The sequence below is a fragment of the Panthera pardus genome, unplaced genomic scaffold (assembly GCF_024362965.1).
Source record: "Panthera pardus isolate Hobbes unplaced genomic scaffold, ASM2436296v1 HiC_scaffold_8, whole genome shotgun sequence".
NCBI classification, from domain to species: domain Eukaryota; kingdom Metazoa; phylum Chordata; class Mammalia; order Carnivora; family Felidae; genus Panthera; species Panthera pardus.
In genome coordinates, this window is record NW_026527013.1 from 61,734,212 (window position 1) to 61,803,763 (window position 69,552).

Below are 69,552 nucleotides of genomic sequence, written 5' to 3' on the forward strand. Positions count from 1 at the left end.
AGGGCCCTCTGCTGGCCCTTCTGCCTGTTCTCTGCGCCTCCCCTACACCGAGACTCAGGCTCTGTCTTGCCTGGACGCTGGGTCTGAGGCCAGGCTGAGTGCACCTGCCCCCCGCTCCCCAGGACATGGCCTGCTGTCTGTGGGACCTGTGGGCACAAGTCCCTTTCTCCAGGACCACTCACACCTTCTGAGCTGTGCTGTCCTGCATTGGACCTCTCCCTCCTTCTCCCCTCCCTTCCCCTTCCCTTCCTCCTCCCCTGCTTCCTCCCCTCCCCCCCTCCCCACCCCTTCCCTCCCATTCCCCACCCCATCTGCCCTTCCCCACCCCTTTGCCTTCCCTCCCCATGCCCTCCCCCTCCTGTCCCTCCCTTCCCCATCCTCTCCCCTACTCTCCTCCTCTCTCCTCCCCCTTCCCTCCCTTCTCCTCTCTCCTTTTCCCTCCCCTCTCCTTCCCTCCTCTAGTCCTCCCCTCACCCCCAGCTCCTCCCCTATTCCCCCTCCCTTTCCCTCTCTCCCCTCCTCTCCCCCCCAGCCCCACCCTCTTCTCTCCCCCTCCTCACTTCTCCCCCAGACAAGCCTCCCCAACAACTGCTGCTTCCCCACTGGGGTCCTCTGCCCAGCCCTGCTGACTTGGCTTCACCCCTCCCAGCACAGGCAAAGGAGCCTCCCCTCTGGAAGCAGCTTAAAGGCTCTCAGGCATCTGGCACTTCCTTGACACACTGTGACTGGTCCTGGCTACTCCTTGGGTGTCTGTTCCTCCAGAATGAACCCCCTGTGTCAGGGCTCATGTCCATCCCCCTGATCAGTGTGTCCCCAGTCTGGGCTCCCATGGGGAGGGGACTACATCAGGCCTCCCTCCCAGACGGTTGCCCACGCAGTGGCCAGTGACCTTACACCTTAGGTGACCCTCTCCCCTGGGGGGTGGAGTCCAAGCAGGGGTGTGGCATGAGGGTCCCTCCAGAGAGGGACGTTTGAGCCCCTGTGCTCATGTGGGTCCCCAGCTCTGCCAGGTGCGGGCCTACAGCAGCTCATGCTTCCTCCCTGCAGTGGGTGGTGGCGCCTCCCGGCCCACCTGCTGCCCAGAGCACCCGGAGGGGGTACGCAGGGGGGTCGGGCTCTGCCCTCATCCCGGAGGACCTTTCCCTGCTCTCCTGGGCTCTCCTGGGTCCTCGGGACTGCACGAGGCCACTGGTACCAAAGGTGCCACCAAATCTGGAGAGTTTCTGTGATGCGATTCAGGTTGTGGAGGAGACAACCTCCAATATTTCCCATCAGACAAACAACACATGCATTGCAGGAAGCTCGGACAATCCAGAAAAACACAGAGAAGGAAACAAAACTCACAAGATCCACATCCTGGAGGTGTCTTGTTACCAGTCTGGTTCCACGTCATCCAGGTGTTCCCTGTGCAGACATCTCTGTCGTCTATCATCTATCTATCAATCATCTATCTATGTGTCTATCTATGTATCTATCTCCTGTCCCCCCCATATACATAGATACTCCCCCCCCCCCCCCATCTCGGTCACTAGGGTCATGCCGCAGGTGCGCGTACAGGCACATTATACCCGGAGCATTCCCTGTACCCTCAAGACTTCTGGAAAGCGGAAAGCATTGTGTGGCCAGTGGCTGTGGAGTGTGACACTTCACCTGCGGGCTGCCATCATTTAAACCATTTCCTTGCCTTGGAAGGGAGGCTTTTAAGCACTGTGGCTGGGCCACACTTCTGCCTGAGCTCGGGGTCTCCTGTGGGGGGCATGGAGGTCAGGAACTGTGGCCAGGAGGGGTGCACAGCCCACAGGGATGGGGGGGCAGGGGCCAGAGGTGTTGGCAGGAGAAGCACGGGGGCAGGTTCACCTCTGAGGTCACAGCCCCGAGGGCAGGTGGAGAAGCCAGGGGTTCCAGGAAGGATGTCGCCTTGAGCTCTGCGGCCCCAGGACAGGGATGTGGGGTTCTTCTTGGCCTGGGGATGTTTGCTGGCCCCGCGGGCCGAGCCTCAGCCCGTCGTCTTCTGAGACAGACATGACTTCCTGCTTCCCAGCAGCTCCTGAAAGCCAAGACAGGTGGGGAAACGGGCCCATCTGTGACCACCTGGGGCATCATGGACTTAGTGGGCAAAGCACAGAGGCCTCCACTGGTCCTATGGGGTTGGCGGGCTGGGGTTTCCTCCAGTTCTCCAGGTCGAGGTCGGGTCAGGGCGGCCACACCATTCTCTCCACTTGCCCCTCTCAGTGGGGACCATCCCGGTCCCTGAATGGGGGTTCTGTTCCCATCACTGGTATCACAATCCCAGGGTCAGGGTCATGTCCCTGTCACCAGGTGATATGACCCCGGGGTGAGGGTCCTGTCCTCAGCCCTCTGCATCGGGGCTCTCACGGCGCGAGGACCTTTCCACACCCGTCTCACTGAGCCTCGCCCTTATGCACAGCGGCTGCACCTCCTGCCTGTCGCTCCTCTCTGGAAAGTTCTCTCCTACACAGAGTCTCTCAAGGCTGTGTCAGCACCTCTGGTGCTGGTGGGGACTGTGGGCCTATGGATCTGGGGGGCTTAAGGAGAAGTGGGGTGTCCGTGTGACATAAGTATGTGTGTATCTGTACTTGTGCATATGGACGTGTATCTGGCCACAGACACATGCACACGTGTCCCTCTACATGTACGTGGACATGCACACTTACACATGCACTGCTCACACCTGTACATGTGCACCTGCCGTTATTGTGGCCCCATGTGACAAGGGTGTATGTGTGTATCCATACGTGTGCATATGGACGTGTATGTGGACATTGACATGTGCACACGCACGCTCACACCTGCACTGCTCACACCTGTACGTGTGCACCTGAGGATATGTGTGGCCCCTTTGCCTCGAGGCTTCCCATGTTCCGTGCACTTTCCAGAATGATCAGTGAGTTACTTCTGTCTGCAGTAGCCCCCAGGAAGAGTCTGGACGCTGCCTCTGGGCTCAGGACTGCCAGAGGACTGCAGTCTCTGGGGGTCCCTGGGGTACACAGCTGGCACCGGGCTCTCCTTCCTGCAGGAGGTGCTGAATGGGTTTGACACAGCATACAGGCAGGTCTGGGATCTACACCACAGTGCTCTGAGCTACGTGGCCCCACCCGGGGTTGAGGGACTGCCACGGGAAAGTGACTTCGGGTGTGTCAGCTCAGGGCTGCCTTGGGGTCCCCTGACCCCCGTCCCCCACCCCCCCACCCCCACCTGCAGACCACTGCTGGGACAGCCGGGTTCGGGCATCCAGCGTTCACCTGCAACCCTAGGCCTGCAGGGTGTCTGCAAACGGAGACTTATTTTTTAAAAGTTTATTTATCCTTGAAAGAGAGAGAGTGGGGGGGGGGGGGAGAGACAGAGCGTGAGCAGGGGAGGGGCAGAGAGGGAGACACAGAATCTGAAACAGGATCCAGGCTCTGAGCTGTCAGCACAGAGCCTGACACTCTGGGGCTTGAACTCACGAACTGCGAGATCATGACCTGAGCTGAAGTTGGATGTTTATCCGACTGATATACACAGGATGTTTAGTGTTAAAAGTACGTGCTGGTCTCTGTATCAGCCATTTCCAAGTGCGGGACCACCCTTGGGAATTAACCACACAGGTCACGGCTGTTCCCTGTGACCCTCCTTGGGACATCTGGGTCAGGACTTCTATAATTCCAGAAGCTCTCACGCAAAGCCAGGTTTAGGGACCCCCTAGAATGAGGGAATTCTAAACACAAATTCCCAGTGCGCTGTCTCTAGTGCCTACGAGAAATGTGACCTAGGGGCATGTGGGAAGGGCGGACAGCTTCTCAGCAACACAAACGACTCCACGGTCATCTGAGCTCCACGAGCCTCAGGACCGCGTGGTGAGCAGGTCGCGTCAGGGCAGTGCCTTTCCCTGTGTCCCTCTGAGGGGCAGGCAGAGAGCTGGAGTGGACAGGGGTTGGGCTGGGCCCTCTCTCTGTGCAGGTCTGGGCCCTGGAGAAGGGATGGCCGGGGCCCCTTCCTGATTGGAGCGAAGAGAAAAGCTGGCTCGCGAGGCGGGAGGCGGACAGTGGACAGTGGGCTTGGGGCACGGGGCCGCCTGGGGAGCCTGCCGCAGGGACCTGGCTACCTCCCCTGCAGCCTGCGTTGAAGAGGACAACACCAGTACGTCTCTCTCGACACATGACAGAATGGCTGCTCGGACAATCAGCAAGGACGTGGACAAATTCAGCACCAGCTGAGTCCAACAGGACCCCTTTGGCAGTGACAGAACTGTCCATCCGCCAACGGCAAAGCGCACCTGCTGCCCAAGTGCCCGCGGACAAAGGAGGGCCGTGTCGTGGCCGTGTCTTCTGGGAGCACAGGGCATTTAAAGTGGAAATTAGTAGCAGGAAATTTTTCAAGTCCTGGTAAGTAAGTAACACCTTCCAAATAGCCTGGGGCAGAAGGAAGGGCCACAGGAGGCAGAAGAACCACGGAGGATGTGGCATGTTGCAGCTTGGAGGTGTGGTGACGGCCATGAGAAGCAGGGTGGGTCCCAGGTCAGTGGTCTCGCCCCCCCTGCCCCCAGAGGGGCTGGGGGCAGAGCAACGCTAGCCCAAGCCAGCCACAGGAAGGAAATGGAAAATACAGAAAAATATATGGAGCAAACCCCCCACAAACTCTGGTTCTTGGAAAGATCAATCATATTGGCAAGCGTTGGCAAGAGGGACAGAGAAAAAGAAGGACAGGTGAGCACGTGTGTTCAGAAACCAGGGATGGGGTGCTGTAGGGGCGGTGAGGGAATCCTGCAGGTGGCTCTCTGTCGCTCATCGTGGACCACTGTGCGGACTGCGAGGCACCCGGAGGAGACAGTCCAGGGGTCCAGCTTGTAAACCGCGGCTCCCGCAAAAGCAGTTTCCAGCCCAGGGGGCTTTGCTCCAAACATTTAAGGGAGGATCAAGGCGGGGGCGTCTGGGCCACTCAGCCACTTCCACACCTGACCCACGATTTTGGCTCAGGTCACGATCTCATGGTTCTTGTGATCGAGCCCCTGTTCGGGCTCTCTCCCTCCCTCTGCCCCTCTCCCCCTCGCTCACAGACGCTCTCTCCCTCTCTCTAAAATAATATAAAACAATAAAGTAGAATTAAGATCAGTATCCCACAGTCAGTTCTAGAAAATGGAACAGGATGGCCCAAGTCCTTCCTGTGGCCAGCAGCACACTGACTCCACCCGGATCTGACAGAGAGGAGAGAGCACACACACACCCCTGCACACACACCCCTACACACATCCCTACACACACACACCCCGACACAAACACAGACACAGATACACACAGATACACCCCCCAAGACACACACATACATGGATACACAAACGCAGACATACAGACGCATAGGCACACACACACACACAGAAGTCCTCAACGAGCAACAAGCAAGTGGAACCCAGCACTACTGATGAGTTTATGAAGTGGGATTCGTGAGCCAACGGCTAAGCAAGAATTCTTGAGATGTTTTTGATACAAAAAGGTGACTTTATTACAGCACGGACGCAGGACCCACGGGCAGAGAGAGCTGCGCTGGGGTTGTGAGGGGAGGCAGATTACATACTTTTAAGTTAGTGGAGGGAGGGGGGTAGACTTAAAGTCCGTCTCTGAGGAATCGGAAGCAAGGCTTCCAGGACCTTGAGGGGCTGGTGCCTCGAAGATAAGGTTACTTCTGGTCTTTAATGAGACAAAAACATTAAGGCACCGGGGGCGCCGTGCCTTCCTCCAGGAAGGTGACCCTCCGCACGCATCAGGTGTCTGGGAAGGTGACCCTCTGCATGTGTCACGTGTCCGGCAGTGGGCGGTGAGCTGTGAGGCTTCATTGAAGCTGCATTTCTCTTGCATTCTTTTCCTCATCATTTTCCCCCTGAACAATTCTGACCCTTTGATCTTAAAGTTGTTGAGGGAGGAAGGTCTTCTCTTCTGTGGCTTCTTCTTGCTAAGTAGGGGTGTAGAGATGTCCCTACCTCTGGGCCAGCGTTGGTCAGTTCGGGACGGAGGAGTTCCAAAGGCAGAGGCAGTGGAATCCAAGGTGGACCACGGGTATGCATCTCCTCGAGTGGGAGGGATCGCTTGTCAAAGTTCAGCTATTGTAGTGATGGAGCCTCAGCCCAAGCCGAGGGACATGGGAAGACACAAGGTAAGATGATCGGTCCGGCCGTAAGAACGAGAAGCCCAACGAAGAGACCTTCGTAGTTGACCACGGTCCTCCCCCGCCCCAGGAGCTCAGCCAGTCGTTAAGAGAAAGAGAAAGATCTTGTGCAGCCTCAATTGGAGGATTTGTCCCTTTCAATAGTCCTGAGACATTTTCGTGATAATCTGGGATGTGCACACAGCGTTCTGTTTTAATAATGGTGCACGGACCACCTTGTGCTGCTGTGAAACACCTGAAGCCATTCTATCTGGTAGAACTGTTTTGTGCATTTGTATGCCCTCAGCCCTGAGTAAGGGGGAGCTGGCTTCTGAGTCACTGAGTGCCTTTACAGTGTACTTATTACGGCTTCCACACACCAAATCATGCTTTTGAAGCATGCAGGTGGAGTGAAGATGGGCGCTAAATGATCATACCAATGAAAGGCAGATTGTTTCCATCTTTGCTTTAAATTGGGAAGACTAGCTGGGGAGTGATGGTTGGTTTTTTTTTTTTTAAATGTTCATTTATTTTTGAGAGAGGCAGAGCACGAGTGGGGGAGGGGCAGAGAGAGAGGGAGACACAGAATCCGAAGCAGGCTCCAGGCTCCGAGCTGTCGGCACAGAGCCCAACACGGGGCTCGAACTCATGGACCGTGAGAGATCATGATCTGAGCCAAACTCTGACGCTTAACCGACTGAGTTCCCCACCGGCGCCTGAAGAAGGTGTCTCTTACATCAAGTACTGTAAGCCAGTTGACATCATCGGGGACCTGGGTGACAATGGCAAACGGATTTGGCACTGTGGGACGGATAGGCACCACCACCTTATTTACGGCTCTTAAGTCTTGCACCATTCAGTATTCTCCATTTGGCTTTTTTATAGGCAAAACTGGAGTGTTATAAGGAGATAGACAAGGCTTTAAAATGACCACGTTGGAGAAACTTGTCAGTAAGTGTTTGTAACCCAGCTTTTGCCTTGGGATTTAAGGGATGTTGTCTTTGATGAGGCGTAGTGACTGGGTCCTAATTTAAGGTCGCTTTAACTGGCTGGGCTTTAGGAGCCTGTCCTGGGACTTCACAATCCCAGACCTGAGGATATACTTCCTTCCCGATGTTAGAAGGGGTAACGTTTTCTTTTTAAAGTTAATATTTATTTTGAGAGAGAGAGCAGGGGAAGGGCAGAACGAGAATCCCAAGCAGTCTCTGAACTTTCAGCACAGAGTCCGACGCAGGACTCAAACTCACCAACCGCAAGATCATGACCTGAGCTGAAACCAAGAGCTGGCCGCTCAACCAACAAGTCGCGCGGGCGTCCTCTCGAGGTCAAAGAACACAAGGCGACTTGTTTAACCAGAGCGAAGCCGCTTCCGGGCTTAGGCACGAGGTCTCATCCATGTAATCGAGTGGGATGAGACGGAAGGACCAGAAAAACATGCGTGACGAATTGATGGTTATATTTATGAGATAAAAGCATTGTCTGGTGGCACATTTTGGTCCCCGCTCTATGCCAACATTTTTATGGCCAGAAAGACAGTAGGGCCAGAGTGCTGGATAAGCTTACTTCCCGAGTCCGGGGTAGTCAGGGCTCAGTCAACCTGATGTCAAAGGGAGCGGGACCAGCCTCAGGGCCCCATCATGCCAGATCTTCTGGTTTCTGCTTTTGGGCGGGGAGGTGACTTCCTGCCCCCTCGCCCCCTCTGGAGTGAGGACGTCTCTCTTCCAATGTCCCCCTTGTTTTACGGATGGGACATGGTCCTGGAGGAGATCTTTTGTGTGGAACTCCTTTGCTCCAAGGTCTGGTCTGGCCTCTGCTGCAGCGTGGGGACTTACCTGATTCTTTGTCTGATTCTCGCTTTTTCTTTGGCCCCTGGCTAGTCTGCTGTTGTGGAGACTCCACTGTGGCATCAGCCAGTATTTCAGCCTGATTCTTAGCCTGCAATTTAGCTGTCCCGTCCTGTTCTAGCTCTAAGACTGCACCTCTATTATCAAAGACTCCGGTTGAACCTCTAGGAGGCGCCGGGTAGGGGTAGGGGGCCTACAGCCATCTCAGTCCATTTTCAGTGGATGCCAGGTGCTAATGGACTTACAAAATGCCCGCTCAGTGTAGTTTCCCCTCAGGTGAGGCGGGGTCCCGATCTGTGTGTTTACAGATGGCATCTATTAAATGGCCCTGAAATACAGTTGGATTCTTACCAGCCCCTTGAGTAACTTCCCTGAATTTTATCGAAATTTGCAGGTTTAGGGAAACCTTTTCCCATTCCTTCTATTCAACAAGCGACCCTATGACCTCATCTCTCCCTTCCCTGTCTCCCCTCTTGGTGACTCCAGTGTGGCTCGGTGTTCGGGACAGCAGCGCCCTGTCGGATGATGTCCCCGGCCTCCTGTGGCTGGTTCGTCAGCAGACTCCTGGCCGCTGCCCGGAGACGGTTCTTCTCCTCAGTGTGCAACAACGTGATGTGCACATCTTGCCAGTTCAGATCAAACACAGTAAGCACTTGTTGAAAGCCCTCAGTAGATTAGGAAGGGTTTTCGGAACATCGTCCTGACTGCCGTGTGATCTGAGCCCGGTCTGCCGCGAACAGGACGGGGACCCTACTTGTGCCTGTTTCTCCATCAGCCACCTCCTTAAGGGCGCCATCCAAACCTGGGGGCCCGGAGTCTGGCTCCTGGTTAGTCCAGGGGGGCCGGGAGCAGAGGGGTCTTGGGGGCTGTAAGGAGGAGGGAGAGTGACAGAGCCGGGAGTCCTCGGTCTGGACTGGCTGGAGATTCCTCCAGTGGCCCGGGCCTGTCAGGAGGAATGAGTCTATCTAGAGCCATCATCCGATATGTCCAGAGCGGGTTTGTTAAGCTGGTTGGTGCTTAGACACTCTGTACAAGAGGCCCTCGGGTCCGGATCCTGATTTAGAGCCACGAAGGTCTGGACACAGGGCACCTCAGTCCATTTGCCCTGTTTCTAACTGAAGAGGTCTAAATGACAGATTGTATTAAAGTTTAACGTCCCATTAATGGGCCATTTTTACTCATTTCCTAAGGAGTGCTGAGGCCAGGCAGTGTTACAAAAGAAGATTGTTTTCTTCTTTCTTAGATCTTGCAATCCGAATTGATTCCAGTGGGTTCAAAGGCATCCCGAAGGAGAGTCCTTGGGGACTGAAGAAGATCCCATGTTCCTGGAAGAGTAGAGAAGGCCAAGAATTTTTACCCAGAATCCTCCCCGACTCCCGGGTGGCATCTCACGTGGGATACGTCAGAGGTTCCTGGTGTCAGATGTGGTAGGGTCTCCTCCCTAAGGAATGTGGTGAGAAAAGGCCTCAAGATAAGGGAAGGCAACCTGGCTGTGTGCCTACGTGACATTCCTCACGACTCTGTCTGTACCTGACATCCCGCCTGCCCCTGTAACATGAGACCCACTCACACCGTATGTCTACACCTTCCCCACGTGTGGCAAAGAAGTAGGAAATGCACAAAACGCTACACCTCACTGCGCTCGTGCCTCAGCTCTTCGGGTACGAACCCGGTGGAGCCACGCCAGCATGAATAACGTTGCTTCCTGGAAAGAAATGTTTCAGTGTCACAACTCTCTGTGCGAACCTTGGTCCTGTTACAAAAATGACCCAAGGCGTCCCTCAAATGAAGTTGCTACGATCTCTGACCAGCCACTAAAGCCCCAGAGAAGAGATGCTAGCATCCCCCATCTTCCCAATAGCATTCTAGACTCCAGATGGGCACCGGCATAGGGACCGAAAAACTGTGCCTTGTCTTGCCTTTTTTAACTCATGGAAAACACTAGAAAAGCTTTACAAGAGGAACTTATCCAATTTTGTAACTGTAGTAGTCAGTAAGGGACACCAATGAGAAACCGAAGACAGAAATCCATCATGATCTAAGTGACATTCCAGCACATGGAGACTCTACAGCCGGCTTCCTAGGAAACCATCTCTGGTTGGATTTTACTTCAATCCGGCACTGGTTTCGGCCGGCTCCCAGTGGAGGTCCTGCAGCCAGAAGTGTCTAGACCAGATGTGGGGGCCGGGGTGGGGGATCATGTGAGACCAATGAGGATGAAACCTCACACAGGAGTCTTAAGATTGGCAGCTGTCCTGGTGACTTCGGTGGCTGTCCCGTGCCCAAGACAGACAACTCTGTAGAAGGACAGGAATAAAGAGAGGGCATCGAGTTCCTGGGTCTTATTACCATTCCGGCGAGGGCACTAACTTCCAGCCAAAAGTCAGGCTTTCTCCTCCCCATGGAGTAGCCACAGGCTCAAGGACTGCATCTGGAGGGATCGACAGGAAAGTGTGCCAATAAGACCACACTCCCTGAAAATACCCTGGAAAGAAAGTAAAGGGAGAGAGAGGAATTACTCACCGAGTTTGCACCGACACTGAGTGCAAATGAAAATACTCGACGCTCTGCATTCAGGTGCCAAAATGATGAGATTATGAGGTGGGGTTCGTGAGCCAATGGCTAAGCAAGAATTCTTGAGACATTTTTGATGCAAAAAGGTGACTTTATTACAGCACGGACGCAGGACCCACGGGCAGAGAGAGCTGCGCTGGGGTTGTGAGGGGAGGCAGATTACATACTTTTAAGTTAGTGAAGGGAGGGGGGTAGACTTAAAGTCCGTCTCTGAGGAATCGGAAGCAAGGCTTCCAGGACCTTGAGGGGCTGGTGCCTCGAAGATAAGGTTACTTCTGGTCTTTAATGAGACAAAAACATTAAGGCACCGGGGGCGCCGTGCCTTCCTCCAGGAAGGTGACCCTCCGCACGCATCAGGTGTCTGGGAAGGTGACCCTCTGCATGTGTCACGTGTCCGGCAGTGGGCGGTGAGCTGTGAGGCTTCATTGAAGCTGCATTTCTCTTGCCTGTGTTTCCTTCCTCACTGTGTGCAGAGAATTACACACCAGGAGCGAGTGGGGTGTGTTCCAGGGACCCTGGGCTGGTTCAGGGTGTGAAAACCAATCTGTGTAATCTACTGTATTAACAGAGTAAAGAAGAAAAATTGGGATGGAAACTCTTGGAAAGTTAAGAATAGAAGAGAACTTCCTGGACTTGATAACATTTATCACACAATTCCTGTCAGAATCCCAGAAGGATATTTGGAAGTCATAGACAAGGTCCGTCTAAAATTTTCTATTGGAAGGCAAAATGACCCGAATAGCAACAACAGTTTTGGGAAAGAATACAGAGGGAGGAAGCTGTCTACCTGCTCGAGGATGCCTGCAGCTGTAGCAGTTGGGATGGTGTGGATGGACCAAGGGACAGACATATGGACGGTAGACAGAACACAGCATGCACGGGTAGCCCTGCACAGACACGGCCAACCGACCCTTTGACAAAAGTGTGAAACCAGTTCCGTGGAAGGAAGGGGGATCTTTTCAGCTGATGGTGCTGGAATGAGACTGCCCCCTAAAACTATTGGGACTAATCAGCGACTTCAGTAAAAGTGCAGGATACACAGTCAACATAGAGAAGTCAGTTGTGTTTCTATATGCTAACCACAAAATGTCTGACAAATAAACAGAACAATCCCATTTACAATAGCATCCAAAGCAATAAATCACTCAGGAATACATTTACCCAAGGAGGTGAAAAAGTTTTATACTGAAAACTGTAACACTTTATGGGCACCTGGGCGGCTCAGTCGGTTGAGTGTCTGACTTCGGCCCAGGTCATGATCTCATGGCTTGTGGGTTCGAGTCCTGTTTTGGGCTCTGTGCTGACAGCTCTGAGCCTGAGCCTGCTTTGGATTCTCTGTCTCCCTCTCTCTCTGCCCCTCCCCCACTCGCACTCTGTCTCTGTCTCTCTCTAAAAAATAAATAGACATTAAAAAAAGAAAAAGGATTTCTTAGAAGTAGCCTGTGTGGGGGCGCCTGGACGGCTTAGTTGGTTTAGCGTCCGACTTTGGCTCAGGTCATGATCTCATAGTTTGTGAGTTTGAGCCCCGCGTTGTGGTCTGTGCTAACAGCTTGAAGCCCAGAGCCTGCTTCAGATTCTGTGTCTCCCTCTCTCTCTGTCCCTCTCCTGCTCACTCTCTGTCTCTCAAAAATAAATAAATTAAAAAAAAATTTTTTTAAAGTAAAAAAAAAAATCACTGAACATGGGTTAGACACTTAAACATGGGACCTGAGACTGTAAAATTCCTAGCAGAAAACATAGGAGAAAAATTCCTTGGCGAGCGCCCTGGCAATGTTTTGGTTGTGACACAAAAGCACCAGCAACCGAAGCAGAAATTCGCTGCACTGAACAGAAAGCTTCTGCACGGCGAGGGAGACCATCCACGTGGCAAGAAGGCAGCCCACAGGACAGCAGTTCCCCTTCTGGGAGCAGGAGGGCATGGGGGAGCCGGTGCTGCAGACGGGCCCCCAGCCACGATCTGCTGTGCCCTGTGCTCCTACGCCACAGGCTTTCCTGGAAGGCCCAGGACGCCTAAAAGCTTGCGAGTCCTTCAAGACTGTCAGGACTCTCCTCTCCCCTGAGACTCAGGGTTAACCTCAGGATTTTCACTGGGGTTGCGCTGACTCTGGAAATCAATTTGGGAACAATTAACACCCACGATAATTGAATTTTTCAATCCATAAACACATATTTTTAGGTCTTTAAAGTTTTTCATTAAAGTTTTGTTTATTTATTTTTTTCAAATTACATTTTCAACTTGTTACTTTTGATCCAGAGAGATCCCCTGGGCCTTTCATCAGGCTGCCCCCTATGACCTATTTTGGGTGGAATTTTCTATATATAAGATAATATCATCTGTAAACAGGAAATTTCACTTTTTGCTTTCTGATTTGGATGTCTTTTATTTTTTTTTCTTGCCTAATTGCTTTGGCTAGAACTTCCAGTACTGTGTTGGATACAAGTGGTGAGAGTGGTTGTCTGTCTCTTGTTCCTGATCTTAGAGGAAAAGTCTTCAACCTTTCACTGGTGAGTATGAGGTTAGCTGTGGGCTTGTCATATGTGGCCTTTATTATGTTGAAGTATGTTCATTCTATACCCACTTTTGTTGAGTGTTTTTGTAATGAAAGGGTACTGTACTTTGCCAAATACTTAAAGAAGTTTTTTTTTTTTTAACATTTATTTATTTTTGAGACAGAGAGAGACAGAGCATGAATGGGGGAAGGTCAGAGAGAGAGGGAGACACAGAATCTGAAACAGGCTCCAGGCTCTGAGCTGTCAGCACAGAGCCCGATGTGGAGCTCGAACTCACGGACCGCGAGATCATGACCTGAGCCGAAGTCGGACGCCCAACCGACTGAGCCACCCAGGCACCCCTACTTTTTCTGCATCTATTGAGATGGTCATATAATTTTTAATGTTTTTATTTATTTTTGAGAGAGAGACACAGCGTGAGCAGGAGAGGGGCAGAGAGAGAGGGAGACACAGAATCCGAAGCAGGCTCCAGGCTCCGAGCTCTCAGCACAGAGCCCGACGTGGGGCTGGAACCCACGAACCACGAGATCGTGACCTGAGCCGAAGTCGGACGCTTAACCGACTGAGCCCCCCAGGGTGCCCCGAAACTTCTCTTTTAGAATGGCTTTTGTTGCATCCCATAAGTTCTGGTGTGTTGTGTTTTCATTTTTATTTGCTTTAAAACGTTTTTTTCTTGCCCTTTTGATTTCTTCTCTAGCCCATTGGTTGCTCATGGGTGTTTTGTGTAATTTCTTCTTATTTGTGAGTGAGACAGTTTTCCTCCCGTTACTGATTTCTAGTTTCGTACCGCCGTGGTCAGAAAAGACAGGTGGTACAGTTCAAATCGTAAACTTGCTAAGACTTGTGTTGTTATCTGACGTGTGATCCATTCTGCAGGAAGCTCCATGTGCTCTCGAAAAGAATGCTGTTGTGCTGCTGTTGGATGGATGTCCTGTACGTGTCTGTCGGGTCCATGTGATCTAAAGTATAATTCAAGTCTAGGGTCGTGACGATTGTGGGAATGACAACAGAGGACGCAGGATATCATGTGGACTTCGTGGAGGGGGCTGCAGCAGGGTCTGAGCAATTTTGAAAGAAGTTCTGTGGGTAAAACGTTGTCAAATGGCACCACACGCCAAAGAGAAAACTTTGGTGAAAGGAAGAGACCATCAGTGCAGCGAACTTCCCTGTTGTCTTATTCTGAGCAGTGGCCATGGCCACCCCGGCCTTCAGCTGCCACCACCCTGATAGGTCGGAAGCTGCCAGCCTCGGGCAGACCCCCCGCCAGCAAAAAGATGATGACTCACCGGAAGCTCAGAGGATGGTTAGCACATTTTAGCCATAAAGTGCTTTTAACAGTTGTTTTCTTTTAATTTTAGAGAGAGAGACTGTGAGGGCAGGGGAGAGGGGCAGAAAGAGATAGAGAGAGACTCTTAAGCAGTCTCCATGCTCAGGGTGGAGCCTGGCATGGGGCCCAGGGGCCCACGACCCTGGGATCATGACCTGAGCCAAAATCAAGAGTCGGGCGCTCAACTTACTGAGCCACCCGGGCACCCTGCAATAAAGTATTTTATTTAAAACAATTAAAAAAATGTTTTATTTATTTTTGAGAGAGAGAGAGAGAGAGAGAATAAGCAGTGAGGGTCAGAGAGAGAGACACACACAGGATCTGAAGCAGACTCCAGGCTCCGAGCTGTCATCACAGAGCCCGACGCGGGGCTCCAACCCACGAACCACAAGATTGTGACCTGAGTCAAAGTTAGACGCTTAACCGACTGAGCTCCTCAGGTGCCCCTAAGCACAACTTTTCTACCCACTGAGAAACCAAAAGATTCATTTGACTTGCTTTACTGTGATCTCCACTTTTTTGCGGCAGTCTGGACATAACGCCTGTGTTTTGAGTTTATCGGGTGTGTTTTGAGTTGGGAAAATTGTGGGTTTTGTGTGGTGTCGTGTCTCCTTGATTCTTCATGTTCTTTGAAGTTTTGTTCCCGCTGAGGCTTTCTCAGACCCATGGACACCCCCTCCACAATCCTTGCTGCCTCCTGATGCAGAATTCTTAGGCGTACACGCTTTCTCTGTCCTGCCACTTCAAGCCATGTGCTGATCGCCTCCCATTTGTTTTCCCAAGGGGTCCCCGGCCCGCAGATTCGGGCTGGCTTCTGGGTACGTTACTGGCTGTCTGCAAAAGCTCTCTCTGCGGCAGTGGGAGCTTGGGGATGTGCGCTGGTGGTGGCCATGGTGTGTGTGTGTGTGTGCGTGCACGTGTGTGTGTGCACGTGCATGTGGATGTGTGCACACACGCGTGTGTGATGCAGAATGCTGGGGTGCCCTGGGCCGAGGCAGACGTGGGTGGGATGCCTCCCACGTCCCTGGGAGTTTGGTGCTGGTGACAGACACAAAGCCCTAGGGGGAGCGGGTGGTTTCCTGCTCGGTCGCCGGGACCTCGGCCACCCGCTCCGCTCCCCTCGGTGTTGGACCGCAGCGGGGTTTCACCATCTCTGGGCTGGAACCCACGGCCCCTTGAAGTCACTGTTGTCCGTGGCTGGATGCCACGTTGTTTTTGCCCAGGGAGACATGAGCGACGGGAGCCTTGTTCGGCCACATTTGCGAGTTAACCGGTTTTTGTTCTTCAATGAGGGATGCGTGTTCCTGCCTCCTGTTTTCAAAAGGGGGCCTATTCCCCAAACGTGACCCTCAGCCTGGCACCTCGGGAGGGGTCCACACTGCCTTGTCGCGCCGTGGGTCCCAGCAGAAGCCCCTCGAAAGTCCCCCCGGCGATGGGAAGTGTCTCTCCGAGAGGCCTGGTAGCCCATGTCAGCAAGACTCTACTCAGCAGCTCCTGGTGTTGGCAGAATCTCCTTCCTACGTGCCTTGGGGGCTGGAGGTTTGAAGCCGACTCGATCTTTTCTGAAATGTGCAGTATTTATAGGCATTCAGACTGTCCTTCGCCCTGCTTCTCTCTCTCCTCCCTGCCCGGTGCTCAGCTTTGCCCTGCCAGCTTCCAGAGTGGAGCCCGGTGTCCTGGGTCTCACAGGGCCCGGTCCATGCAGCCCTGACCCCTCCGGGGCCAATGCTGAACGCACAGCGACCCACTGAGTCGGCGCCAACGGGAGCCTTGCGCCGTTCGAGCCCCGCGGCAGCCCCACGAGGGGCTTGTCTGCTCTCTGCACTGAGGAGCCAGGCTTAGAGAGGCTTCGTTACAGACCTGGGAGTCAGGGGCCGACACAAGGTGTCCAGCTTCGAATACAGTCATTCCCTTATGACAAATTCTAATATTGGACACGAGTGGAAGTATTCTGCCCTGTTCCAGGTACAGCTTATGGCGAGGCTCGCTGGGATGACACAGAGACTTTCCCGGGGCCGCGGCAAGTCCCACAAACGTTGGGCACGTTGGTGTCTGGAAGTCCGCTTCTCAGGGGCGGGTCGACCGCAAGATCAAGTGTGACTTCCAGGAGGCGTCGGTGGTGATACCTTGGAGGCGCTTTAGGGTTACGCCTCCCAGCCAGGAAATGCTATTTTGTGAACAGGAACAGTGAGTCCACTTCCCAGGGGAGGACGCTTGCTGACCTAGACATGGAGCAGTCGTACGGGAACGGACCAATGTCTGGGCTCCGGATGGTCAGCGTGGTCAGCCCGCAGAGCCATGTGGGAGGTCAACCTGCAACCAGAGCTGTGCGTGCGGACGGCGGGGTGAGTCTAGTCACAGATGTGATGGTCTCCGCTGGCCCCTTAGCATCCGGGCATGGGACCACCGGGACCAGCTTGTCCCTGGGGCTGTGGGCGCCAGGCCCCTCTCTCAGCAGACTTGGACAGACACCCCCCCGCCAACGCTCCTGGGGACACGGTTATTTCTCCCTCCCCTCCCCCTCGTCCCAGGGAGGTTGCCAGACGCTCAGAGGGCTTGGTGTGTGTGGGGGGGCTGATCTCCAGGTCCTCTGGGCCCCCTGCACCCTGTCTTCTGGTCCGGCGTGTGCTCTCCCAGCTGTGGGGACCCCCCAATTCCCGCTGCTCCACAGACCACCAGTCATTCTTCTGGGGTATCTGAGTACTTCTGGGGGTGTCCCTAGGCTTTCTCTGGGCTGCCTCAGGGGTGTCTCTGGGGCTGTCTCTAGGGGTATCACTGGGTTATCTCTGGGAAGTGTCTCTGTGCTGTCTCTGTACTCTCTCCGTGCTGTCTCAGGGGTGTCTTTGGGGGTGTCTCTGAGGTGTCTCTGGATTATCTCTGGAAGGCGTCTCTGTGAGTGTTTTGGTGAGATGTCTCTGGGGTGTCCTTATGGGTGTCTCTGGGGTGTGTCTCGGGGGGGGGTCTCTGGAGTCTCTGGGGTATGTCTAGGCTGTCTCTGGGTTGTCTCTGGAAAGTGTCTCTGTGCCGTCTCTGAGAGAGGTCTCTGTGCCGTCACTGGGAGGGTCTCTGCCCCGTCTCTGGGCTGTCTCAGCTCATTTGCAATGGCCTGCTGGGCCTGGACACCCCCCCTCGGCTTGTGCAGGCTGCGCCCTGGTCATCCGGGCCAGGCATCTGGAATGTCTGCAGAGGGGGAGGGGTACGGAGGCGGAGGGGTGGGGAGGGGTGCGGAGGGGAGCTGGATTCCAAGCTCACTGAACTGTAGTTGCTCAGCTAAGCAGCGGCCTGCAGCCAGATGTCTGGAAGCACGGTTGGGGACTGTGTCAGGGGCTTCCCTCAGGCCCGCAGCAGGGGCACCTTACCGTCCTCCCGTTCTGGCGGGGTCATGCCTTCCTCTGGGCCGGAGCCCCAGGGTCGCCCGGAGGGCTGGCGCTCAGAGGCCACCTGCCCACGCCGGGCTGCCCTGCGCACCTTCGAGGGTGCGTCCGGTGGCCGCTACGGTGGTGGCAGTGGTGGCCAGTGGTCATGATGCACCTGTTGCCCCCCACGTGTCCTCAGCACCTGGTACTGAACCCCGACTCCCGGAGAGCGGGGAAATGAAGTTCACAGTGAGGCCTGTGTGCCTGGCACGGAACCAGGTACCCGACCCTTCCCCAGAGCCCCCCTTCCCCGGCTTTGTGGCCAGTGGGCCCCGTGCATCGAGCTTCCCCCTGCGCCCCAACCCTGCAGACCCGGGGGTGCTCGCCGTCCCTCAGTGATGGGGGTGTGGGGCAGGGTGTCCCCTGTCAGAGGGGGTCGCAGCCCAGACCTCCGAAGGGCTGGAGCACACACTCTCCCTCTGCAGGCCCTCCTTTTCTCGCGGGAACCGTGGCTCACCTGCCCCTGGGACCTGGTGGGGACCCAGCCCTGGTCAGGGCACAGGGAGTGGCCCGCTGACCCGGTCTCACCTCCTGAAGTGCCCCTCATGGATGCACCGTCAGCACAGTTTGTCATCAGATCTAGGGGTGTGTGCACAAGACACACACGTGCACACAGACACACACCACACACAAATACACATGCACACATATGCATGCACATATGCATATGTGCACACACACGTGCACACCATACAAGTTCACATGCACATGCACACACCACACACATAAATACACACATGCACACACACGCACATATGCACACACATGCATATGCATAAATGTGCACACACACGTGCACAAGACACAAGCATACATGTGCACGCACACATGTACAAACACCACACGCATGCACACACATGCACACACATACACACATGCATGTGCACAATACATGAGATACACACATATGTACACACACACTCGGGCTCGAGCAAACCCAGAAGGTACACACACATGTGCACATAGACACACTCACACACATGTGCACAACAGACAAGCACACATGTGCACGTACACACATGCATATACACAATATATCAGACACACACATATGCACACACACACACACATACTCACATACTCGGGCTTGAGCAAACCTGGAAGGTACAGGCACATGCACGAGCGAATGACCCAGACTCCGCACACGCTCCTGCCTCCCCCTCCTCCGGCCGTGGCCTCAGGAGAGCTCCGTCACCAGCTGGCCAAGGACCACAGCCACAAGGACACCATTTGTGGCTGGACAGCTGCGCCCCGGCCCCAGGCGCCCCTGAAGAGGGGTGGTGGGTTCTCAGCAGGGGCAGGGCATCCAGCAGTGTGTGGGGCTGTCCCCTTGTCAGTCCCAGGAGATGGCCGGAGCGAGGGTCCACGTGACTGCACAGGCTGATGGTTCACACAGCACAGGGGCAAGAGCACCACATGCCCTCTCAGGCACACACACACTCACAACACACACTCACAACACACGACACAAAACAGCCCTGTAAATGCCATTTGTGGCCCTGCAGGAAAATGAGAGAACGAATTGAAAGGAACATACATTAAAAATCACTCCAAATCCCTCCAGATCCAGAAATGACCGGGAATAACACTGTGGAGTATTCTCCTCAAAACATTGTCGGGTGGATTTTACAAAATTGAAGTCAAATGAAAGTAAAATTGCTTCGTTCACTTAAAGAGAAAGTGGGTGATGGTGAACAAATAGAATGTGGCCCATCTGTATAGCACAGCATCACATGTACATCACACGTACATGCACCATATATACATCATACCCCTACACACACACATCACATGTACATCCAGACAGCAGAGCACCGTCAGCCTTGACAGGGGAGGAAGCCGTGTGCACAGAAAAACAAGGGGTGAAGGCAATGTGGAGAGAGAGAGAGAGAGAGAGAGAGAGAGAGAGAGAGAGAGAGTGTGTGTGTGTGCACGAATGTGTGAGCATCGTCAGCCTTGACAGGAAAGGACGCTCTGACACTGGAGAATTTGACGCCAAGTGGAAGAAGCCAGACACAGAAGGACACGCGCTGGAGGGGTCCACTTCCGTGGGGTCCGGAGAGGGGTCCAGTCCACAGAGACAGAGAAGACATGGGGTTGGTGTCTAATGGGGACAGAGCCTCCGTGTGGATGGAAAAGGTCCAGGCATGGACGGTGGTGGTGGCCGCACACAGCGTGGATGTGCTCACTGCCACTGGAGCGCAAAGGTGGCGAGGCGGGGGCCCTGTGCTGCTGCTGCTGCTGCTGCTGCTGCTGATGGGACCCAGACCCCTGGGTCCTGGGGCAGCTGGGAAGTGGCTGAGGGTCCCCCCTCCCTAGCCCTGGGCTGTGGGGGCTCCCTCACTGAGGACGATGGAGGTGCAGTGGCCACAGTCCGCCGGCAGAGGGCGCCAAGCCCCCATGCACCTGCGGGCTACTGCGGCCTCTCAGGCCCGGGCTTTGCGGGGGAGGGGGGGGGGGAACCTTCCGGAACCGTGGGGGGTCCGCCAACCCCGGGCCCTCCCACACTGGTGCACACGCGAGACCCTCACACACTGGGACGGTTCTCGGATGGCACCGGTCACAGCCCTCCCCTTGGAGAAGAGGTCCCGTTGGGGTCAAACAAATTTTTCAAAACCTGTGTAAAAGTAAGAAAAATTACGGAGTAAATATCGTGGTACTAGCGTGTCAGTCCGGGCCGGCCTAAGCAAGAGGAGCCACCGGGACTGGCTCAGGAGTCGGGGAGAGCGCGACGTGAGCCGAGCCGGGTGGGAGCAGGACTGCACTGGGGCACCCACCCCACCAGATGAGCGCCCCGTCCCGCGTTCACGGTCACAGCCACGTGGGGTGGCTGTGAGAGGATGTGGGGCGGCTGCCTCCTCCCTGGGGTCCCGCAGATGGACAGCAGCCCCCGTAGGACCACCGCAGTGGCCCCGCCCCTCCCCTGGGGCATGGGATCGCCCCCTTCCCAGCCTGTGCCGTGTTGGGCTGTTGGGCTGTGCACAGGGGAGCACGACCACCCGGGGTCACCCTCCAGGGCTTGACTGCCTCCACGGGGCCTGTGGCCCCTGCCCCCGGGGCAGGCACCTGGCCCACCCAGGGGGCTCAGGCTTGCCTGTGCCTGTCTCTTTCCCAGAGGACCTGGCTCGGGGTCCAGGGCCTGGAAAGACCCCTCTCTGAAGAGACCACATGCTCACCTTCCCTCTGGTGGCCTATGGTGGAGGGAGGGGTAAGGAGAGGGACGGGATGCTCAGGGAGTGCCTGCAGGCCTGAGGGAGGACGGTGGATCTGATGGCCTCGATTCTCTGATGGGGAAGTCACCTGTGCAGGGCCACAGGGCTGCAGGGGACCCATGGGGCCACCAGCCAGGACAGCGGCTGGAGGCTGTGCCAGCCCTCTCCGTCCCCCCACCCCCACATGCTTCCTCCTCCTCCCCTCCTCCCCTCTCCTCCTCCCCCTCCCCTCCCCCTCTTCCCCCTCCTTCTCCCTCCCCCTTCTCCTCTCCCCCCCTTCTCCTCTCCCCCCCTTCTCCTCCTCCCCCCTCTCCTCCCCCTCCTCCCCCTCCACTCCCCTGTGCCCATGTGTCTCATCATGGAGGGGCTCCCTTGGCCTTCGTCCTCACCTGTAATCCAGGAAGGAGGCAGGGTGGTTCTTTTCTCCAGGTTCAGATGGAAACTGTGAGGGTCTTGTGCTTAGAGGACAATGGAGCTTGGCTGGATGTACGTCTCCCCCCCCCCCCCCCCCCCCCCGCCTTTGCTCTAAAACCTGGAGCAGAGCTGCTGATCTGGACACCATGTGGGGAGGGGGCCGGGCCTGGGGGGGCGTCTAACAGAGAAGTGGACACCAGGATGTGGATGAGATTAGTTCAAGCCTCTCGAAGGAGGAGTGAGCAAGTCGTTTCCAGAGGGAGTTTTGGGAGCTCGGGGTGGTCCCTCTAAGAGCTGATTGGATCTGTTCTCAAGGGTGTGCGGGCTGAGCCGTGGGCAAACTGCGGAGGCATGAAACTCACCCAAGCGTGGCATTGTCCTCCTAGAGGGCAGGAGTAACAGGGGACTGGGGAGGGGACCGGGGAGGGCTGGCTGCGCTGCAGGGATGCACCTTCTGGAGCTGAGGCAGGCAAGAACGAGAGCGGTGCTCCTGCTCAGATGCCCACTGACGGCCCTGGACGGGGCCGTGGTGCCCACGCAGGGACAGGAGAGGAGAGGCACCAGGCAGGCAGGAGTATCCACGGTGGAGGGTGTCCCAGCAAGTGGGCGGTGGGGGGGTCAGGTGGTCCGGCGGCTCGGCAGAAACAACTCCGAGTGTCTCTGTGCACGGGCAGGAGGAGAGAAGCGGGGTCTAGGCCTGGGGATAAGCTGGCCCAGGGGCAGGGGCAGATCCTCTCTGTGGCGAGGAGACGGCCCTGGGGGAGGCGCAGCTTGTGAGCTCTGGGAGGGAACCAGCATCAGTGCTGAGCGTGATCTGTCCTCTCTGCCCTGAGGCTTGGGGGCTGCAGCTGGCCTCTGAGACCTCGGAGGGATCCCATGTTGGCTTGGCTCTAGGAGTGGGCTGTCCTGTGGGTGGGGACTTCTCTTCTGTCCCTGGAGGCATCCAGGCTGTGGCCCCTCTGATTGCTTGTGGACTCAACACGCGCAACCCTCAGACAGCCCCCGGGTCAGCCAGCACCCGCTGTCACCAGCACTGACCTCAAGCCACCTGTCTGGGTAAGGGGAGACCCTTACACACGGCTTACCCAGCCAGTGGGCATCCATTCCCACGATCCGGGCTGCACTGGGAGGCCGCCCTGCTCGGGGTGCGTTGAGGTTGCCCAGACACCGACTCAGCCCGACCCCCCGTGGCTGGAACGTGGTGAGCTCTGGTCCTAGCGATGCCCACACAGCCGCGCCTTGTGCGAAGCAGCTCTAGGCAGCCCAGAGGGAGAGCCTCCAATCTCTCACGTCCCAGACTCCGGGTCTCAGGATGTCCTTCTGCCATGATCCAGGGGTCCCAGCAGGCACTGATGCCAGCCTTGGGTCCAAGTAGGGTGGTGGCCGCTCCCATGACCGTTGGTCCACCCCTCTGGTCAGGAGAGGAGCAGTGAGCCAGCAGCAGGGAAACAGCTCAGCACAGGGGGGGGTCAGCATGCCCCGAGGGTGCCAGGACAGGAGTCAAAGGGAGGCGGGAGGGCCTCTGGGCCTCTCCTCACCCTTTCTCACTCACACAAGCCCCCTTCCAGCAAACCCCTGCTGTGTTGGGCGCTGGAGCACTGGGGGAAGGGCGGGGGCGGGGGGGGGGGGGGAGCGGTGGTCAGAAGCCTGGGCCCTGCCTCTCAGGGTCTGCCCTAGTGGTGACAAGGGACATTCTTCGGAGCACAAGCTCCTGAGTTTGCAAGGTGGATGGAACATCAGAATGGGGGAGGGGAGCGCTTCCAGACAGGTGAGCAACTTCGTCTGAGTCCAAGGTGGGGCATATGGGTCCCCGGGCACGGGTACCCTCTGCCGCTGCAGCCCTGCCTGGCCCGGGCCCCAGTCCCGTCACGCTGAGCCCCAGCTCCCAGTCTGGCACAGGCTTCTGGGTGCCGTTAGGCCTGTCCCTCTTCTCGTGGCCCATCCTGCTGTCGCAGCCCGCTGCCTGTGTGGGGGTCTCTGGGGTCTGGCTGATCCTCTCCTGGGGAGGAACGTGCCCTGGTGAGCCCGCAGCCCCCTGGGATGCTGTTGGGGGGTACCTGTACTGTCCTCTTGCTTTGTCTGGGTTGGTGCAGGGCGTTTGAGAGGGGGTGACAGGCACGTGGCTGAGCCCAGCCCGCAGCCCCTCTGAGTGAGCTGAAGGCCTGGGTCATGGGAGGTTCTGGGCTGTTCCGGTACCTGCCTGCCCCACCGCCTCTGGGAGCAGGCTGGCAGGAAGGCTGATCAATTTTAATTAGCTTTAAGCCTCTGTCGAAATAATTCTGGCTTCTGCAGAAAAGGCACAGGAAGCTTCGATCCCTTACTGAGCGGGCTTCCTCACACAGGAAAGTCCAATCTGCTCACAGGGCCAGGAGTGCTGTTATTGCCACCACCACCTGGACCATGGTGTGACCCATGAGGTGTTATAACTCCCCACCCCTAGCCCTCAGAGAGGAGGAGGCTTGTCTGGGGAGGAGGAGCCCACTGGTTCGGTACCCCTGACCTGGGATGCACCCCGGCATCCTGGCCCCGCTCTGTGAGCCCCTGCACCAGTACATGCTCCCTGGGCTGGAACTGTGGGCACAGGAGGGCCCTCCTTGCAAGGTGCTCAGGAGTGACAGCGACCTGTGACAACATGACTAGGTGTCCACTGGGACCAGGATCTGTGCTAGGGGCTGAAGGTGACAGAGGTGACCAAACCAGATGAGCCCACCCTCCCCCACTCCAGGCCCATGACACACTCCTTGCCGTCAGGTACTCTGGGTTAGCCACTTTCCTGGCCCTCATTTTGTCCTTCGAGGTCTCCCAGCGGTCACAGGAGGGGGGCCAGGAACTGAGGATAGGCTTCCAGCCACCGGTGGCAGGTGTGTGTGTATGTGTGTGTGTGTAGGCACGCCCGCTGCACCTGCCCAGGTCCCCATGGCCTCTCCACCCCACAGAGGCGTGCAAAGGCACAGAGAAGCCCCCAGAAAAGGATCCTGGAGGCCTGGGGCCAACAAGGACTCGGGGATCAGCCGCTGCACTCCGGTGGCCCCTTCCCGCACCAGCGCACTGAGCTCCCGCCCCTCCGCTTGCAAGCTCCTCCGGCTGAGCCGCCCTCGCGCCAACCAGCCCTGCAGAGCCTCTCACAGGCTCTGAGCACAGCACTCCCGCCCGACACCTGCCTACACTTTTCCCCCCCGCCAGGCGCGCTCCCAGAGGCCGCCCCCCATCACCCCGCCTGCCCCCGCCCCCAGCCTGTCCCCGGCTTGTTAACCCACGCGCTCGTGCGGGCAGCACCCCCGGAACAGGAGGGCCAGGGATCACACCCGGGGTGCGAGGCAGTGTCTTGGGGCTGTGCGTCCGGGATAGGGGGCGAGTCCTGTTGGAGGGAGGGCGTGCTGGAGGGGGGTAGCGCGCGTCCTGGGCGAGCGCGCGTTCTGGAAGGAGTGTCCCCAGGGGGTGGGCGCGTCCCGAGGGGGAGGGCGCAGCTAGGGGCGGGCTTTCGGGCGGCCCCACCCTCGACCGCGTCCCCGGGCGCCCCCCACGCACCCAGCCGGGACCGAGCCGACCGCGCGCCACAGCCATCGGCCATGGAGACGCGAGAGCGGTGGCGCCCGCGGTTTCTGCTGCCGCTGCTTCTGCAGCTGCTGTGCGGTAAGGGGACGCGGGGTCCGGCTCCGGGACGCCCCGACCCCCTCCCGGGGCCATGGGGACCCGCGGGCTTCGACTTCCAGCACCCCGCCTGGCCGCGCCTTTGCCCTGCACGGATCCCGGCCTGCCCGGCGCGCCCGGCTCCGGAGGGGCGAGGGGAGACTCCGGCGCCGTCCCCAGCCTCCGCGGGAGGGTCCTGTCCGCTCTCCCCGGAGGAGCCGAAGGCGACCGACCGGCGCTGGGAAGGGAGGCGCGGGGGGTCCTGCAGGATCTGCCCGGTCGGCTCCTCGCAGCTGCGATGTCCCCGGAATCGCCGCCAGAGGGCTGGGGACGGCCTGCCGTCGCGACACCGAGCGAGCAGAGGCGGTCGGCTGCCGCTTCCCTGTTGGGTAGTGAGCTCCCCGTCCTGGGGCTTCGCGTGCACACCACTCTCAGGGCGTGGGTGAGAGGAATCCAGACCCCGTAGGGCTCGTCCCTTCCCCGGAGGACAGCCCTTCAGTGTGTGCGCGGGACAGGGAAGAGGGGGCGGCTCTCTGAGGCTTCCCTCGAGATCCCTTCTCCAGCAAGAAAATGGGGCTCCAGGGAGGATACATTGTTTACGAATCAGGAATGGATTGAATGAAAAGCTGGCTTAGGAAAATTTTACTAGAGAGATGATCCAAGATCAAGTAAGAGGTGTGTGGTGCTTTTGGGGAGGGCTTGCTTGCAGAGGTTTGCCGGGCAGGCTGCTGAGGTGAGGTGGGCAGCCTGACCCCGGGGCCAGGGGCCCAGGGCCCCTCTGAGGGGCCACTGTCCCCTGGGTCCTTTGGGGCATCAGCTTTGCCCTCTCTGGCGCATCGGCCCTGGCTGTGAGACGCCAAGTTGAGCCTGTGTGGAGTCGTTGTCGGCTTTGCTGGTTTGGAACTGGCTGCAGCTGTGAGAAAGGACCGGTGAGCCCCTCGGCTTCCCAGTCTCTGGGCTGCCCCCCCCCCCCCCCCAAGATGTCTGGGTGGAGGGACTGTGGCTTCGCCTCACCTCGCAGGGTGAGAGCCTGGGGTCAGGTGGATTTCTGGCCGAAGGCAAGAGCCTGGTGTGTGGCGGCTTCGGGACATCGGGAGCACGCTGACTTGGGGTTGCAGGAAGCCTAAAAGCGAGCCCCCTGGACTGGAGCTTTGGCTCCTCCAGGAAAGGGAACCCTTGCTTCATTCCCAGGACCTGCTTTCAGCATGGGATCACGAAGGACCAGACCCAGGCCCTACACACATCCGTGTTACCAACACGGGGCTCGTGTCTGGAGGGCCACCGGGCCCACCCGGGGTGGGTCCAGGGCCTCCCTCCCCCGCCAGGGTGGGGCCAGGCCAGCCTCCCTGCAGACCCAGCCCAGCACTGGTCCCGCCAGAGCCAGGGTCTTGGGAAGTGGCTGCTGGGCTGGTGAGAGGTCCGCTCATGGTCACATGACGTGTGTCAGAGGTGGGGCTGAGCTCCGGATGGTGCTGCATCGGGAAGGAGGGTCCCAGGGCTGCGACATCTCCATGGAGTAGGAGCCTGGCCATTCAGGGAGCAGGTCCAGCTGGGGGGCCGGTTCTTGCCGGCGGAGGCCCATCCGGCACTGGCCATGAAGGGCCGGGCGAGGAAGGTGAATTTGGGTTTCTTGGGCAAATTCCAGAACTCCATTCAGACACGGCAGCTACTGTGGTGGTGGTGACGCCCAGCTGGGCCCACTTGGCTGGGGCTCGCCCCTGCGCCCAGTCCCCGATTGAGCTCTTTGGTCCGAGTGCGAATCCCAGGACCTCTCTGCAGCTGCTTAACCTCAAGATCGTAGGCACTTACCGCCTCAGTTTTCCCGGTGCAGCGTGGATACAGAAAGAAGAACCTGGGAAGGACTATTGTGACCTTCAGTTGGAGTCTGTTGGTTTAGTCCCCATACCCCGTGCTTGCATAGGGGGGCTTGGGCGTAGACTGGGAAAGCACTCGGCAGTGCCTGGCTCACACGCCGTGGGAAGCGGAGATGGGCAGCGGCCGTGGCTCCAGGGGCTCACGGCACCCCCAGACGGTGTGAACATAGCACCGAATATTTGCCGGTGGGTAAGAGTCATGGTGTCCTCATGCCCCGTCCTCTCCTGTCACTCTGACTTGTAAGGACTCAGCTGGGCCCAGGTACCCCAGTGACACAGTGACCGTGCAGACATGGTGACCGAGAGGTGCCTTGCAGGTCTCCTGAGTCCACTCCTCGTTTTGTAGATATGAAACCGAGGCTTGGGATGAGGAGGGCCCTGCCCAGACTGCAGGGGCAGGGGCAGAACCTTCCAGAAGCTATGGGCACCTAGGGAGCACGGAGGGCTCCCATATTTCATTTCCAAGTGGCGTAAAAGGCCTTCCTCCGGGAAACGCATCCTTTAGGCTGCTTCTCGTCTCCTGGAGCCCGGGAGACCCTGAGACAGAAGGAGCACAGACCTGTCTTCTCTTTGTTTCCCCGATGGACCATTGGAAACAGTTTTGTGTTTCATTCGCATTCCCAAGCCCGCCACTGATGCAGCCGGCGGCTCCCTGGCAGGAGGCTGCGCCTCTACCTTCTGTTATAACCCTGGCTGGGCTGTTGGGTTTCTCCGGGAGCCCAGGTTGTGCACCAGAAATGATGCCAGAGCGCCCCCTCCCTCACCCAGGACACTTCTGGCTGGTCCGGCAGGTGTCCCGCGGTACCTGCCTCGCACAGGCCCAGGGGTGGTGCTGTCCTGGCATCTGCACAGCGCGCCTGCGGTCCTTAACCGCACGTTTCTGACCAGCCCTGCCCAAGCTCCTGCTGCTGTGGGGTATGGAGACTCTGGTCCAGGAAGGAGTAGGAGGAGGGAGGGAAGAAAGGGGGCCCAAGGGCAGGGGGAAGAGGAGAACAAGAGGGAGGAAGCGCTGAGCTGGGTCTTAGTGGTTTGATAGCAGGTGGTTAGGGCATGCTGGGGGGTCCAGGGGCTCCAGGCTTAGGGGCTCTAGGTCCAGGTCTTGGGGACAAGGGGGTCCAGAGGAGCAGGTCCCGGTGTCGGGGTCCAGTCCAGGCAAGCTCTTGCTGGGAGGTGTGGCAGTGGCCGGCAGGAGGTGACAGCATGGACCCGTGTGGGAGACTCGGATGGGATGCTGAGATGATCCCATGAGGGAATAGGCCAGGCCCAGGGATGGCTCCAAGCGCCGGGTGTGGGGAATGCTGGTGGGCTTCCAGCACCCACGGTGGGACGCCCACTGGGGAGCTGCAGAGAAAGGTGCCTTTGGAATAGGGTGGCAATGGGAGACAGGAACACAGGCTGCCTTCATCATTGTCCCTGCCGCATGGCCCCTGGGGGCCTGCACTCCCCAGAGTCACTAACACCTGGCCCACGTGGCCCTGGACCCGGGGCTGCCTTCCTGCCAGAAGGCTGGGCGAGTGCAGCTGGGCAGGGAGGGGGGAGGCCCGCCCTTTACACCCTGGCTCATGTTGACTGCACTTGGCTGTGGGAAAGTCACTTTTCCTGTGGCCTTTTTTTTTTTTTTACATAGAGATATTTAGCATATTGTTTTTTTATGTTTATTTATTTTTGAGAGAGAGAGAGAGAGAGAGAGACAAAGAATCTAAAGCAGGCTCCAGGCTCTGAGCTGTCAGCACAGAGCCTGTCATGGGGCTCGAACTCACGAACCATGAGATCATGACCTGAGTCAAAGCCAGATGATTAACTGACTGGGCCCACCCAGGTGCCCCTCCTTTGGGTTTTTAAACTGGGGGGATGGGGGCAGGAGGCATGATGCTGTTCCTCAGGCAAACCAAGGATGGGGTTGGCATGAGGGTGTCAAGTCCAGGCTGGTGTGATACGCCCCTGGGGGCAGCTCTGCAGGTAGGTGGCTTGGGCTGGACTCCCCATCGTGTTACTGGGCAGGTGGGTGCCCTTCCCCGTGTGGTGACCCTGTCTTTAAGTGCCTCTGAGAGGGGGACCTGACAGGACAGGGCACTCTGTGGAGATGGCGAGGCTCCTCTTGAAGGCACGTAAGCCTGGGTCTTGGCTGCTGCTTGCCTGGGACCCTGTGATGCAAAGTCTCTGAGGTTGGGTTCAGGGGGAGAGCACTGGGGTTGAAAACTTGGGGTGTCTAGGCGGCTCAGTTGGTTAAGTGTCCAACTCTTGATTTCTGCTCAGGTCATGATCTCACAGTTTGTGAGATCGAGCCCTGCATCAGGCTCTGTGCTGACAGCGTGGAGCCTGCCTGGGATTCTCCCTCTCTCCCTCTGCCCCTCCTTCACTTGCACCTGTGTGTTCTCTCTCTTTCTCTCTCTCAAAATAAATAAACATTAAAATAAAGAGAAAACTGCCCTGGGAGGCCTGCACTCCAGTCTGGCTTGGGAGCCACCTTTCCAACCACACTGCCTCTCTTTCACCCCTAATAACCACGGACACCCACCCCCTAAGCACAGTGCCTTCTGACTTCATGGCCTCCTATCTATACTAGGCACTTTCCCACTGTTCTTACTGATTTTTTGGTCTATTCATTTGTTCTGTAAATTATTGAGAGAGGAGTTTCAAATTCCCAGCTATAATTGTGGATTTCTCATTTTTCCCCTTGCAGTTGTGTCCATTTTTGCCTCCTGTGTTTTGATGCTGTTATTAGGTGCATACATGTTTAGCATTGCTGTGTCTTTTTGGTGAATCGAACCATTTATCATTATGAAAGGCCCTCCTTATCTCTGGTGATATTCTTTGCTCTGAAAGACACTTTGTTCAATACTCATATAACCACCCCACCTTTCTTTGGATTAGTAGCAGCATATGTCTTCTCCCATCCTTTTCCTTTGAATGTATTTGAGTCTTTTTATTTAAAGTAGGATGCTTGTGAACAGCTATGGTCGGGGCTTGTTTATTGATCTCATTTAACAATCTTTGTTTCTTCATTGGAGTGGCTAGACCATCGACTCTAAATCTGACTATTGATGTGGTTTGGTTTAAATCTATCATTTTTACCATCAGTGCTTTTTCTCTTCTCTTTTCATCTGTCTCCTTTTGGACTTAATTTTTAAGAAAAACTTCTCATTGCCTTGGCCTCTTCACTCTTACCTTCCTTTGTCCCCCCAGAAGTGCCCTTGTGGTCACGGGCCCACCCTCTGTATGACACACAGCCCCTCCTGAGCCAGCAAGGGCTTCTGGGTCTGTGTGGTGGGAACATCAGGAGGACTGTGGCCTCCCATGGGGACTACCTGGCCTGCAGGGCAGAATCAGAGTGGTTCTGAACCTGCCTTTCCTGGTAACAGACATTTCTTCTGCACTTCCTGCGCTTAGAGGGAGCAGCACTCGGTAGAACACGTGACTATAACTTTGCGCTGCTGCCCTCAGGACCTGATCATTCATTCATTCATTCGTTCTCTCGAAAAGTCTTTTCGGAATACCAATGAGGCGCTGGTGGTTAGGGGAGTGAGGGAGCAGCCGGCAATTATCAAACACCTACAGTAATGACATGGTGAAGACGGGAGCCTCTGTGGGCACATGACTAACGCCTGTCAGCACAGCCCCCTTGTGCAGCACAGCCTGTTTCCCTCACTTTACAGATGGGGAAACTGAGGTGAGCTGGTGACCAGTGATGCTGGGTGTGAGCGTGGGTCTGCCCGGTTCTGGGTGTGGGCCTTTCTCCTGTTTCCTTCCCCGTGGTTTCTCCTGCAACACAGTACCCTGTGCCAGGATACACACGACAGGGCCGTCCAAGCACACACATACACAAACACGTATGTACACATACACTCACAGATACCCGGACACAGGTGGCAGGGCTGTGTGCACACATACACGTGCACACGTATGCACACACCCCAGAACACACGCTGCAGGGGTCATGGGATGGAAGTTTATGAGGGGGGCCTGACACTTGGAAGGGTACCTGGGGAGGGAGGGTGGCCGGTCCTGAAGGAGACCGGTGGGCGCTGTAGGTGGGGAGATGAGCTGGGGGAAGGTAGAGGTGGAGGGATCGGATATGGGGGCAGAGGTGGGGGGGAGGGGTATGCTGGGAATCCTGGGGGAGCCTGGGGGGGGGGCGGCCAAAGATCTGGCCTCAGCTTTTGGAACATGAGTCCCTGTGTCACGTTGGCCCTGGGCCTCCTGCAATCCAGGGCACTGGTTCACATGTGCAGGGCCCCTGCCGATGCCCTCACGGTCTTGGATGGTCAGCAGACCCTGCGGATCTTTCTGGGGACATGCTCTGGGCACTCTTGACCCTCGAGCTGCAGTGGGGCCTCTCTGCCATCTCTGATTGGTGGGACCCACTCCCCACCCCCATCACACCCCTGTCTGTTCTCGGCCTCCTGGACCCCCAGGAGGTGCATCCCCTGCCCTCCCTTGACTTGTCTCCCCACCCTGTGGGAGGTCACAGCCATGGGAGGTCCTGTCTTGGTGACACCCATGGGGGGCCCTTTTTGCACTGGCTTCTACCTCCTTGGGCCACACGGGAGGCCAGGTGAGGAAGACCCAGCTGCCTGCAGGGCGGGGTATGGGGGGGATGTCACAGGAGGGCCCCAGGGTCACCTTGCAAACCATTCCTAGCAGTGGAAGGACCACACTGTCCCCTCTCTAGGTGGGTGTCCCCGAGTGGGGGGCTGCAACGAGACGCGTATGCTGGAGAAGCTACCCCAGTGCGGGCAGGCTTTCGCCGACATGATGCACACGGTGGACGTCTGGAAGTGGTGCCACCTGTCCGAGTTCATTGTGTGAGTGTCCCGGTGCTGCCCCTGCTGCCTCCTGGCCCTCCTGGCTGCAGCCCTGCACGTGCCACCCTTCTGTACCCACCCCTGCCCTCCTCTGCCCTCCCGGCCTCGGCCCTGCCCCTGTCACCCTCCCCTGCCCTCCTGGCGGTGGTCTTGATCCTGCCGCCCTCCCCTGTCCACCCCTGCCCGTTCCTAACAGGTGCAGAAACTTCATTCTGTTTGGTTCGGGAACAGTTCCCTCACACTGACTGTGCCGGTCCGTGCAGGGGGTGTGGGTGTGGACCTTGCTGCCAGAGCATGGAAGCCCCTAGAACAGCCGTTGGGGATGGAGAGCGGGGGGATGGTTTGGAGGAATACGGGCTGATGCAGCTGAGCAGACCCAGGGCTCCTGGGGAAGGCGGGGGCCCCCGGCAGGCATGGGGCAGAGACAGCACGAGACCGTGGTGGCCGCCAGCAGAGCGGGAAGCTGAAGTGGGAGGGTGCAGGCAGGGTGGCCGGCCCATCGCTGACCGTCTGCTAGGAGGTAAAAGCCAGCGTGTCTTGATGTTTGATGCAAAGCACGATCCCAGGCTCCTTCTTGTCCTGGGAGCCCTGAGGAAGCTTCTGGAGAAGGAAGCTCGGACGTCAGGCTTGGAGTGGACACATGAGGAGGGTCAGGGAGGGTGAGATGTCACTGCTAAGGCCTCGACGAGGAGGTCAAGGAAACGTCCAGCCCCGGGACCAGAGGACAGGGCCGGGGGCCATCTGGAGTCGGAGAGCCAGCGGGAGCCGACTTCCCATACCTGCCAAGCCCGGCCCCACGCCAAAAGGGGGGCTGACCTCCAGAGCCCTGAGTGGGCAGCACGGCACCTGAGGGCCGTCTGGGGAGCCGCTGGGGGTCCAGAGCCCCTCACCGAGGCTTGTCCTCCGGGCTGCTGGGACTGAGCCGGGAACCTGGGGAGAGTGGCTGGTGCCCTGCTGGACCCAGGAGGTGACCCCTTGGGTGAGCCTTCTTTTCTGACACGTAGGGGAGCGGGGGTCTCCTCGGAGGGCCCAGTGGAGCCCGGGAAGTTTCCAGGCAACCCTTTCCGGGGCCCGAGCGCCCACCTGCCGTGGCCCCTCCTGGTTGGGAACCTCCCGTGGGACAGGAACCCGAGACCCTAGTACAGCAAGAGGGGTACCCCAAGGCCATACCAGTGCCTCAAAGACAGAGTGACAAGCAAGAGAGGAAGTGCTCCAGACACAGAAAGAGCCACTGGGAGTGAAGCAGGGTGCCGAAGCTGAATGTGGGAGGAAGTCTCCCAGGAAGCAGGGGGCGGTCAGGGGCCAGCCACCAGGCCTGGTACCCTGGGGGCAGGAGTTCTAGAAAGAGAGCAAGGAGACACAGAAGGAACTCAGGGACACTGCCAGGTGGGGATGTGGGTCTACAGACCCCAAGGGCTCTCTGGGCACCAAGGGCGTGGACCAAGGAGCGGGCCACGAAGGGGTAGGGCCACGTGTGCAGACAGACAAGAGCGGGCTGGACACATGGGTGAGGAATCAGGCCCCATGCAGCCCTGGAAACCAGGAGATGGCGGGCCGGGGCTTCGGAATTCTAGAATACACTTCCCAGCCAATCTGTCCTCACGAAGACACCGTCAGACAGGCAGAGCTCCTACCTCGTGTTTCCTGGGCACCTTTGCTTAGGCACAAGGGTGGCTGTGCCCCCTCCCCCCACAGATGAGTGCAGAGTGGGAGAGAGAGGGGGAGCCCCCGAGGGGCCAGGGGGTCCCAGGGGCAGCGAGCATAAGGGGTGGAGGGCGGCCTGCACCAGGGCCTTCCATGTCTGAGGTCACTGCTCTGTCCCTGCCCTGCAACCAGCTCGTGGAGGATGGAGACTCCCGCCACCGCGTCCCCATCCACCCCGTCAAGGGGTGGCCGCTATCGAGGTTTCCAGATGCCCTTCTCTGCTGCCTCTGAGCAAAAGCATAGGCAGCAAGGAGCCAAGCAGGGAACGCGTCTGCCTGGTGGGGGAGGGCATCTGTGGGGGGCTTCTGGGCTGTGTGCACCCCTCTGCCGTCTGGGCTACAGCTGCACCCCGGGAGGGGGAGGGAGGGCTCTGGGAGCCGCAGCAGGGGGGGACTGGGGAGGCCCTGGGTGACGAGGGGACACGAGGACGAAAGATATGGAGCAAACCCCTCCTTCCTTGTGAACAACCCCCCCAGTTCTGTGTCCAGCCTGAGCCGGGGCTGGTGAGTTAACAGGGCTTGGGGCTGTGGGGATGGCAGGAGGCCTGGAGCCGTGTTGTCTGCAGCCCTCGTCGTGTACCCAGCCGACTGGCAGTGTTGAGAGGCAGCAGGCGGGGCATTTTGCACGTGGCCCTTGTGAGTCGATCCACAGAGATGGGTCCTGTGCTCAGTTCTGCGTGCACCTGCACGTGTGGCCCCTCGGCTACCCTACTGGGTACGTCCTAGGAGCCCCACTTATAGAGGAGAAACTGAGGCTCAGGGACATAAGAAATGTGGCTGGAGGAAGCCTGTCTGGTGCACTGTTCCCAGCTGCCCTCTGGGGGTGTGGGGTCGGGCTCCACTGCCTGTGTCCTTACCTCGTCTCAGCAACCCCCCCCTCCCCTTTCCCCTGGAGCCTGGGGAGGGTGGTGGTGGCCTTCTGGGAGGCAAGGGAGTCAGAACACAGGGCTCCTGGCAGACCCAGGGACGGGGGCTGCTCCAGGCAAAGGCCTTGGCCGGGTGTCAGGTCAGATGCCTCCCGGGCGGCAGGTCGCTGAACCTGGACATGCAGGGGATGGTCTGGGGGTCCTGGGCTTCCCGCGGACCTGTCCTGGGCACATCCCAGGCTCTGGACGTGATTTAGGCCGTCCCCTTCGCTTCCGGCTCTTTTTAGGCTGCGTGGGCTCTTCCTCGTAGGCCTTACCTGGTGCTGGCAGGAGGGGCGGGCGCCGGGAGGGCCTGGCCAAGTGGGTCTGCTGCCCCCATCTCCTGTCCCCGTTGGGCAGATGGCGTCTGTGTAGGAAACTCCTTGTGGGAAGCAGTTCCTTCCTGTTGGTGGCTCAGGCCAGGCCACGTTCCTCAGGACAGTGCGGGGAAGCAGGGGATGGGGCGCAGAGCCTCAGGCCGGCCTCACCCCAGCCTGCGCTCGCCCTCCAGCTCCCGCCCTGTGTGTGGGGCTCAGCCAGGGGGCAGCACGGGCAGTGGAAAGAGCGGGTGCACCCCAGCAGGTGTCCATCTGGCCTTCTCTCCAGAGCATCTTGGATGGTGGGTGGCAGTCGAGGCCTCACCTCCAGAGGCCACTCGTGTCCAGGGCCAGGCGGGTCCTGGTGGCTGCACCCTGTCGGCTGTTAGGACCGTCCAGAGCCCACCTGCTGCTGGACAGATGAGGCTTTCCCTGGGTGGTTTGCTGATGAGGGACAGGGAGGCCTGTGGGGGGAGGCGGCTCCAGCCTGTCCTGTCCGAGGGGGCTGTCTCCTCCTGACCTGGCAAATGAGGCGGCTGGCGCTTGGCCTCAGAGAGACCCTCCCCTGGGGCCCAGAGAGTGTCCAGATGATGAGGGCCCTGCCAGTCGTGCAGCGTCTGCCTTGGAGAAGGGGCAGGCCTGTGTCCTCTGGGCAGACCTGGGAAGGCTCTGGGGGCTCTCGGCCTCATGGGGAGCAGGTCACCACCTGAGGTGTGGGCGGGACTCAGCCTCGGGGCTTCCTTGCTCTGGCTGCTCTTCGTTGAGATGCCAAGTTCGGGGTTGGGCTGGAGGATGCTGGGGTTTGTGCAGAGGTCATCGTCACTGGCGTGGGGGCATCCTGCCAGGCCAAGTAGAGCACAGCTGTACACCTGGGGGAGGTGGTGAGGCTCGGGGAGAGCGGGGCTGAGCCCCGGGGCAGAAAGGTTTGCGGCAGAGCAGGGTCCCCTCACCCTTGCCTCTGGGCAAGAAGGTAAAGAATGGGCGCCTGGGTCCCAGCAGGTCCGACAGGGCCCGGAGGGCGCTCCTGTCTCTGCTGTCCAGACACACCTCCTCCCCCTGGCCCCCTAGGACTGTGCCCCCTTCCCCTGCCCTCCTCCCCCTGGCCCCCTGGGACCGTGCCCCCTTCCCCTGCCCTCCAGGGTTAAGGCCGGCAGGAGGGGGCGCAGGGAGCCGGGTGGTCACCGCTCTGCCTCCGCAGGTACTACCAGAGCTTTACCAACTGCACCGAGGTGGAGACCAACGTGGTGGGCTGCTACTGGCCCAACCCCCTGGCGCAAGGCTTCATCACTGGCATCCACAGGCAGTTCTTCTCCAACTGCACGGTGGACAAGGCACACTGGGAGGACCCTCCAGACGAGGTCCTCATCCCGCTCATCGTCGTGCCTGTCCTGCTGACCGTGGCCATGGCCGGCCTGGTGGTGTGGCGCAGCAAACGCGCTGGCCAGCTGCTGTGAGGGCGTCCTGAGCGGGGGGGAGGCCGGGCGGGGGGGCCGGAGAGCCGGCGGAGGCTGCGGCGGCCCCCCGCACCCCCATCCCGTCTGGCTACCTGAGAGCCTCGTGTGGCTCACCCGGGCTTGTCCTCTCCTGGGCCTGGGAAGAAGGCGCACCGAGGCCGGAGCTGTGCAGGGAACGATTGGCTGCTGCTGCGTCCTCCGCCTGCGCTGGGCTGGGGCCTCCAGGGTTTCCGGGCCCTCCTGACCCCTGCCCAGGCACCCTGCCCTGATCTCAGCCCCAGCCTGGCTCGGACCCCACCTCCCAACCTGAGCTCAACCCCTGCGCTGACCCACCCCCTGTCCTGACCCCACCCCCTGCCCTGACCCCCACCCTCTGCTCTGACTCCACCTTTTGCCGAGACCCCACCCCCTGCCCTGACCCCACCCCCTGCTCTGACCCCCCCCCCCCCCCCCCCCCCCCCGCTCTGACCCCACCCCTGGCCCTGATTCCACCTCCTGACCTACCCACCCCCTGTCCGGGCTTCACCCTATTCTGTCACTGCTGTGGGTCCCCTGTCCTGGCCTGCCCACCCCCACCTGCACTGGGTGGGGTAGATTGTTAGCTGGATGTTTGTACTGCCTGGTGCCCTGTGTCTGAGCCCTCCTGGCCGAGAGCCCACGCTCATGCTGTGGCCAGAAATCCTGAGACTGAGGGTCAGGCCGGAGTCCCCCGGGGGCCGTGCACCGCCTGAGACCCCCTGTCTGCGCCCACAACCAGAGACTGGGCTGCGGTGGGTGCAGGCCTCCTTCCTAGGCCCCTGCGAGCCAGGCCCTCTGAGCTGGGGTCCTGTGAGCCCCAGTGCTGGCTGAGCTCTGTCTGTGCTGTGTGCTTTCTCTGAGTAAACAGTCATCCTGCTTGTGGGGCATCCTGTTTTATTTCGGGGTATTCAGAGAGAGTCCTGCCTCTTGGGGCTGACAGGTCCTCATACCTGTTTTTCCAGATGGGGAGTGGCTGGCCGTGTCCCAGGGTGGTCTCTGGGATGCCGGCTGGTGGCTCTTGCTGGGGTGAGTGGTGGGGCGGCGAGAGAGACCTGGCAGGCAGGTCCCTTGTCCTCCCGAGGCCATGCTCCTCTTCCAGCCGGGCTCTTGGTGGCCTTCACTACAAGGTCCCAGCAGAATGGAGCAGGCAACGGCTGGATCTCGTGGGCTGGGATCTCGTGGGTTGGGATCTTGTGGGCTGGGATGTGGCGGTCCCCTCCCAAAGGCTCTCTGCCCTCACCTGGCCACCAGAGCCTCCTTGCTTCCCCGCTGTGTGGCTGGGTCCCTGCCTTGGGGAACCCTCGTCTGTCTGTCCACCGTGGCTCTGAGAATCATCTTTGGCTTGAGGTGAGGTATGAATGTCCCCTGCTCAGCTTTGCGGGGACGACAGGTCACGGAGCAGCCTGGGAGGTCTCAGAGTCCCATGTTCGGTGACCGAAGGAGAGAATGTGTGGCCCCTGCTGCGGGTGGGCGGGTGTTCCTCTGGTTCTCCCTGGGCTGTGGCATGTCCCCGGTGCAGTTGTTTGTAGTAATCTCTAACCCAAGCTCCATGGAGCTGACAAACTGTGCAGTCAGCTGCTTGTCAGCGAGGACCCTGCTGGACTCCGTCCCTTCCCACCTTGGCCTCTCTCAGCACCCCCCGTCCCCGGCTTTGCCTTGGGTCTCTCATCCCTGATGCTGAGTGGGTGTCACCTGAGCACCAGAGGCTGCTTGCTTTGGCCTAAATTCTGGGCTCCGTGTGTTTAGAAGGATGTCGTTTTAGTCTGTGTCGGTGGCTACAGCAAAATACCACAGACTGGGTGCCTTGTAAACAGCAGGAATCTATTTCTCATGGTTCCAGGGGCTGGAAGGTCCAGGATCCCGGCTGCAGATTCCGCGAGGTATCTGCTGAGGGCCTGCCTCTGCCTCACAGATGTCCTCCTGTGTCCCCTCTCAGCCGGAGGGGTGAGGGGGCTCTCTGGGGTCTCTTTCACAAGGACTCCACCTGTGAATGCCATCCCATAGGGCACTGGGGAGTCAACACGGGAGTCTGGGGAGGACACAGATGTTCTGACCTCAGCAGATGTGGAAGGGACCTTGTTCTTCAGTGGCCCCATCTATGCCAGGGGACAGTCAGGACGAGATAAAACAGTGACATCACAGTTTTTGCAGAGCGCTCTGTGGCTGTGGGTCCCAATACGGTGCATTCATGGTGTCTTTCTTACATGGATTTGCTTTCCCTTTTAATTTTTTAAAATGTTTATATTTGAGAGAGACAGAGTGTGAACAGGGGAGGGGCAGAGAGAGAGGGAGACACAGAATCTGAAGCAGGCTCTGGACTCTGAGCTGTCAGCACAGAGCCGGACGCGGGGCTCAAACTCATGGACCGAGATCATGACCTGAACCGAGTCGGACCCCCAACCCACTGAGCCGCTTATGCGCCCCTGAATTTGCTTTCCTTTAGGAGAGCTATTTTAGTCTACAGTTGGAGAATCGACTTCTCAATCAAGGAACGGAAACCAAATAGATACTAGTGATGATCAATGAGGTATCTGGGAAGCATACTGTTCTCTTGGTTACCCAGCCCCAATTAACCAGGTGGCTGGTGTCTCAAGGGCTCCCGTCAGAGAGACGGGAGTGGGGCGGGGGGCTGGGGCGGGATCAGCCCTGTAAGGTCCAGGAACATGCAGCGAGAGGCTGAGCAGGACTCCACAGCCTGGAGCCTCTGAGGACCCGAGGACCCGGATCAAGGGTTGTTACGGGTACGAGGAGAAATGGAGCACATTAAACAGATCTCCCCAAATCGAAAGATCACATAAACACACACACGGAAAGTGGGGATGTATAACCGCTAACAAGCTTGACTCAATCTGCATCTAATGTTTATTATCTATCGATTATCTATCAACCTGTCTGTCTTTCCCAAGTGGAAATATTCATCCTTTTGAAACACCCAAGGGGAACCGACAAAGGTTGAAATGATTTTGGCCACAGTCTTGGGTTAAAAAGGACTGAAGAGTGGAAGAAAGAATCTTTTTACTTGGAAATTACAAACTTTCTTTTATTTTAAATTGTTTTTTAGTGTTTATTTATTTTTGAGAGAGAGAGAGACAGAGCGCAAGCAGAGGAGAGGCAGGGAGGGAGGGAGACACAGGATCCGAAGCAGGCTCCAGGCTCCAAGCTGTCAGCACAGAATCCAACACGGGGCTCGAACCCACAGACCATGAGATCATGACCTGAGCTGAAGTCAGACACTTAACCAACTGAGCCACCCAGGCACCCCTTTTCTGCCCATTTTTTTTAAAATTTTTAATGTTTATTTTTGAGAAAGAGAGAGCACAAGTAGGGGAGGGGCAGAGAGAGGGAGACACAGAATCCGAAACAGGCTCCAGGCTCTGAGCTGTCAGCACAGAGCCCTACGCAGGGCTCGAACTCACAGACTGCGAGATCATGACCTGAGCTGAAGTCGGACGCTCAACCAACTGAGCCCCCCAGGCGTCCCACAAACAAACTTTCTGTGTAATTTTGGGTTCAAGGGGTAATAAAGATGGAGATCACAATCATTTTCGAGTCCGTACCGCTAAAAGCAGCATCTCCATCATGCTCCATCAAAAGCACCAGCTCACACGGGCTGCATTTGTGCTCGGCAATGGGGAGGGCGTGTGAGGTGTCTGGTGCCCAGTGTGACTGAGGGGGTCCCCCTAGTGGGCAGCACCCCTCCTACACCAGCCCCCCTGCCCAGCACGGGTAGGTAAGCGCTGGTGAGTGTTGACAGGGCCCCAAACCGCAGCACAGACCCAACAGTGTGTAGCCTTAGATGCATTTCCAGGAAATACGAAAGATGGAAATAAAATTCACTAAGCGTGCAACTCAATACACTAGTAACAGATAGCAAAGGAAACACGGAAAGTGTAGAAGGAAGAAATAAGAAATGATGGAAACAGAGGTAATGAAATCGAAAAGACAGACAGGCTTTGATCAATAAAACGGGGTCTGTGTTCGGAGTTGTGGTGGGGAACCTGAATAGGATGGTCTCCGCAGATGAGGTTGGAAAGTCACTTAGATTCCACCTCTCAAGTAGGACCGCAGGCCTTTCGGGTTTGCGAGTACTTTCTGCCAGATCGTAGACAAAGATGGAAGTTCCCTAAATAATGGTGCTCGTCCAGGGCCACCTTGACCCACCAGGACTCGGTCTGAGAAGGTAGCAGATGGCAGGGGCCTGACCGACAAGAAGCGGCTTAACCACGTGTGTGGTTGTATTGAGCACACTTTTCATTTTCTGTGATTTACGATGTTCCGGCATCTTACAAACTCTTTCTGGCTTGGGAGGCTGGCCTCCCTGGGCCAGCGGTTCTCAGGGCAGGCGCAGGTCCCAGTGGAGTCCTGCCTTTGATGTGCCTGCCGGCCAGCCCAGAGCCAGCCTGTGTGGACCAAGGAGGCAGTGCCTGAACCTCATCAGCCTGGGGCCAGGTACCAGGCAGCTGGGGACAACCCGGAGTTTCGAACCTGCTGGAATTATTCAAGGTAGCCAATTTTGAGCTGATTAGCCTGCCCTGTGAGTGCTAACCTGTGCCCTGTGGAAATCCAGGGAAGACTCCGGCCTGGGCTCCCCCCACCTGACCACCTGGTGCCTCCCCGTCTCTGGGCCCTAGAGGTACAATCACCTTTGTTTCCCGAGCCTCTCCTGCATCTCCTCTTGTGGCGCACCGACTGGCATCCCGTTGAAGAACACGGCCAGTGGCTGGGGCAGTGACCCAGGGATGTCATGAGGGGACCTGCTTCATGACCTCCTTCCTTGAACTTGCCCGTCTGCTCATCTTGGAGCATTTCACCCGCGTGAAAGCAGGGGTAAGGAAGGGCAGAGGTAGTTTCTTCTTGGGATTTCACCCTTTTCTTTTTTTCCAAGTTTATTTGTTTATTTTGAGAGAGACAGAGACAGTGCTGGTAGGGGAGGGAGAGAGAGAGGGAGACACAAGATCCCAAGCGGAGTCTGCACTGTCAGTGCAGAGTCAGACGCAGGGTTCAAACTCTAGACCATGAGATCATGACCTGAGCAGAAATCAAGAGTCAGATGCTTAACTCACTAGGCCACCCAGGCACCCTAGGACTCCACCTTTTCTTCAGGAAATCTCTCTCTTCCAGGGCTTCTCCCTGTGACTCTTGGCCAGACTCGTCTCAAGGACCCACTCGTAGCCGCTGGACAGGCTGGGAATCAATGTTCCAGAGGAGAAACACGGGACAGAGGAGAGGGAATGAGCAGCCCCAGGTTTGCCACATAAGCGGAGCAGGACGGGCCCAGGGGGTGCACAGACTGGCGGCCCCCAGACACCTACTTCACATGTGTCCTAGTGGCGAAACATCGGATGCGTCCTTTTTTTAAAAACCATTTTTAAAGTTTATTTATTTATTTTTGAGAGAGAGAGAGGAGGAGAGGGCCAGAGAGAGAGAGAGGGAGACACAGAATCCAAAGCAGGCTCCAGGCTCTGAGCTATCAGCACAGAGCCCGACTTGGGGCTTGAACCCATGAACCACGAGATCATGACCTGAGGCGAAGTCGGACGCTCAACCGACTGAGCCACCCAGGCGCCCCAGACGTGTCCTTCTTAATGTCAGGAAGGAACCAGGGATGCTCACATTCGAGACTGGTACTAGTCGGTGTAGTAAGACTAAGAAAACCCAAAAAAACACAACAAGAAAAAAAAGGACATGTATTGAAAAGGAAAGGTCAAAACTGTCAGTTACTTGCAGATATGTGACTGTCTACCTAGAAAATCCATGAAAATCAATACAAATAATTAGAACCAATGAGATTTTTGTGGTGGTAATGGGGCAAAGCCTGGATACAGAATCAACAATCTACGTGGATCACAGCAATGTTCAAACATAAATTCACGTAGGAGGTGCCCTATGCATAGCGGCCACAAACAGTAAAATATCTAGGAATGAACCAAATAGGACAGCTGATTGTTTACCAGACAGCTAAGACCTAGTACCTATACATATATAAAGAGCTTCTAGAAATCAATTGAAAAAGACAACCCAGTTTTTACATGGGCAATTGATAGGAAAGGAAGTGCAAACGGATGTGGAAACAGCCCACAAGGATATGAGAGGGAACTAAGTCTCAGGGAAATTAAGTTAAAGCATGAGATATTAATATTCATCGTGAAAATGACAGGTGGTTAGTAACAGGTGTTGGCAGGATGTGTTGAAAGGGTCCTGGCTTGACAATAAGTAAGTGCATCACGTTTGGTGGGCGATTTGGTGGTCCCTGTGGAGGAGGGGGCATTCCTTCTCCCCAGGGGGCACGGATACGAAAGCATAAGAGGTGTGGTGAGGCCTGTAGTGTTGTTCCAGCAGCGACAGATGGGAACGATAGAAATGTCCTTCAAGGAGGAGTGGCTGGACAGTGGGCCGGATGGCATTCAGACCACGGCACACGCTGCAGCTTGTGGAACAGGTAGTGAGCCCGCCAAGCTGGTGTCTCTCCCTGGTGACAGCAACATGCTCTGTACAGAGACACAGAGTGGTGCCCCGAGGGCTCCGAGGGGTCATGGTGCAGGACAGCAAGCCTTCACAGGACGGGTGCCCATCTGGCCTTGGGGCCTGGCGAAGAGTTTGCCAGGTAGTGACGGGAAGGTTGCTGCAGGAGGAGGCGTGGGAAACGGGCTGGGGGGCTTAGCGGGCTCCACGCTCTGGGAAGGAGGTTAGTGAGAGGCTGGCCGGGACTTCTTGGACCGACCCCTGGGTTGCTCTCCGGAAGCCCCCACACCTACCAACACGCTCCCCGGCAAAGCTCCGTCTGTGGTGCCGTCATCGGTCAGACAGGGACACGGGCACCAAAGTGCCCGAGTCCAGCTTCTGGGCACGAGGGAGCCCACAAGGGGGCGTGGGCCAGGACCCAGGACACCCTTGTGAGCAGGGGCACCCCCCGGGGCATCCTGGTCTAGACGTGGCTGACCAGGGCCTTGGGATCTGCGGCTCCAGGAAGGTGCCGGCTGTCAGAGGGCGTAGGGGCCATTGGTGAACTGCACTCAGTGGGGGGCCCTGGGGGGCAGGAGAGGGGGGTCCAGCCCAGTTTGTATTTGGCTCCTTGAGGCTCTCATCACGGGATCCTGGCCTCCAGTCTCAGCCGAATACGATGACGCCATAAGGAGGATGAGGCCGTGGGTGTTGGGGCCGCGGGGCCAAAACAGAGTGGAACCTTCCTCCTTTATGGTGGGGAGTCCATGCATATGGAAAACCAGGCAGCACCTGCGAGTGCGGTATTTAGCAAGATGGAGGAAATCCTGCCTTGCTAACATGGGTAAGACCATGGGTGGGCTTTGAGGGGGTTATTCTAAGTGAAATAAGTCGGACAGAGAAGATGAATTCTATCCAATCCTGCTCCCATGTGGAGTCTAAGAAACTCTGAATTCAGAGAGAGACAGACTGGAAAGGCGGTTTCCAGGCCCCCCGGGGGGAGGAGGGAGCAGGGAGGAGGGCAGGGGGAAACGGCAGGCGGGGTGGGGGGCGATGTTGGTCTCAAAGGGAGCAAGCCTCCTGCTACAAGACGAGTACGTCCTCAGGACCTAAGGCACAGAACGGTGCATAGAGTTAATAATTCTGTGTTGTGTACTTGAAAGTTGCTATGAGGCTAGATCTTAAAATTCTGCACCATAAAAAAAATTGTAACTCTGTGAGGTGACGGGTCACTTCACAATGTATAGCGTCCACGTATGGTAAAGTGAACGTCCTACACATACGTACAGTACACCATGTTACATTGTGTAACTTACACAGTGTTATGTGTGGATCATATCTCCCTAAAGCTGGAAAAATACCAGAATAATCGGCTGCAGGAGGGGTCAAAGCAGGAGGGAGGAGATGGTGGAGGGCCAGGCTGCTGATTTTATGCATGAACCTCATAAAGCTGTTTAAAAAATTTTTAATGTTTATTTATTTTTGAGAGAGAGAGAGAGAGAGAGAGAGAGAGACAGAGCATGAGCGGGGGAGGGGCAGAGAGAGAGGGAGACACAGAATCCGAAGCAGGCTCCAGGCTCCGAGCTGTCAGCACACAACCTGACACGGGGCTCGAACTCACAAACTATGAGATCATGGCCTGAGCCGAAGTCGGACGCTCAACTGACTGAGCCCCCCAGGCACCCCTGATTAAGCTATTTAAACAGGGCACGAACACCTCATGTGTGTGGTTTGTGTGCCCTGGGGCTTCTGCGATGGTGAATGTGTGAGGCTTGTGAGGCATCAGGCCTGAGACCCCCACCCTGGCCGGCCAGCCAGACCACGGCGGTCAGGACTGTCCTGGAGGGCACGTGCTTGTTACACCTGTCCAACGGGGACCTGCCTGGGGCTACGTCGTTGCTGGAGCCCTGGGGACACCAGGCCAGGTGTGGACGGCTGCGGCAGATGAAAGGCTGGGCCTCCCTGCCTCCCACTTGGGCCCACCCTGTTCCAGAATCCCTGAGCTGCGAGCACAGGGATGGGCTTTGCCTTGGAGTCACATCTATAAAGATTTTTGGGGAAAAACCCAGCACGTTTATTGGCAAGTTCCCACCATTCGGGGAAGGCCGGCTGGCATGGGACGTGGCTGGAAAATGACACGTTTGTGAAATGTCTCCCATATGAGACCCTGCTGTCCAGGAACGCTGCATCTTCTGGGAAGGCCCAAAGCCAACGCAGCTGGACGGCGTTCTTCTCTGCCCTTTGTCACATCTGGATTGCTTGTGTGGGGTGACCAGCCGGCCCAGACACGTCCCCAGTGACGGTGAGCAGAAAACCGGGTGGACCCGCCACCTTTAGGCAACCCCCCTCCCCTTCGCCCCCAGTGCAGGGCTTGGGGAGGGTTTCAAAGCCGCTCGGGGTCTGAGTTCCTGAGTCGTCTTGTACCTCCCAGGGACCCCCACTCCCTGCATGGCCAGCCCTTCCACCTGCTCAGAGCTCCGTTTGGGGGCCAGTGGTGTTTCTCAGGTATTGAGGACTGTCTGAATCCCCTGCTCCCACGTCTGGGAGCAGGAATCCCAGCGGCATCCTTATGGATCAGGGTGGGAGCCCTGGGGTCTGAGAGGTCCGTGGGCTCTGGGCCGGCGACGGCAGGACTGCTCAGGACCCCACGGAGGGAGGCATCGGGGCATGGAGGGCCTCCAGGGGGCCTGGGAACGCATACAGCCGCCAGTTCCCCCGAAAGCCATGTCTGCACCGGCTCTGGGCACAGAACATCCGAAAAAGGCCCTTAGAGCTTATGGCATGACGTGAAGACACATAGCACATCAGTGCGGGCCCACACTGAAGAGGAAGAATAACACACGGAGCCACGGCCACCAGGTCAAGAAATCGGGTTTCCAGTTCCTTGGGACCTGGGCGGTGCTCCCCACAGCTTCCTGTCCCTCCCCCAGAAGTGAGCACAGATCGCAGACCACGGAGGACACGGGGAGAGCGTGGCCGTCCATTCGCCCAGCAGAGGCCCCGCGGGGAGGCCTGCGTCTCGGGCTTCAGCCCCTGGGACGGTGAGGAGTAAACTCACGTTTCTAGACGTGGTATTGTGGTATCTGGTTTGTGGTATTTTTTTCGCGGCCCCTGAAGACTCAGTCAGGGGCTGGGTGGGGGGCAGGGCAGGCCCGCCTCACCTCTGCCTTGCAGGGTCCCTGGGGACAAGCCACCACCTCTCTGGTTTTCCTCCTTCGGCCCGACGACGGGACAAGTGCCCTGGGAAAGACCCGTAGCTGGTCTCTTCAAGAGCAACGGGGTCCCGTCCAGTGGTCTGGAGGCCCTGTCACTGGCTGGCCCCTGCCCCTCTGTGGCCCGTGACTTCATGGGACACGTACCGAGCCACACAGGTGATAATTGATGCAGAAGCTTCAATACCATTTGAAAGAAAGAGTCCATGAACAAAGCAGTGGGCATGACTGCAGACGGGGTGGGCAGAGGCGTGTTCTCCCTGAGCGCTGGCCTCTGCGGCAGAACAAGGACCCGGGTCCAATGGGCCGCTGTCGCTCATGAGTAGGACGACTCCACGACAGCTCAGGCACAAAGTGAACGCGTCTGGGGGATTCTGGACTCCTGAGTCCTCCCTTTTGTCTCCTCCTGGCCTGTTTTCTGGCCGTGAGTGACGCTCACACAACATGCCTGGGAGACACCAGGATTGGGGGCTGGGGGCCGCTTTCAGGTCCTGTGAGGGGGCTCCCGGCAGGGAGAAAGCAGGGTGACCTGGGGGGCCGGGAGAGGTTAGGGAAGGAGGGACAGGGATGTGGGGAGGGGGCGGAGGGGGCAGGGATCTTGGTGGCTTCTCTAGCCGGAAATGAAAAGGTTTCCAATAACAAAGCCACCAGAGGAGAAACGTGGGACCCGGGCTTCCTGGAACATAATAATAGCACGTCCTTCCTGCATTCTGGGAATGGTGCCCGAGTGCCCGGCATCCTGTGATCCCCTCGTGACCCTCGGGGTCCACTCCGCTTTTACTGCAACTTTACAGATGAGGAAACTGAGGCCCCGGCGTGGTGAGGTAACGTTCCCAAGGCCACATGGCTGGCTAATGGTGGAGACAAAATTAAACCCTGATTTATCTGACCTCAATGCCCTGGACCACTCCTCTACTGACTTGGGCACAAGAGAGTCACCAAAGCCTCCTCACGGAGGGAGGCAGCGACTGGCCCTCCCGGTTGCCAGGTGGTAACCACCTCACCGCGGGGCATCCTGGAGTTGTCAAGGCTCCTTCGAGTGTAGGCTCATCCGCTCACTCTAACCTGGTCCTAGATGTTACACGAGTCTCAGGGGACGCTGGGAACAGGGGAGCAGTGGGCTCGGGCCCATCCCCGGCACCCTGGCTGGTCATTGCCCCGCTCTGTGCCTGATGCTGTTTTATTTATGACAGGTCCTCTGCCCTCGTCTTACGGGCACACTGGGTCGGCTCTCGGGCGCCAATCTGCCTGCAGGAGACTCTGCACCAGGGGGCCTGGAGCTCTCACGGAGGGCACACTCCCACCCCAGCTGGCCGGCTGCGGGGGACAGTGCCCGAGCCACCAGCAGCCGGGCATCCACCGTGGTTCCAGATCTGCCCACTTGTGGCCCAGAGACAGGGTTTACAAAGAGTTGCTAGAGAGGAGGTCTGTGCCTCTGCATCCCAAAACCCACGCGGTCACAGCTGCCGGCCTGCAGGGTTTCAGTGTCTTCTGGGTGGATCAGGGCTCTGGTGGGGAGGCGTCAGCCTCTCTTTAGAGACCTCTGAGGACCTCGTTTACTGTTGCCTGGGTCTGGGCAGGTGTGACTTGGAAATTCGCAAGGACCTTCCTGAGGATGTGCGCACGCGGAGACTGACCAGCCAATTCCCAGACCCTTGGTCTTTCCTGAAGCTGATCTACTCGGGAGGGTTGGTGAAGGGATAAAGGGTTTCCGTCTTTCTCTTTTACAAACTCTGTCCTCCCACTTCGCTCCCAACCTTTTGTCTGTCCCACGTGCGTGCGCCCCGGGGTCTCGTGTGCATCTGGGAAGGGGCGTGACGCGACAGCTGGGAGGCTCCTCCCTTCGTGTGTCAAGGATTTGAAGTGTTTGCTTTCAACTCAGGAGAAAAAGAACTAACTGGGATTTCCCCGGAAGGGCCCATGGGTGAAGGATTCCCTTCATTCTTGTGTGTGGAGACGTGTTTTCCTGCGGCCTTGATACTCAAGGACATAAATTCTCACCCGTGCTCCTGCCCCCACGGTTTTGGAGAAATTTGACTCTGTGGTTGTCTTGTTTAGTCTGGCCATGGTTGAAAGGCTTAATCTAATTCTTTGCCTTTTTAATTTCTTTTTTTAAAAACATGTTTATTTTTGGGAGAGAAAGAGAGAGAGAGAGACAGAGCATGAGCGGGGGAGGGGCAGAGACAGAGGAAGACACACAATCCGAAGCAGGCTCCAGGCTCCAAGCTGTCAGCACAGAGCCCGACGTGGGGCTCAAACCCATGAACTGCCAGATCATGACCTGAGCTGAAGTCGGATGCTCAACCGACTGAGCCACCCAGGCGCTCTGAGGTTTGGGCTGGGTTTTCATGTCTTCAGATGCTTGTTGGGTGGTAGTATGTAATTCCGTTTCGAGTGTAGTCATGCCGTTGGCTTCCGTCTTCTTCCCGCCTCCTCCGAGGTCGGGTGGACTTTCCTCCCTCCATTTGTGTGCGTTCATTTCCTGCCGCCCAGCCGCCTTCTCTGTGCGTTTCATCTCCTTGTTTATTCCGCACGAAGTTTGCAGTTAGACCTGGCCTTTCCTGCGTGTCTGGGGACTACGGTCCTTTGGTGGGAGTTTGCTTTGGGGGGAGGGGGTGTGGACCCCCTGTGGGTCACCTGCACACACCACTCCTCCCCTTGCTCAAAGTCCAGCAGAACTTCTCCTTCCCATGAGGCCTTTGGGAGGGGGCTTCCTTCAAATCCTGCTTTCCCCATGCGATGCTGGCCCTGGACCACCTTCAGAATCCGAGGGTTTTCTGGCCGCTGATTCTGGTCTTCCCGCGGCCGTGGGTCTGGCCCGCAGCCTCTGTGTCGCTGGGGGCGTATCACGTCTCTTCTTCTTACAGGTGTGTTGCAGTCCTGTTGACTTATTTTTAATTAATTACTCATTTCTATTTTAATTCCGATATAGTTAGCATTCTGCCTTTTCCCAAGTAACACTGAGGGTTTTGCACAGAAATGTCATGGCTACTTTGGATCATTTGGGGAGGAGAGAGTTGAATCCTGTGTCTGGAGATATTTGACACCCTTCTTTCTTTTATGGCCAAACCACTCAGGCCAACAGATCAGCAAAACTATAGAAGATTTGAACAGTAGCATCTGTCACCGTCACCTCATTGGTATCCTCAGAGCTGCGAACGTGGCAACAGACACTCAGAAGGGCATGTGGCACCTTCCAGAACATGGACTCCCTACCTGAACGTAAAAACAAGCTCAATAAAATTCAAAAGTTTACAATCATACTTAGTGCACTCCTCTCCTCTGATGAAATTATACCAGAAACCAGTAAGAGATCTAGAAACCCCCCAAGATATTTGGACATTAAACAAAACTCTTTTAAAGAATCCATGGGTCAGAGAAAAAAAGTCCCCGGGTAATTCTTAGGAAATGTCTCATCCTAAGAAAAACACATCGGCGTTTGTGCAGCACCCCAGAACGGCGTTGAGTGAGCATTCATAGCCTTGAGCGCTTACATCAGAAAGGAAGCACAATTTGAAATTATTGATATGTTCTGGGGTGCCTGGGTGGCTCAGTCGGTTGAGCGTCTGACTTCAGCTCAGGTCATGATCTCGTGGTCCATGAGTTTGAGCCCTGTGTCGGGCCCTGTGCTGATAGCTCAGAGCCTGGAGCCTGGTGCCTGCTTCAGATTCTGTGTCTCCCTCTCTCTCTCTCTGCACCTCCCCTGCTCATGCTCTTTCAATAATAAATAAATGTTAAAAAAATTAAAAAAAATTATCGATATGTTCCATCTGAAGATGCTAGGGAAAAAGGCAAATTAAACCCAAAAATAAGGTGAAGGAAGGAAATACTAAAGACAAGAATGGGAATCAGGGTAACAGAAAGCACATGGCTGGTAGATGAATCCGGAGAACAAAGACCTGGCCACCAGAAGAAATCAGTAAAATTCGCAAAATCCTAGCGAGGCCGATGGAGAAGGAAAGAAGGAATCTACAAATTATTGGTGTCAAGGAGAGAGGGGCCATCACAGTAAATCCTATAGACATTAGAAGGGTAATAAGGAAATATTAGGAGCAAATTTATGCCAGTAAGTTTGACAACTTAGATCCAAGAACAAATTCTTTGAAAAACTAGGCACAAGAAGTAACAGTGGATCTGAATAGGTCTGTAGCTGCTCAAGAAATTGAATATATTTTTTTAAGTTTGTTTGTTTGTTTATGTAAGTAATCTCTACACCCAACGTGGGGTTTGAACTCATGTCCCTGAGATTGAGAGTCACATTCTTCTCTGGCGAGGCCAGCCAGGCACCCCGAAACTGAATTATTTTTTTACTTGATGTTTATGCATTTATTTACTTTGAGAGAGAGAGAGAGAGAGAGAGAGAGAGAGAGAGAGCATGAACAGGGGAGGGGCAGAGAGAGAGGAAGAGAGAGGGAGAGACAGAGAATCCCAAGCAGTCAGCACAGAACCCGAGTCGGAGCTCGAACTCATGAATTGTTGACATAATGAGCTGAGCCGAAATCAAGTCAGATACTCTGCTGACTGAGCCACCCAGGCGCCCTTCTGAAATTAAATTCTTAATAAAAAACCTTTGTAGAAAGAAAAACTCTAGAACCTGATGGCTTCATTGGTAAATCCTGTCAAATACATGAGGTAGGACTACTACTAACAGTAGTCTTAAACTAGTAAAATGGAGAGTAAGGACTGCTTCCCGACTCCTCTCACCGGACAGCAGAGCTCTGATACAGAACAAGGGAAGTAAAAGAAAATTATACACCATTATCCCTCATAAACATAGATGCAGAAGTTGTTAGCAAAGCTTGGCAAATCAAATCCAGCTGTAGAGCAAGGATAACACATCCTAACCAGGTGGGTTTGATCGCAGGAATGCAAGGTTGGTTTTACATTAAAAAATGAGCAGGGGTGCTTGGGGGGCTCAGTCGGTTAAGTGTTTGACTTCAACTCAGGTCATGATCTCACGGTTTGTGGGTTCGAGCCCTGCATCAGGCTCTGTGCTGAGAGCTCAGAGCCTGGAGCCTGCTTTGGATTCTGTGTCTCCCTCTCTCTCTGCCCCTCCCCTGCTCACGCTCTGTCTCTCTCAGAAATAAACAATAAAAAAAATGAGCAGAGATCACCACATTCTCAGAATGAAGGAGAGAACTCATGTGGATGTGGAAAACAAAACTCGGCAGCAACGTGTGGAAAGCCCAGCAAGCAGGGAGGAGGGAGGAGCTTCCGGGCAGTGGAAGCAGGAGGGGTGGTTTCCAGGGCATCAGGGGCGAGAGGTCCCGAGAGCGCCCACCCAGCGGGGCCATCCCTGGGGCAGCTGCTCCTGGACACTGGCTGGGACTGTGGTCCCTCCTTCCCTGGACTTGGCCTTGCACCTTTCCTTCCACTGGGCGTTCCCCTTGGGGTGGGTGTTCACTTCAGGTTGGGGAATCTGAATTGTTAGCAGACCCGTTTCTCATGCAAAGCAACCCTCCCCAGGGCCCTGGCTCAGGCACCTGTCACTCAACTACCAAGGGCAAAGCCAGAACCCACTGTGAGGAGCTTCCGGAAGAAGGGAAAAGACACATTATTTTTGTATTTCCGGGAACTAGTACATGACACAACACGTGCTGGACGAGGTTCCCTGTTTGTATCTCTAGCTCCCAGGCAGGGCTCTCTCTGCCTCAGAGACAAGAAAATTGGGGCCCAGACAGACTGGGGTTTTGCTCGTGGTGCCCCGTAGTTCAGGGCAGGACTCCTTCCAGAAAGAGACAAAGCATCTCATTTAAAGTTCTCTCGGGTGGCTGTTTTCAACATCTGAATTTCTGGGGTTTAATTCAGAGGAGAAGATTCGTGTCTGTTGCCAGTTCAAAGGCGGACGCCCAGGCTTCCAAAGTGGGGGGGCCCTCCGTGCCCAGGGAGGGTGTGACCATACCCGTAGGACAGGGAGCGCAGGGCGCAGCCGGCTGCCTGCCCTCTGTCCCCAGTCCGTCCCGCTGCCTCTCACCGCAAGCTGACTTCCTAAGTTGTCTGAGAAGATAAGACCAGCCGGGATCCATCTGAAAGGCCACTGGCTGCCTTCCCACTGCCGTCAAAGAACCCCGAAAAGTTGGGGCTGGCTGGGTGTTTTGGTGAACGCTGGTTGAATAAACCCCGTCCCAGAAGCCATGGATGGGGAGATGGAAACTGGGTCCAGGGAGGGCCAGGGATTTGCCAAGGCCACGTCTTCAAGTCTGTTGTTTTTACAAAGTCCTGCCTGTGGGATGAGAAAAGCATGGTCTGAAGTAGCTCTTGAGGAAAAGCCATTTGATCATATTATGCGTCTCAGGACGTTGGCTCATCTGTGGCTCAGAGGGGTCGGGAGCTCCAGGCTGTGCTGCACGAGCTGGTGGCCACATCCTCCCCGTGGAAGGGATGGACTGTCCCGGCTCATGGGGCGTCGTGACACCACAGATGCTGATGTCCCGGGAGATGCCGTGAGCGTGGGGGTGTGTGCAGGGCCATTGTCGCCAGATGGTCGCCTGTGACAGCGCCTTCTGGACCCTACTGTGATGCACATTTCTATGGGACAGACTGTTGCTTTTCTTTTCTGCAAACAGAGACTGGCTGACCCTATGTGAAAGCAGGTGCACCACAGGGCGGGGGCGGGGCTCCTGCCTGGACCCTTGCCTGTCCTGCCCCCCTCAACTACTGTGTCGTGCAGCCGGGGGAGCTCAGAAGGGCACATCCTCCCTTCATGCCCAGGGTCACACCTTGTCACCCGGGTCACCCTCACACCTGAGGTCACCCCCACACTAAGGTGTCCAGTCCCCTGGCCGGCTCACGTTGCTGTCTCCTGGCCACATCTGTGGCCCCCAGTGACTGCAGGAGGGCAGGGGACTGTGGGGGCTGCCTGCGCGCTGCCAGGAAATGTGTGGTTCCCGAGGAAAGTCCCGGGGCTCTCAGGCGCCCTGCCGGTCTTGACCTCAGGAAGTCCTGGGGCCGAAGGATGGATGTCACTGGACGCCATGCTGCGTCACACTGGACACACCCGTCTCCCGTCCTGACCACCCCCCAGCACTCCCGTCATGCTCCTAAAGCAGGTGGCTCCAGCAGGCAGGGTGTCCTGGGGTGGGGGGTGGGGTCCCAGGGAGGGACCGGGGAAGGGGCGTGGCCGGGGGCGTGGCAGGGCGGCATTCGTGCGGCGCCCTCCAGCCCCCATGACGGCTCCTCCCAGTGCACTGTGGACTCGAGCAGACCCCGACATCCCGGGTCCCCCAGAGGCTCTGGCCTGCCCTCCACGCGTGCTAAGCGCCCGTGACGACCCTCAGCCGGCTGACATTTCCACATGATAAATGGTGTCGGTTCTGATTCTGCCTAACATGCTCCAAGACCTGAACGTGAGGTTGGTGACAAGCAGGGGGTCTCTCCGCCTGGCAGGTGGGCCCCCAGACAGCCCTGGACCCCTCCTGCCCGTGGGCACAGGGCTGCGTGCGGAAGTCGGGGGGTCGGTGGGTGTGGGTGGGGGGTTGACGACTGTCCCAGGGACTGGGACACGATCCTGGCTGCAGCGCCCCCAGTTTGGAGGACTGGACGGTCACACGGCGAGCGGAAATCTCCCTCCCTCAGGTCAGAGCCTGGGGGACGCCCACCACGGCGTGTGCACCTGGGTGGCCCTGTGGTTTTATGCCTGGTGCCCCCGTGTCCTCCTTTCCACCAGGAGGCCCCCGGTATCCTGACCGTGCAGCGGGTCAGGTGGCCATGCTTTTCTTTCAATTGGTGGCAGGTAGCTAATGTTCCCACACAAATGGCATACAATTTTAGCCAAAAGCCAATCCACCAGTTTTTCTGGCTGCTTGAGAGCAGAGGTACAATTTCCTCAGCTTTGGAAGGCGCCGGTCAAAAAGCATGTAATCCAGCGGGGAGACCGGCCGTCCAGTCCAGTGTCCTCTGGTGTGCGGGCCGCCCCGAGCCCCGTCCTGCTCCGCCCGGCTCCCCGCACCCCTAGGAGCCCTCCTGGCCCGACTCCCAGGGCTCTGCCGTCTGCCGTGTTCCGGGCCCATCAGCCACCTGACCTCCCGGCATCACTACCCACCTGCAGCTTCCCTGGGGCCCGTAGAGCAGAGGCTGTGCTGAACCCAGCACCTGGCCACGCGGGGACACCCTCGTGGAGGCCCCCGGAGCCCGCCCCGCCCCTCCAGGAGCCTCTCCAGACAAGAGGGGCTGCCTGGCCCAGCACCCTTCAGGTGCGTCCACCACGAACGAGTTTTCTCTGCAGACGTACAAGCCTGATTCTGGCCCTGCGGAGATGACCGCTGCCTTCGGCCACAGCAGTGCTCAGCGCACACGAAGGGCCTGGCTGGTGTGCACTGACCTCTTCAAGTAGACAGCTGACGTCGAACTTGGGCTGGAAATGCACGGGTCCACTTAAGCATACAGTACACACTGCAGGTGTATCTCCTCTTCCTCACGAATACGGCATGTGGTTTGTATAACTTACAAAATGTGTTAACGGGGTGTAAGGCTTCTGGTCAACTGGGGGGCTGTCGGTAGCTAAGTTTTCGGGAGTCAAAAGTTAGATGTGAGGGGTGCCTGGGTGGCTTGGTCGGTTAAGCGTCTGACTTCGGCTCAGGTCATGATCTCACGGTCCGTGAGTTCGAGCCCCGCGTCGGGCTCTGTGCTGACAGCTCAGAGCCTGGAGCCTGCTTCGGATTCTGTGTCTCCCTCTCTCTCTGCCCCTCCCCTGTTCATGCTCTGTCTCTCTCTGTCTCAAAAATAAATATAAACGTTAAAAAAAAAAGTTAGATGTGAGTTTTCGACCACGTGGAGGGGGTTGGTGCCCAACACCCACATTGTTCAAGGGTCACCCGTGTGCCCAGGCGTCCTCACTCCATTTACACCTGGGCTGCCCTCTGTGGAAGCTGAGCTGTCCTTCCTGGGACCTCCGCACCTGTGTGCCCCAGAGCTGAGAGCTGTCCGCTTGGTGGACAGATGGTGAGGACACAGGGCCTGGGCTTGTGTCAAGTGTGTCGGGGATGGGGGGAGGCCTCCTGTCTGAAAGTGTGGGGAAGCCCATTCATTCATTCATTCATTCATCCATTCATGCCTGCTGGGAGGTGGGTACCAGCAGCACTGAGGGAGTGACGAGGGGCCTTGATCCTGGGCTCCAGCGACCCCCACACGTAGGCTGAGCCTGTTCTGTGAACGATCGGAGAGGCCTCAGTCAGGACAGAAGGACAGCTCATGGGCTCACCCCCCATCCCTCTCACATCCCATCACTCTTGGCTCTGGGCTGGACTCAGTAAAAAACCTCTAAGTCCCACCCTGGGGAGCCCGGGCTGCCTCAGGGTCTGGGAGCTTGGTTTCTGCTCTGCAGACGCCCTGCCCTGGGGCCTGGGCCAGGGGGTTCAGGCTCTGCAGATGAGAAGGTCTGATTGTGTCTCTCTGGAGCCAGACCTGGTCTGCATCAGCAAACAGAAGGTGGCAATTGACCAAATTGTTCAGATAATGAGAGCAAAAACATCCTTGTTCCCCAAGCTTTAAAAATATCCTGGAAATGGGGCTTTGGATGTCAGTAGACAGAGAGAAAGCTGTCTGTTCAGGGGTGGCAGTGGGGCTGCTGGTGTTTAATGCTGGCCTGGGGGTGGATAGCAGTGATCAGGGCTTGAAGTGCAGGGAGGAATCAGGAGCCCATCCAGGGACCACACAGCATGGGGGAGGGGTCAGGAGCTGGTCCAGGAGCCACATGGCATGGGGGAGGGGTCAAGAGCTGGTCCAGGAGCCACACAGCATGGGGGAAGGGTCAGGAGCAGGTCCAGGGGCCACACAGCATGGGGGAGGGGTCGGGAGCAGATCCAGGGGACACGAGGTCTTGGCTTCCGGGCCACGGTGGGGCCTCTATACCAGTGGCATCCCAGGAGGGGGGGGGGGTGGGTCGCACACACACCTGGACCTGCGTCTTTTCCCAGGAGATCTGGCTCAGCAGACCTTCACCCAAGTGTCAGTGTCCAGGCTCTGTTCAAGGTGCTCCCAGCGGCGAGAGAGTCTGGGGGTGGGCATTTGCATCTGGACATATGGGTACCCCAAATAAAGTTGGGGTTCCTTTGACAAAGGAATGGGGTTTGGTGCCTGCCGGCAAGGGTAGAAAGCAGGCGAGTCAGGATTCCCCGGGCTGGGTGGCTGGAGGGCAGGAAGGGGTGTCCTCCCAGGGGCTGGAGGCTGTGCTTAGGGCAGAGGAGCCCCTAGAGACGCCCCAAGAGAGCCCTCAGTGGCAGCTGGGAAGGTCACTTGGTCCTGACGAGGCTCCAGCCCCAGCCTGGGCTTCACCCCACCTGCTCTTGAGCTAGTCACCATGGACAGACGGTGTCCCCTGGGCCGTCCCTGGGCTCTCATGGCCCGGCCCCCCTTGGGGAGGCCCCTCATCATCTGAGACCCCGAGGGGTGCTGCGGGGCCGCGTCCTCGAAGAAAGCCTCTGTTCTTTGTGATGTTTTGTTGGATTTCGTCCAACCTCACGGTGCAGATAACCTCACAATGTCCTTGGCCAAATCCACGGCTCAGGAAAGTTTCCCCCACGAGGAGGAAACCCTGAAGCCCGAGGGCTGTTTTCCAAGTTTGGAGAAAGTTTTCCTTAAAGACTCCTCAGACTTAGTCCCCGGAGGCCTTGCCTGCGAACCAGAGCCAGCGTGTGACTCAGTCTCATCCTGCCGAGGAAATCAGACGTGGTGCCATTGCTGCCCCTGCATCCTCTGTCAGCGCATGGCTGCCACGGCCCTGGGGAGGGGCTCCCCACGCCATCCTCCTGCAGCTCGCAGAGAACACCTGCCGATTTGGCACCTGCAGCCTGCTTGGGCGAAGGGTGAGCGCCAGCACAGCCCGGCCCTGCTCTCCACTCTGCCCCCCAACATCACACAGGCGCCCCTGTGGAGGCTCCAGGGTCCAGAAAACTTGTTTTTAGATTCACTAATTCAGTCTCTCCACCAGGTCCACACCGTTTGTGTCCGCCAGGTTCTCCGAGGGGACCGGGGCCTGTCCCCGATGTCCCTGCCTGTGAGACGGACTTTCCTCACCCCCTGAGGCCGGCCCCGAAGGCCCTGAGCACGGCCGCTGGCCTCACAGGGCGCGGTGGGCCTGCACGGCGCTCTGATGGTGGGCACTGGTGCTGGGGCGTCCCCCCAGACCCATGACACGGTCTTATGCTGAGGGAGCCTGCTGAGGGGATAGTTTGTTAGGTCATCCTGGAGATGTGGCCCCTAACCCGGTGTCTGGTGTCCTCGGACAAGAAGGGATCTGGACGCAGGGAAGGGCGTGTGAAGACGGGGTGTCAGGGTGAGGTCGCCACCTGCCACAGGTGGGCAACCCCCAGAAGCGGGGACAGGCCGGGACGGTCTACTGCCCACCAGGCGCCCAGGCGTCCAGCCCCCAGGCCACAGTTCCAGCTGCAGGGTCCGCGACACTGCGGACGGTCACGGCCCCACTACACCTGCACAGTGGCCTTAAGCTTGTCAGCCCGCAAGGCACCCCCACACATGAGTTACCATCCCGGCGCAAAGTCGAAAAAGAGCAAATTTGTTTTTAGATGGACAAGCGTTCCTGATATTTTTCCTCCCTCTGTGCAGATTTTTCATGGCTTGGAAAATTCCCAGGCAATCAAAGATCATTCACTATTCAAGGACTTAGAGCCAATCAGGCTCCGTGGAAATGATACTTCAGCCGACCTTGGTCCCTGGCTCACCGCTGGCATCACCACCTCTGGCCGCCGCCCAGGTCCCGCCACCTTCCCCTGCCCTGGGTATGACCGTCTCCTGAAGGGGCTCCCTGCTTCTGCCAGATGCCTTTTGACCTGACTCATTGGAATAAATGCCTCATGGTCTTCCTGACCTCATCCACTCTCTCCTGGCTCCCGTCATGCAGGCCACATGTGCTTCTGGTTATCCTTGGACAGGCCATGCTGGCTGCAACCCCAGGGCCTTTGCATTTGCTCCCATCCTAGATACCTACCCTTTTCTGGGTCGGTGATGGTGGAAATCCTTAGTAGCTCTGTGGGAGGACAGGCCGTGGGGGTAACAGGAAAGACCAGAAACAAAAATACATTAATTAACATAACAAAAGTGCATTGTATGTATGCATTTATAAGCAGACCAGATTCTTACTTATTTTGGGATGTTAAGGTTTGTGGAAAACCACAAGTAACGTTCATGTGATTTGCCACTAACATAGATTCCAGAATTTAAAAGCGCAAATATTGGTATAATAAGAATAAGTCTAGGGTGGGTGAAAGTTCTACTGGTCTTGGTGGTCACAACGCGGACTGTCCTGCCTTGTGGACGGGGGTGGGCATGGAGGGGACACGTGGGTGCTGGAGAGCCTGGCCCGAGATGGGGTCTGTGGCCCTGCAGCGAAAGCCAGCACAGGCGAGGGGACTCAGAACCCTTTCCCGCTACCGGACACACACCCGGTATGGGCTTCTCTGTCCCTCCTGAGTCTGCGCGTCCCCCCACACGGAGCCGCCCAGATTCGTGGGTGTGAGTCCGTGAGCTGGACAAAAATGACCAGGCCCTTCTTCTGGGATGTGCTTTATACAGTTTTACGTCTGCCACGAAGGCACAGGAGACACTCCTGCTACGTGGAACCCTGGAAATGGGGGCCAGTTTGTAGCCTGATGGGCCCTGTCTTTGAAGGTCTGGCTGTGACGTGCTGTTTTGCTTGGATGTCCTCTTTGACCTTGGGTGCATAAGAGGTGAAGTTTCTGTGACCTGACCACTTCTTTCCGGTCTGAGTTGTTTTGGGGTCGGGTGTGGGGATGGGGGGGCGGGGTTGGCCAGACCCTGTTGTCTTCCAGGGACAGTTCTGACATGCTCGGCAATACCCCTGGGACAAGGCTGCCCGGGGGGGGGGGGGGGAGCGGGTCTGGAGTTGGTGTCAGGGCTGCAGATGCCCCCTTCCTGCTGGTTGCAGCCCGGAGCCCCGGGTCCGGGGACCAGCCCTCCCAGCCCCTCTGAACGTGGCCTGGTGGGTGGTCCCTGCGCCCTTTGGACCTTTCTGGCCCCTTCCCCCAGGGGCTCCGTGAGTTGCCCTAGTGTCACTGCACCCACAGTGCACCCACTTGGCTGTACCCTCCAGCCTCTTCTGTCCCCAGACCATGCTGGTGCCCTCTGGTGCCACACATGGGAACGGCCACGCCAGGGGTCAGTTGGGCTCCTTGACCTTCGGAAACATCCCAAAAGGAGTGGGGGGGGGGTGCTGGAAGAGGCTCTGTGCAGCCATGGGAGGACGTGTGCACCGAGGATTCTGTAGAGTGGGGGTGCCTGTGCGTGGACGTGGGACCCCGGAAATTCCAAGCAGGACTGGAAGCGGAACGCAGCTGGTGGCCCCATGGCCAGAAGGTGGGGTCCGGCCCCCTCACCACATGGGGGGAAGCTGAATTCCCCAGGCCAGGTCGGGGAGGCAGCTCAGGGGCTGAGCCTCGGGCAGAGACGTGGCCTGGTCCCGGGGCATCCAAGGGGTGGGATTCTTGCATCCATGGGGTGAGGAGAGCGGGTCAGCCGCAGACTGTGGGGACCCAGGAGACACAGTGCCGTGGGGTCTGGAGCCATCTCCTGCCACACACCGGGAGGCAGGCTGCAGCGGCTACTGAATTGGCGACGCCGAGGTCACCTTGGAGAGAACCATTTCTTAGAGATATAATTGCTCTAAATGACCCACTTGCTTTTGGAGATTTAGTCCAGCCTCTTCCAGTCTTATTGTTAGTATCTGCCAGTGTCCTGGGGACCGTTCCTCTGAAGATCGGTCCTCAGGGAAGCTGGGTTCCGCGGACACCATCATTTCCATGTGTGGCCTCCCTTGGCGTCTCTGACCTCACTTCAAGGTCTCCATGGGGACATGGGGTCATTGTGACCCAGCTGCTTCTCCACACAGTGAGACCCCTGGGGCTTTGAGTTGGCAGGTCCTGGGGCTGCACAGGCATGGGGAGCTGGGGGCACCGTGTGCCAGTCGGTGACCTCGGGGTGAGGGACAGGCCTGCTGAGTGGGCGGTTGTGGCTGGCCGGCGTCGGGCCCCAGGGCTGGAACCGGCTTGTCTTGTGCTCACACTGTTGTCCCGAAGGACGGAAGATGGTCGTCCTGGAGGACAGAGGACAGGAATGGGCAGAACCAATTGTCCAGGAGGACAGGGAACACCATGCATGCATGGGACCCGGGAGACAGGAAGCAAGGCCATCTAAAGTAGCTGCCTTGAGTGTGGCCTGGCCCTGCCCTGTTGGCCTTGGGGGCCGGTGTCACCTAACTGAGACTTGGGAAGCTGCCAAAGGCCACAGCCCAGGGCAGGGTTTAGACTCTGTTTCTTCCCACCCGGTGCTCTCCATGGCTCCATATGGTCCCGAAGCACGTGATCCCCAGGAGCCACACGTGTGGACGGTGGACCTCAGTGACAGTGGTGACCTGGGCGGGGGACATCGGACTGTGACAGTGGTGACCTGGGTGGTGGACATTGGTTGGTGACAGCGGTGACCTAGATGGTGGACCTTGGACGGTGACGGCAGTGACCTGGGCGGTGGACCTCGGATGATGATAGCAGTGACCTGGGTGGTGAACGTTGGATGATGACAGTGGTGACCTGGGCAGTGGATGTTGGACGGTGACAACAGTGACCCGGATGGTGGACCTCAGACGGTGATGGCAGTGACCTGGGTGGTGGACATTGGACGGTACTGTGGTGACCTGGGCGGTGGACATTGGTTGGTGACAGCGGTGACGTGGATGGTGGACCTCGGACAGTGACGGCAGTGACTTGGGCGGTGGACGTTGGACGGTGACAGTGGTGACCTGGGCCGTGGATCTTGGATGATGATGGCAGTGACCTGGGTGGTGAACGCAGGACGGTGATAGTGGTGACCTGAGCAGTGGACCTCAGATGATGACGGCGGTGACCTGGGTGGTGAACGTTGGATGGTGACAGTGGTGACCTGGGCAGTGGACGTTGGATGGTGATAGCGGTGACCTGGGCGGTGGACCTCGGATGATGATAGCAGTGATCTGGGTGATGAACATTGGATGATGACAGTGGTGACCTGGGCAGTGGTTGTTGGACGGTGACAACAGTGACCCAGATGGTGGACCTCAGATGGTGACGGTGGTGACCTGGGTGGTGGACATTGGACGGTGACAGTGGTGACCTGGATGGTGGACTTCGGACGGTGACGGCAGTGACCTGGGCAGTGGACGTTGGACGGTGACAGTGGTGACCTGGGCGGTGGATCTCGGATGATGATGGCAGTGACCTGGGTGGTGAATGTAGGACGGTGATAGTGGTGACCTGGGCAGTGGGCCTCAGAAGATGACGGCGGTGACCTGGGTGGTGAACATTGGATGGTGACAGTGGTGACCTGGGCAGTGGACGTTGGATGGTGACAACGGTGACCTGGGTGGTGAACATTGGTTGGTGACAGCAGTGACCTGGGTGGTGGACGTTGGATGGTGACAGCGGTGACCTGGGCGATGGACACTGGACAGTGACAGCGGTGACCTGGGCGGTGGACCTTGGACGGTGATGGCAGTGACCTGGGCGGTGGACGTTGGATGGTGACAGTGGTGACCTGGGCGGTGGACGTTGGATGGTGACAGCGGTGACCTGGGCGGTGGACCTCGGATGGTGACAGCAGTGACCTGGGTGGTGGACCTTGGACGGTGATGGCAGTGACCTGGGCGGTGGACGTTGGATGGTGACAGTGGTGACCTGGGTGGTGGACCTTGGCTGGTGACAGCAGTGACCTGGGTGGTGGACCTTGGACGGTGATGGCAGTGACCTGGGCGGTGGACGTTGGATGGTGACAGCGGTGACCTGGCGGTGGACCTCGGATGGTGACGGTGGTGACCTGGGCGGTGGACGTTGGTCAGTGACGGCGGTGACCAGAGCTCTCTGGTGGCTCCAGGCTGGTGCCTCAGTGGACCCGCTGGTAATGCTGACACGGCACCAAGAACAGCATTGATGGCATTGCTTTCAGGTCATTTTCCTTCAGAGGGAATGAGAGCCCCATGTGGGCAGCAGTCTGGGGGCGTCTTAGTCCCCTGAGAGTCCACGGTCACCAGAGCTGTCTTTACGGTGTGCAGAGAACACAAGACTGTTTCTTTGCATGAACGTGAGGATCTCTGTTCACTAAAAAGAAACTTCTCTGGTTTAATAATGTCACTTATGTGGTTTCCCAGTGGCCTCGACGAGACGTTTGATGTGGGGACGGGTATTCTTTATGTTGGGCTGAATCCCGAGACTATCATCTCCTTCTTGTTCTTTCGGGATGGACAGAGGACAGGAAAGTCTCTGGGTGCCTACCTGGGGGGCCAGGGACCGGGGGCTGGGGGCTGGGGGCTGGGGGTGGGGGGCTGGGGTCTCCCTCCCAACAGCTGGCTGTGCACAGGCGCATTATTACTGCAGACCCTGAGATCCAGGCCACCATCTGAGTCCTAAGTTTGCCACTTTGCAGACACAGTCCTGGTCACCTTGGGATGATAAAGACGGTGATGGTGGTGACATCTGCTCACTGTGGGAACACAGGATGGCTGACCAGGCGAGGGGCCGGCCCATCGATCATTACGGGGTCACCATGTGGCTTCCTGGACCGTCACAGGAGGTGGCAGGCTGGCCTCCTGAAGGCCGACATGTAGACAGTGGCTGGCTGGTGGGCAGACTGTGTAGACAAGGGCTCCGGGCGGCTGCCGCGGGCTGTGGGCCAAGGGTCAAGCTGCTGTGTGTTTCTTGACCAGCCTCCCTGGTTCTCCTGATGAAGCAGAAACCAGGCTTTAGCCCCTGGTGATGGCGGGAGGCACTTCAGAGACCTCTGCCCAGGATGATGTGGGAGGTGACCGATACTGGCTAACAAGGCTTCCCCAAAAATGTCAAATCCATAGGCTCTGGGACATGGGGACCCTTACGTGAGCCTGGGCGTGCGCATGAGTTTGCTTCTGGCCACGTTCTGGGGGACAAGAGTCCACGGCCACCAGATGGGGGACAGCTGCTTTCAAGCACCTGCCTCCGGGAGCTGGCCTGGTATCCACGGCTAAGCCTGGGGTTCCCCGGTCGGACATAAACAATCCCACCGAAAATCAGCATCCATCAGGGCCCCTCCGTGACCTGGACGGACCCACAGAAATAAGACCACTGTAGAGTCATGTCTGGCCTCAGGGAAAACACGAGCCGAACATGCGCCGAAGCCTGGCTCACGGGAGAGACTGGGCGCGTTCAGCCTCCCACCTGAAGTCTGTTGTCAGAGGGACAGCCCCAGAGGAGGGAGGTGGATGTGCGGACATCTACATCCGTGTCTCTCTGTTGGAGGACAGGCTGTCGGGGGCCCCAGCACGTGGCTGGAGACCACGGGTTCGGTGGAGGTGGTGTGAGTTCAGGGGGCTCGGCAGGCATGTGTGTGAGAAGGGGGCCTCTGGGGACGGGAGGGGCTGTAGGGTGGAGGGTTCCACAGAGCCATGGACCCCATGGTGGGGTGCAGCTGGCCAGGATGGGCAGGGACGCAGCCGTGGACCCCCTGCAGACACAGACCAGCTCAAGGGACCCACCACGCGAGGGGGCTGGTCTCCGTGTTGAGGATACGTGGGGGACGACCAAATGGTCCCATGTCCTGAGACTGTCATGGGAAGAAACGCTAATGTCTCATTTTTAATTTCACGAAACACACTGTTTCCTAGAGGAGTCTCAGTCCCCAGCGTTTTCAGAAGAGTTTGAACATTGTAAGGTTTAAAATGTAAGATTCTCACCATCATTAAAAAATGGGCAGTACCTGAGCAGAGGGCTTTCCAGATAAGACATCCAGGTGACCAGCAGACGAGGAGCCCAATGCCACCTGTCATGAAAGAAACAGAAACCAAAGCCACAGTGAGCTGTCACTTCGCACCTGCCGGACGGCGGGACGCGGGGAGAAGCTAGCCGGCGCTCAGCTCCGACCTGAGCTTTCTGGAGCAGCGTCTCGATTCGTCAGGTTCAGCCGGTGTTTACTGAGCCCCCGTGGCATGAATATTAAAAAAGGATGAAAATGAAAACGTTCTGGGGATTAAGGTCCTGTTTGCCTGAAGGAAACCGAAGCGTACTTTTTGTGGGGCTAGTTATTGCTCTGTTTTTCATTGTGACTTTGTTTATTCTGTTTTCTTCCCTGAGGCAAAAGGAGAGACACAGATAGAAAGACAGACGGACACAGAGACCCAGAGAGACCCAGAGAGAGACAGAGATGAACACACACAGATACACAGAGAGACAGAGGCAGATACACAGAGACACAGAGAGAGGCAGACACACTCTCAGAGATGCAGAAAGACAGAGACGGACGGACAGAGATGCAGAGAGAGACCCAGAGAGAGACACACAGAGAGAGCTCCAGGTGGAGTGAGCCGTCCTGAGGTTCTCCATGTCCCTCCTTGGTTCCTGCCGGGGGGGGGGGGGGTGTCTCAGGGCCCCCACCTCTGTCACCTTGCCACCTAGAGCATTGGGGCAGGACCGTGGCCAACAGGTGCCCAGGCCACCACCTCCCTGAGCTGCAGAGTGGAAATCCCAGTGTCTTGGAAGGCCACACCCCAGAAACAACCCTCAGCCAGGGAGAAAGCGTTGGCTGTTGGTCAGGACCCCTTTTCCACTCCTGCCCCCCAATTCGTGCCATTTTTTTTCAGAGGAAACAAGCTAAATCCTCAGCATCCCTTCCTAGAGGCAAACTGGACCATCACAGTGTCACCTCTTCTAGAGAGAACTTTCTGGAGCCAAGCATGTGTTGCATGGAGTAGCCAACTACATACAGCAAGCCGGATCCTGTCCTTCCTTATGACAGAGGAGCCTGGCCCACCTCCGAGAGCCGCGGTCAGACAGCGTCCCTTCCGTCTCTGTCCTTCGGGCTGGACCTGGAAGTGGCCACACCGTGACTCTGCCCCCTCCCCCTTCCAGCCGGAGCCCCGGCACCTTCACAGCCCTCCACGGAAAGTGTCTCCTGGATGCCTGGGGCTTTGGCCCTTCTGGAAAACCTCCCGCACCCCCAGCTCCACGTGTTTCCAGAGGGGGGCGAGTCTGGGGTGGATGGGACTGCCGCCAGCCCTCGGGGTCTGGCCCGGACCTCGCGGTGAGCGTTCTGCACTTGCTGTTTTCTCTTCTTCTTGTTTGGATAAGAGGCCTCCTCATGGGTGGAGGAGGTCTCTCGCTGTGGTTCTGACTGGCACTTCCCTGATGATTCTTGATATCAAGGGTCTTTTCACGTGCCTGTTGGAAGGAAAAGGATACATTTTGAGGGAGCCTTTTAGAAAGACTTTTTGGAGTAAGTGGCACTTGAACTGACAAAGAAAACAGAGAAGACACAAACTATCCAGTGGAGTATCCCTCAGGCCCTCAGACACCGATGGGATAAGAAGGGGAGGAATGGGATACACAACTCGACACACAGAAATTTCAAACTCAGGTGCGGCTTGGGGGGCTCAGTGGGTTCAGCGTCCGACTCTTGACTTCAGCTCAGGTCATGATCCCACGGTTCGTGAGTTCGAGCCCCGAGTCAGGCTCTGCACTGACAGTGCGGAGGCTGCTTGGGGTTCTCTCTCTGCCCGGCCCCAGCTTGCACACACTCTCTCTCTTAAAATAAACAAATTAAAAAAAACTTAAAAGAATATCAAACTTAGATGATGCTAGTTCCTGGAAAAGCACAGTTACCGCCTCTCCCCCAGTGTGAAGCAGACAATCTGAATAGCTCTGTAACTCTTAAGAAAATGAAATTTGTAATTAAAAAGACAAACTCCCCAAATTGAAATATCCAGACCCAGATGATTTCACTAGAAAATTCTACTGCGTATTTAAAGAATTAACACCAACTTGACCCAGCCTTTTCCAGGAAATAGAAGGGAGGGACACTTCCTAACTCATTTATGAGCCAGCACCACCATAACACCTAAAGCTTTGTTATTTTAGACACAAAAGTCATCAGCAAATGGAACTCTGCAATATGTAAAAAATTATACACCATGATAAAGAGAGGTTTGCTCCAGGGATTCAAGGCTGGTGTGCTCTCTGCGTGTGCACATATGCGTGCATCTGTGTGTGTGTGTGTGTGCATCCGCTGTGTTCATTTCTGTCCGTGTGTCTGTCTGTGTGTCTGTATGCCTACATTTGCATGTACTTATGTGCATGTGTATCTGTGTGTTGGCATGGGCGTGCACCTGTATGCAAGTGTGTCCGGACATGAGTGTGCATGCATATTTGTGTGTGTCTGTAAGTATGTGTCTGTGTGTATACGCCCGTGAGTGTGCGTTGAGGGACTCGGATATAGAGATTTTGGGTTATCGGTGAATCTTCCAGCTCACAAGCCTGTTGTGTGTACTCTGTGCTAAATGAGTATGCCATCCTCATAATAAAACCCGCCTGGTGTCCTGGAGTGACCCTTGCATCCTCCCCCCGGTCATGCATCTGTACTGAGCTCCTTCTCTGGGGGTCCAGGTCTTACCATCAGGGCCGAGCGGTGCCAGCAGTGGGCAGGCGTGAAGGGATGTTGCCCGAGTAGAGTTCACCACTTGGGAATTTAGTCAAGGGAGAAGCTACACAAAATTTTTGTATAAATAAAACCCCAAATTCACATTTTCTGTGGTACCCGGCGCACTGTCCTGGCCACATCCTTGTTTCACGCCTTCAGTGTGTGGTTTGCACAAGTACATGGTCAACGTTTGTTTAGGTAGCTGAGTGACCGGGGATCTGGAAGCAGAGATGAGAGCTAATAAAGCTCCCAAAACACAAGCCGGAAACGGCAGCTGGGAAGCAGAGGGTCCCACACATGAGGAGCAGAGGGCCTCAGGGTTTAGCGCCTTCTTTGTGGCCAGTGAACTCGCATGTCTGGAAATGCAGCTGGTGTCAGCAGCTGGGGGGTAAGGAGGTTGGGCAGGCTGAGGGGGTCACCTGGTGCCTCCCTTCCCTGAGCCTTGGAATGAAGGACGGCGCCCAGGTGAGAGCATGTTCAATAAACATCGGCTGGGTGTGACTCTTATTCCCCACTGGCTGCATAAGTTTTAGGTTTCAGTTCCTCTGTGAGTTTTGGTGGTATCTTTGCTGATTTCCTCTCTGTGAGCAAAATTAAGAGCCAATAATCCTTCAGATCGTTTCCCTAAATGACAACGGGGCCGAGGCTGATGGTATTGGTCCCAGAAATGTGTGAATTCCTTGACGTGGGCCGTCACCCTTACAAATTCGGAGAAGCAATAAGCAAGCTTCCTGAGGACCCCCTGTGTCCATCCTCTTAGAAGTATTCAGACTCTCTGATGATGACGATTGAGCTGTACAGGCCTCAAGAGCAGTTGACTGGCTGTCTCCAGACTTCACTCCTATTCTTTTTTATACACATTTTAAAAATGTTTTTTCAGTTTTGAGAGACAGAGAGAGCGCATGAGCAGAGGAGGGGCAGAGAGAGGGAGACACAGAATCCGAAGCAGGCTCCAGGCTCCGAGCTGTCAGCACAGAGCCCGACGCGGGGCTCGAACTCACGAATGGTGAGATCATTAGCCGAAGTCGGACACTCAACCGACTGAGCCCCCAGGGGCCCCAGTTTCTATTCTTAATAATCTCAAAGAGAAGATGCAGATTTTCTTTCACCAGGGCATTCGTTAGGCATCTTGGTAAGAGTGGCTTTCTAGACACAGGTGTGCCAAGATTTTCCATTCTGTCGCTTTAATCAGACACGATTTACCAGTGGTTTGCACGGGCTGCAGCTGGTTGGCAGATTTTTTGTTATAAGCATCTGCTCTTGTTGCACCGAGGAAATCTTAAAAAATTTTTTTTTAATGTTTTTATTTTATTTTTGAGAGAGAGAGAGAGTGTGTGTAGTGGGGGAGGGGCAGAGAGAGAGACACACACACACACAGAATCCACAGCAGGCTCCAGGTTCTGAGCTGTCAGCACAGAGCCCGATACAGGGCTCAAACTCACAAACTGTGAGATCATGACCTGAGCTGAAGTCGGATGCTCAACCGACTGAGGCCCCAGGCACCCCTTCATACCAAGGAAATCTTAGGGTAATAGCCTCTTGATCAAGTTTCAAGGGGTCCTTCTGAGTCAGGGTCACAAGTTCATGGAAGTGTCTTACTTGTCTCGAATGTCGTATCAGATTCTGTTGAAAAAACTAGAACCACTTAAAAAATAGAATAGTTCAGGCTGAAGATACAGCTTATAAAAATCTCCCCTCAATGCTCTGGAAAGTCTCTCAAATATTCTAATAGTGCTGTACATTTTTCAAGGATGATTTTATAGGATGCCTATCATAGCCTTTCCATGCTCTATACCTGACTTGATTCCTAAAGAATTTCAAGGCAGCTTCAACATAAAGACTGTTGACAAGGATTGGCTTCTGGAACGGTGGATTTCAGGAAACTCCCTTCCCACAAAAGCAATACGGATAATGACAAAGCAATGAGAATCCACCACTTTCGTGTGGGGGAAACTAACCAGAGGCACAGAACTAGCTGAAAGGCATCCACTGGGGAAAACACCCCTATGGACGTTGCACAAGGGCAGCTGGGTGTGAGGTGGGGCCGCCACGACTGCCTGCCCTTCATTCCCAGCTCGTGGCATGAGAGCCGTGGGAAGCCACAGCAACATAGCCAGCAGAGAGGGTGGCTGCTCAGGAAGCTCCACAGAGTCCCACCCTCAGAGCAGAGTTAGTAGGCTGACCTACCAGAAACAACCTGCAGTGTCCTCGTTCTCATAGAACAGTCTGGATTGATTTGACTCAGCATTCAGTTGAAAACAAAAAAAGCCCTATTCCATTACAGGAAACGGGTGATCTGCTGGTAATACGCAGCCGCACAAGGCTATTCCTTCAGTTGGGGTGGAAAAAGCCTGCGTAACGTTTAAAAGGAAAACCTGGAGAAGGAGGTGAGTGGAGGGAACTTTGAGAAACGCCGATGTATTCCCAGGCACAATCAGGGAGGTGTACACGCCCAGGAGGGACCCGGGAGGGAGAGGTCAGCCTGGCCCCAAGGCCCTGTGCGAACAGGGTGCACCTCTACAAACAGATCCTCGTGGCAAGGAGTGGTGCAAGACATTGAGGGATATCTTATGATTGATAATTAGCTGATCACTAAATTATGCGGATCCAGGGTGACTCTTAGGAAGTCAGGCTTAAAAATAAAAACAAGAACTAAAAAGAGCTTGCAGAGAATACAGCATCTATAGAATTAATCCAGGAAAATCATGAAGCAAATATTCAGCAACAAGAACAACTGTGAAATAACAGCAACAACAAATTGTGTCTATTTGTGTGTGTGTGTGTGTGTGTGTGAGAGAGAGAGAGAGAGAGAGAGAGAGAGAGAGGGAGAGAAAGCTAACCAGAATTATTACAATATATTTTTTAAAACGCTCAGTTTTCTGGGGTGCCTGGGTGGCTCAGTCGGTTGAGTGTCCAACTTCAGCTCAGATTATGACCTCATAGTTCATGAGTTTGAGCCCCACATCGGGGTCTGTGCTGACAGCTCGGAGCCTGGAGACTGCTTTGGATTCTGTGTCTCTCTGTCTCTCTGTCCCACTCCCACTCATGTGCGCGTGCGCGCTCTCTCTCTGTCTCTCAAAAACAAATAAACATTAAAAAAAGTAATTTAAAACATTCAGTTTTCAACAATTAGGCTAGAAGACATGAAACAAACAAACAAACAAACAAAACCCCAAAGAACAAGAAAGTGTGGACCATACATAGAAAAAAAAAGGCACCAACGGAAAATGTTTCTGAAGGGCCTGGATATTGCACTTTGTAAATAACACCTTTGAATCAGTAATTAGAAATATGTGCAAAGAACAAAAGGAAAATATG

The 69,552-nt window shown here is 56.7% G+C and overlaps 1 protein-coding gene and 2 long non-coding RNA genes across 5 annotated transcripts; 2 read left to right on the forward strand and 1 right to left on the reverse strand.

The window, feature by feature from the left end:
• The first annotated feature begins 24,893 nt into the window (after positions 1 to 24,893).
• On the forward strand, positions 24,894 to 36,496 carry RAMP3 (receptor activity modifying protein 3). Its single transcript, XM_019450964.2, has 3 exons — positions 24,894 to 25,069; positions 31,613 to 31,745; positions 35,869 to 36,496. The coding sequence occupies exons 1-3, from the start codon at positions 25,006 to 25,008 to the stop codon at positions 36,122 to 36,124; spliced, it is 453 nt and encodes a 150-aa protein (XP_019306509.1). The 5' UTR covers positions 24,894 to 25,005; the 3' UTR covers positions 36,125 to 36,496.
• Positions 36,497 to 39,774: 3,278 nt separating this feature from the next.
• On the forward strand, positions 39,775 to 49,058 carry LOC109267947 (uncharacterized). Of its 3 annotated transcripts, XR_008420282.1 has the most exons (6): positions 39,775 to 40,645; positions 40,800 to 41,387; positions 44,748 to 44,885; positions 45,443 to 45,624; positions 45,758 to 45,954; positions 48,873 to 49,058. It is a non-coding gene; the product is annotated as an uncharacterized LOC109267947 (long non-coding RNA). The 3 variants fall into 3 exon arrangements; XR_008420281.1 differs by lacking the exons at positions 39,775 to 40,645; positions 40,800 to 41,387 and having other exon boundaries at positions 44,371 to 44,885; XR_002080373.2 differs by lacking the exons at positions 39,775 to 40,645; positions 40,800 to 41,387; positions 48,873 to 49,058 and adding an exon at positions 46,989 to 47,776 and having other exon boundaries at positions 44,371 to 44,885.
• On the reverse strand, positions 41,529 to 45,858 carry LOC128775536 (uncharacterized). The gene is made up of 2 exons (XR_008420283.1): positions 45,745 to 45,858; positions 41,529 to 41,787 (listed from the first exon to the last, which is right to left on the reverse strand). It is a non-coding gene; the product is annotated as an uncharacterized LOC128775536 (long non-coding RNA).
• Positions 49,059 to 69,552: the final 20,494 nt, after the last annotated feature.

Coding starts and splice junctions, on each gene's coding strand:
- RAMP3 (XM_019450964.2), top strand. CDS start 25,006: ATGGAGACGCGAGAGCGGTGGCGCCCGCGGTTTCTGCTGCCGCTGCTT. Junction 25,070..31,612: donor GCTTCTGCAGCTGCTGTGCG/GTAAGGGGACGC, acceptor TCCCCTCTCTAG/GTGGGTGTCCCCGAGTGGGG. Junction 31,746..35,868: donor CACCTGTCCGAGTTCATTGT/GTGAGTGTCCCG, acceptor CTGCCTCCGCAG/GTACTACCAGAGCTTTACCA.